This window comes from Hevea brasiliensis, chromosome 18 (genome assembly GCF_030052815.1).
Source record: "Hevea brasiliensis isolate MT/VB/25A 57/8 chromosome 18, ASM3005281v1, whole genome shotgun sequence".
NCBI classification, from domain to species: domain Eukaryota; kingdom Viridiplantae; phylum Streptophyta; class Magnoliopsida; order Malpighiales; family Euphorbiaceae; genus Hevea; species Hevea brasiliensis.
The window spans coordinates 27,775,717-27,847,805 of NC_079510.1; the positions used below are offsets into that span (position 1 = coordinate 27,775,717).

Here is a 72,089-nt window from a genome sequence, read left to right on the forward strand (position 1 = left end):
GGGCAATCAGAAAGAGTAATCCAGGTAAACAATTGAACTAATTGAATTAATACAAATATTGAACTAAAATGATAACAATAACATGAAATATATGTCAGGTCCTTGAGGATATGCTGAGGAGTTGTGTCATTGAGTTTGAGGGAAGTTGGGATAGATACCTCCCACTGGCAGAATTTGCATACAACAATAGCTACCAAGCTAGCATCCAAATGGCCCCATATGAAGCACTGTATGGGAGAAAATGTAGAACTCCAGTGTGCTAGACTGAATTGAGTGAAGACAAATTGGTAGGGCCAGACCTAGTGAAACAGACTGAGGAGAAAGTGAAACTAATCAAAGCCAACTTGAAGGTTGCCTCGGACAGACAGAAATCTTATGCCGACCTGAAGAGAAAAGAAATAGAATATGTGGTTGGCGACAAAGTGTTCCTCAAGGTGTCACCGTGGAAGAAGGTATTGAGGTTTGGAAGAAAAGGTAAGTTAAGCCCTAGGTTCATTGGCCCATATGAAGTCATTGAACGTGTGGGTCCAGTGGCCTATAGGCTAGCTTTACCACCAGAGCTGGACAAGATCCACAATGTGTTCCACGTGTCCATGCTTAGAAGATACCGCTCAGATCCTTCACATGTCATCTCCAGGGAAGAAATTGAAATACAACCAGATTTGACATATGAAGAAGAACCTCTACGGATCCTAGCTCAGGAAGTAAAAGAATTGAGGAATAAGCAGATTCCACTGGTGAAAGTGCTTTGGAGACACCACAACACCGAGGAGGCAACTTGGGAAAGTGAAGAGACGATGAGGCAGCAGTTCCCTCAACTGTTTGCATTAGGTAAAATTCGAGGACGAAATTTAAATTAGAGGGGAAGAGTTGTAACACCCTCCCGGTAATAACTCCGTACATTCTACTGTTCCGGTGACCGGTGTCGGTCCGGACAGCTAGAACGTCCGGAATAATATTTAAGCTAAAGTAAGGAACTATAATTAACTTAAATATTAATAAGAAAAATTTAGTAAAAATTTTAGAAATAAAATACAACCGAGTTAAACGAGCCGGTGCCCAAGTGATGGGTAACCCAGAGGGAATTTGCGGTTCTCGCAACTAGGAGCCCTAGACCTGGGGAAAAAATTATAAAATAATTTTTGGGACTCCAGAGAAGGGTTATTGAGGTTCCCATGGCATTAGAATGCCAAGAAAATACCTAGAAAAATTTTTCAATCGGTACAGACAATTTTGACCCGTTAAGCCAAACGGAGGGCATTTTGGTCATTTCGCCTTCAGAGGTGATTTTTGGCCGACTTGTCCAGTTAAGTAAATAATTAATATGACATAAAATATGAAGAAACATTACTAAAAATTAAATTGAAATTGAGTAGTGATGAAAAGAAAAAGAAAATACACTAAAATGCCAAATATGACATACTATGATGTCATTCAAAAATATCCTCCAATCACAATTAAACAACCATGTGATTAACTAATAAAAGAGACAAATAAAGACTAAAAAAATTAAAAAGCAAACAGCCATCACCCTCCTCCCCAAACCAGCCGAAACCCATGGTTTGCCCTAACCCTCCATTAACACACCATCAAGCTCCATTTCCCTCTTCATTTCACCCTAAAACCCTAGAGACCTTTCACTAAAATTTGTCCTTGCACCTTGCAAAACCTTTTGGCAGCCAAGAAGAAGAAAGAAAGTGAAGTTTGGGGCTTGGAAAAATCTGCCCTACAAGAGGTTAGTGCACCTATCTACTTAAAACTTTTATTTTCCATGTTAGTAACTTGAATTGAGTAAGAATTTGTAACTAAAATGAACAAAAATTATGTGTATACATACTATGGATTTCGGCAGCCCTATGGAAGGAATGGGTTTGATAGTTTTGATGGACTTAAAGTGGACTAGAGATCATGTTTGAAGTACATAATTATGTGGATAATGACTTAGCTAGTTAACTAGGGTAACTAGTGTGAAATGGAAATGGGAATTAGGGTTTTGAGAAGTGAAAATTTGACTTGGCTTAGGAAATTGTTAGAGAATATTTTAATAGTCAAATAGTGACCATTTTAGGTAAGTTGACCATAATTTGGACTGAAATGTAGCATGGCAAAGTGAATGAGTATGCTGCCTTGTGAGTGCAGCAGGGTGATTGAAATTCCAGCCCACTTAGACAGCCATAACTTTGGCTGTGTAGGTCCAATTGGTGTTTGGCCAATTGGACATGAAACTAGGCTTATAATGGCACATTTTTGCTGAAGAAACCATGCCCAAAAGACCAAAGCAAGAGGACCAAAAGTTGGCCCCAGGATACCACAGCAACAGAAATGACCAAAAGAACAGTGTTCATTTGGCCATAACTCACTGTAGATATGGTCAATTGACCTGAAATTTTTACAGTAACAAGTTAAGACATAGACAAACAACTTTAATGAAGAAACCTACCCCAAATTATGGCCAGAACCTATTCAAACATGCAATCACAGTCACTGTTCGTGTTACTATAGATATGGTAATTTCTGCAAAATGGAAATCCGGCCAGCTGTGATTTTTGGACCATATCTGGAGCTACAAAACTCCAAATGGAGTGATTCAAAAAAGGAAATTCAACTAGACAAAATAAGGAACAACTTTTATGTTTGCCATTTCTTCAAATTCCCAATCAGAATAAAGGCTTAATGGAACAGTAAACTTAGGCTTCAAAAACTGAAATTTCTGCCCTCTTGGTTTTAAGATAGAAATGGTAATGGTGACCAATTCCAACAAGTTTTAAATGCAAAATGTGGTATGTTGGGAATGCCAAAACCAATGTACCTAATTTCTACCTAAAAGTCAACATTTTTGTTGACCAAAGAGGTAAATAGTGACACAAAAACTTGAAATTCAAATATTGAAGAATTTTAAAGTATCAAATGCCCTAGTATACCTAACAAGATTGGTTTGGATAGTTTAGCATGCCAATAGGGTTCAGTTAGCAGTACTGCACATGGCAATATGCCATTTTGTGATTTTATGGCTTTTAGCCATTCTGACCTTGTATTGAGATTTGGCCTTGTGCCTGATGTATTCTGACTTGTTAGCTGCTGCACACCGGAGATGCATATGTGACCGATGGTGTGATACCGAGGTACTTGATACCCAAGTGCGGTTACCCGTTTATCCAAATTGCGTCTAGTGTAGGTTACTTGGGCAACCAAATGAATGAAAGTGGACAAAGTTAATGATATACAAATTCAAAACAAATAAAACATATACATTCACTACATATTTATTTTCTGCTATTTTCTTTTATTTTATTATTGCACCACTAAGCATTATTGCTTAGCGCGTTGCTTTTGCCACGCGTAGGTACTGGAGATACTGATCGTAAGCCCGATGAGATCGCAGATCGGTGAGTCCATTCTGCAGTTCTGCACAGTGTCCGTGTCACCTCATTACCTGCAGTGCATTGGTAGGGCACTAGGTGTCATTTTGTCATTTTGTAACTAAATTTTTATTTTCTCATATGTATTTGGATTTATGTAATGTATTTTGAGGTTCATGTAAATAATGAAGATTTATGGTTATGTATGGAAGTAATTTGAGTATTTATTTGTTGCTTATACATATGAGTACCCTGAGAAATGATGATTGAGAACTGAAATTGAAAAGTGTTGAGATTTTGATATTAGAGTTTGAGATGATTGAATACAAGTATTGGAAGTGTTTTTCACAGGTTCCGAAGAACTGTTTTCTCCATTTTTAGCCGGTACTCTGCCGGATTTTCTTTAAAATTTTCGGAACCTCAAATAAATAATAATTTTGATAAATGGCTAAAATAAATTATATTTTATAAATTATATTCAAAAGCATGATATAAATTAATTAAGGTATATTAGAGTGTGCCGGTACACCGTGTGGCATTACTTATTCGGGTATACTGTACACGGGTAAGGGGTGTCACAGAGTACTATTTTTAATAAACTCTAGCCAAAATATACACTGTAATGCCAAACTGTCTAAGATCACATACAAAGACCATATGGCCTCACTTAGCTGATGCAATCATTATCCTTCAAACATATTAAAACCTCTAATCCCATGGCAACTCATGCTATATCTCTGGCTCATGTTAAGGTAAATGAGTCACTGACTCTAGTTACCTTCAAATACAACCTTTAATACTTTATCTCAAAGGCATTAAACCTTAATTAGGAGTTTCCTAACTCCTTTATAGAAATACAATGCTGTTATGATGTAACTGTACTAAAAAAGAAACTATCTACAAATCTCATCATAAAACACCATGGGGATGTATGCAGCTCTACACAATAATCTCATGTCAATACTGTAATCTATTGCTTACAGCACAAACAATGAAAGTATTATATAAGTTACTATGATACATCCCAACAGACTGTCATCTTTACACATTTCACTTTATACAACTCACATGGAAAATTGTGTCCTATAGGACACTAAACTAATACCATAAACATGGCCTGATCGGGCAATCCATTAATAATTGTCACAGTGGTACTACGCCCTCACATAGGGTGATACATTGCCATAACTCATTCCAATGTATTTGTGTCTTGCATTAAATAAGCACGCCACCTGTCCCTACTCTAATTAATCACATCATTCCTTGTGGTACAAAATTTTAAGGCTGACCTCAACACATTCGTTAACTTAATTTCTTCTCATCTCATGCTCTATGAGAACCTAAGACACTGGACAATGCCAAAACACAATACCGGAGGAATAACATTGATGCTAGAAGCAAGAAATTAAAGAATAACAAAATAGAATCCTATACTTCGTATGTGAAAATCCTAGGTACACAGTTTCCCATGAATCTATAGTCTAAGCTTTGATACCAACTTTGTTACTACCTGGCTTTTGGGACGGATCGGTATTAGAACTTGGATTAGCATAAGGCTCTCGAAGTCTATAGTAAGCCTATATAACTACAACCCAACAACCAAACTCTAAATGGGGGGCACAATCAAGAAAACAAACGGATAGAGTTCAGCCATAAAATGGGCAATACAACGAGTAGAAAAACTCACATGACCTGTAACATAATAAAAACTCATAAATTGGGAAGCTTAGCTCACTCTCTCAAGCCACAATTATATCCAATATCATAATGGGAGCTTAACTAAGCTTAAAATCCAACATCACAAATAATACTAAGTTTAATAAATTAGTTTTACATCACAAAGACATCTAAAACAGTCATGCGGAGTTCTAGATATAAATAGAAAAAATAAATGCAATTAATTATTAACAATTTAAGTTTCTCCATAAGAAATAAAACAAAGTTAGTCACTTGAGAAAAATAATTGTACATGGGCGAGCGTTTAACTCAGAGAGTTTAAATATTAATAATAAATAAATTTTTATAGCTATCTATAACTAATGCATTCCTAAATATAAAATGCACATTGAATACATATAACAAGTAAATTATCCAATACTCGTATAAGAAGATAATTTTAAGCTACACACGCACCTAGTAAAGCTTTTTCATACATAACTATGGGAGTTGATCCCTTATCTAGCTTTCTTAATTCAAGACTCACCAGTGAGCTCAACTTAATTCGAAATTTCGGTTAAATTCAAGTGCAGGAGCTAGCGAGATCAACTCAATACCATACCTCACCCCGACTTTACCAAATCCATAAGGATTGGGTCCTAGTAAGACATGCTCAAGCCGCGTCTATCCATCCAATCCATATCCATAATATACCCCCTACACACACACATATACATACACTCAAAGTTATCCTTAGGTGATAACCACAAATGATTAACAGGAGATAAATACATAGTAACAAAGTGCTCTTATATATTTAACTACTTATGCATATATATTTATATGGATGCATGAACATGTCAATGATAATTAAATAATAATATTGAAATTAAAAATATAGTCAATATACAACTTATAGTGTGACCCAACACCTATTGATTCTGCTGGGAAAAAGAAGATGGTTGATTTGGATTACCTAGATAGAAGAAAACTTTGCTGCCTTAATCAACCCTCTGCTTCTGCTTCTACTCACCTTCTTTCTCATTTTCTCTCTCTAATTTCATGCTTTTTTGATCACATTCCCTCTCTTTCCCTTGCCCGTGTTCACTCTCACTGGAGAACTCTAAAAATTCGACCAACTTCCCCTCCTCCTTCCTTTCTTCTTTCTTTCCTTCTTTCTTTCTTTCTTTCTCTTTTCTTTCTCTTTCCTGATTCTCCTCTATATTCTTTTTTTATTATTTTTTTATAGCTGCCGGAGAAAGTCCCATCGCATGGGATAGTGGATCAACTGTCCACATTTTAAAGAAAAAGTTTAAATTGATCTTTCCAAAAGCCTATTTTTCACCCTAAAACTTCAAATATTCACTTATTAATCCAATTTCCAAATTAAACTTTCTCCTCAAAATATTATAAATTTTATTTCTATTTCTAATAAAAATCATATTTATATTTCTTCAATAATTGGAGTGTTATAATAAAATTGCATATCTAAATTAATGTTAAAGAAAATTATTTGTAAAATTAGAAAATAGAATAATTTTTGAAATGAATTTTTGTTAGTTTAGTGCATTATTGTTATAAAATTTTCTTATTGTCATATTATTTAATACAAAATATTTTGAAACCTATTTAATATATTGTTTCCTGTGGAAAATAATCTCGGTTGTCTCACAGCTTACGGCTGCGCAGGTATGTTGATACTCAGTGTATCTCTTAATTTGTACTCTGAATTCTAAACTAGACGACTGTGGGAACTAACTCTATTATATGCAGCTTCATCAATCTCATAAATAATCGAAAGTAAATGAACTAAAATTGAATACTTTGATTGATTGATTGAAAAGAAAATATAAGACTTGAAATTGAATCCTTAAGCTTGAAAAATAAAAGATAGATAAAGATAAAGATAAAGATAAAAATAAAAAACTGTTGGAGTCTGAGTTGTTATTTGATTTGAGTTTTTTTGGATATTAAGAGTTTTCACACTGCTACTCATCTGACTTGTATAGTTTTTTCTTGTAGGTACCTGAAAGATTTTGGAAGACACATCTTTATGTTTTGCAGTTGTTAACGGTTACTAGCCTGCTCTCTTATAACCACTTGCAATTGCTCAAAACCTCCTTATCTTAGCTAACTACCAAATCACTCCCAGATATTTATCTAATAATTATCTCAGGCCAATAAAATAATTAAATTAATAAAATAAAATTAATTTAATTAATTCTTATGCCTAAAAATAATTAATAAATTAATTATTTTTTTAGTGCAAACACATATTAATTATTTAATATATTTAATATGTATTTTCTTAAATGATAGATTGTATTATATATGTTATGAATACATTATTGATTAAAATATAAAGATAAATTTAATGATGCGTGTTCTAATTAAAATTGAATATATATATATATATATATATATTATTAATATTTATAAGAATATTTTATTAGTTGAAAAAGTTGGTCTCTCATTCGTACTTGTATTAGTGCATATAGTCTATTATTATAAATGCTCTATATGTATTACGTGTTTAAATTTTAATTATTTTAAAATTATATTATGTTTCAAAAAATTCATAAAAAATATTTCTATAAAATAAATTTTAGCTTTAATTATTTCTTTATTTGATAATCAAACAGTATTCAGTATGATTGAATATGATATGATTCTCTATTCATTTATTAATAGAAAATTAAAATTATATCAACACAATAAAATAAATTTAGTTCAATGCGGTATGGTTTTTACAATATAATTTTTATTTCAATTCTTATTATTTTTTTTTTCATTCAAAAGAATAAAAATTATAAACACCATTATTTTCAATGCTAAAAAGTAATCACTTTAAATATCTAGGCTCAGTTCTTCAAGTAGATGGGGGATGTGAGGAGGATGTTAGTCATAGGATTAAAGCCGGATGGTTGAAGTGGAGACGTGCCACGGGAGTTCTATGTGATCGTAAGATTCCCAATAAATTAAAAGGAAAAGTTTACCGCATGACCATACGGCTATGCTATATGGTAGTGAGTGTTGGGCACTGAAAGAGTCGTATGCATCTAAGATAAGAGTTGCAGAGATGAGAATGTTAAGGTGGATGAGTGGCCATACTAGACTAGATAAAGTCCGTAATGAAAGTATTAGAGAAAAGGTAGGAGTGGTGCCAATTGAAGATAAGTTGAGAGAAGGGAGATTGAGGTGGTTTGGTCATGTGAAGCGTAGACATACGGAGGCTCCAGTTAGACAAGTAGAGCACATTAGGCTAGAGGATAGAAAGACAAAAAGGGGTAGACCTAAATTGACTTGGAGGAGAGTAGTACAGCATGACTTAGAAGCATTACACATTTCTGAGGATTTAACTCAAAATCGTTCAGAGTGGAAAAAGCGAATCCATATAGCCGACCCCAAATTTTTGGGATAAAGGCTTAGTTGAGTTGAGTTGAGTAGTTGAGTTGATTTTTTCTTAGTATTGATCTTTAATCAAAATAAAATAAAATTTCTTTTAAATTGTTCATTTAACAAATTTTAAAATTAATAATAATCTTTAGATGATTTATATTATTATTAGGTTTAAATTTAATTATCTTTAATGATTTTTTTGTTAGTATTGATCTTTAATTAAAATTAAATAGAATTCCTTTGAAGTTCTTCATTTAACAAATTTTAAAATTAATAATAAAATAATATTTGAATGATTTATATTATTTCTATTTTCGTTTACATAAATTATAGTTATTAAAATATTTAATTTTAATTAATATTCATAATTTTATAAATATTAATATATTGTTTCATTGCAACTAAAAAACTTAGATGGAAATTAATTTATAAAAATAATATGCAACTAATAAAATATTTTTAAATATAAATAATAAATAACTAATTTTAAATATAAATTTAAAAAATTTGATACTAATAAAGCATTTTACTTAATTTTGCAATATGATCAAATTATATTTTTTAATTTTTTAATTTAATTAATTATTTGTTATAAAATTTTATATTCAATTCAAGTTAAATATAAATATGACTAAGAATTTTAAATTTATATTAATTTTAAAATTAAGAATTTTAAATTTATATAAACTTTAAAGTTAATTTAAATAATAAAAATATAATTATAATTAATTTAAAAAATAAGGATAATTTGGATAAAATTAATGTTTCCTTTATAAAAGTGATAAAAATGTAATTCTATTAAAAATTAAATTGGATAGATAAATATTAAAAATAAAATATTAAATAAGAGTATTATAATTATAAAATTTATGGATTGAGTACAGTATAATTTATCATATCGTATTATATAGTATGATTTTTATTATTAATAGATAACTTTCTTTTATTTGGTTAAATGGTATAGTTTGGTAAAATAAATATAAAAATTATTAAAATATCATTTATTACTTTTTAAAATATATAAATAATTTTAAAATATTTATTTAAATAAAATATTAATTTATAAATAAATTGAAAATTAAAGTATTAAATGAGAGTATTATAGTTATATATTATAAATTTTATAGATTGAATATAGCATGATTTATTAATGTATCGTGTTGTATGATATAGTTTTATTGTTAATAAATAACTTTTTTTATTTGATTAAATGATATGATTTGATAAAAAGTATAAAAATGACTAAAATACCTTTTATTGCTATTTTAAATATGTAAATGATTTAAAAATATTTACTTAAATAAAATATTAATTTATAAATAAATTGGATAGATAAATATTAAAGATGAAATATTATTGATTGAGTGTAGCGTGATTTATTAATATATTATATCGTATCATATTGTATGTTATGATTTTTATCATTAATAAATAACTTTCTTTTATTTGTTTAAATAATATAGTTTGATAAAATAAATATTAAAATTATCAAATAAATAATTTAAAAATATTTATTTAAATAATAATATTATTATAGTAACTGAAGATATATTTTATTTTTTTATTTAATCACTAAATATGTCTTATAAATATATAATATTAAAAATATATAATTAAAATTTTACATATTATGTAGATATGAAATTAGAAATTAAAAATTCTAAACCATCTAAATTATCAATTTAATAATTTCAAAAGTTATAGTAAAATAATGATTAATATTAAACTATTATTTTACAACTCAAACTATTATTTTTAGAAATAATTTTTTTAAAATAATTAAATTACATAGTATTAAACCATTTCAAACGATGACTTAAAATAGTGTTAATGATAAAATTTAAAAAAATATTAAAAATAATTTTAATGAAAAACAAAATTTTCAATCTCTCTCGCCATCCTCTGTCCTCACGTTCCTGCTCATCTTACAAACAAAGCCTTTTGCGTCACGCGCTATCAAATTGGACCTTCATCGAATCATCATAGCGCGTGCAGCGCCATCCATCACTTTCTTCTCCTTTGTGACACATTACATGGCCATTACTTTACTCTCCCTCCCTCTCTCTCCTCACCTTATTCCTTTCGCTCACCAAACCCTAACCCTAACCCTTCTTTTTCCTTCTCTTCCAATCTCAAAACCTCTACAAACCTAATCCCTAATCTGCAATTGGACAAGAAAATTGACGCCACGAATCCTTTATGCTCTAAAATTTCCATGGATTCAGAGCAGAGTAACCTCTATGAAACGGCGTCGCAGCCCGACACCGGGACTGACGCCTACACTTTCTTGGAATTCAATACCCAAGGCGAATCTGACTTCGACTATCCTGAATTCCGCTCTCCGGTGGCCTGGCCGACCCCTTCGGATTCCCTTGCCGCCACTTCCTCCTCCGCTGTGGACCCTACCACTTCTGACCACCGTACTGCTGCTTCTTCCTCCGATCATCACTCTGATTCCCCTGCGGCCTCTCCTGTGTCATCGAAAGCAGCGCGCAGTGGGGTTGGAAGCAACAGTCAGGGGGTCGATGGGATAGTGGCTGGTATGGGAGGGTTGAATTTCGAGGAGACGGGGGATGAGGATGGATATGAATTCGGAAAAGGTGATTTTACGGAACATGCGTGTAGGTACTGTGGGGTTTCAAATCCGGCTTGTGTGGTGAGGTGTAACGTTCCATCGTGTAGGAAGTGGTTTTGTAATTCTAGAGGGAACACGTCGGGTTCGCATATTGTCAATCACCTGGTGAGTATTTCGTCCTGTATGTGTGTTTTGATATGAGGTTTCTTAATTTGTTTTATGCATCTGAATTTGTTTCTTTTTTTAATCAAAATTTTGAAGGATGAGGAAGTGTTTGATTATTTTAATGGCTTTTTGTAGAATGTGTGTAATTATAATTGGAGCAACTAGTTCATAATAATGGTTGAATTTTTGGGATGCATGATGTGAAAAATGTTTAAATGCAAATGCGAGATCTAGGAGGGAAATAACTGGCAAGTTTATTTGGAATTTTTGCGTTATTTGGGCCTCTGTAGTGTCTGCTTTGGTTTTTCTGGAAAATTTTGGCAAGTAGTTAATTGATGAAACTTATTGGGTTTTGCTTCTTGCGGTTGTAATTGTAATTGAACTGGTTGCACTGAAATTTACTGTTCGAGTTTTTCTGGACGTATCTAGTGCTTATATGAGAAGAAAATGGAGTGGAAATAGAACAAACAGAGTGAAAACTTTGTTGTTTGTTTGGGTTTTCTTACTGGCGTATTTTGCAGAGTGTATATAAATGCTTACAGTGGAAACATGGTAAATTTCTCTTGGAAATTGGAATTAGTAGGCTTCAAAAATTGGGGTGGTATATGTAGTACTTTAAAAATTTTGTGTTAAGGATGGCCGGGAATGATTATTACTCTAACAATACTTAAAGATTTAAAGTGAAGTGGTATTAGAAGCAATCTAAGGGTACATTTGGCACTGTATTTTTTTTTCTTTTTTTTTTTTGGTTTCTTTAAAACATAAAACCGTTGTTAGTCTTTGTTTTAGGTTTTTAGCAGAACGTACTTTTTACTTATGTTCCCCTAATTCTTTCTTCCCTTTCCCAAAACTCTATTTCTTCTCTCCCCTAACTAAAATAGCGTCTTTTTTCCTTTTTTTCCCCCTTATCATAACCACCAAAAATTGTAATCTTTCTTCTTCCCATGGCTTCCAAATTCATCAAACCTGGCCACTATCATTCAACCAACATATCAAAATAGATAATCAATAATAGGGGACAATCACTACAAATTACCATAGGCATTATCGTCAAATCTTCTAAATACTGTAGTACTGTACTTACCATACTCACCCAAATCCTACGGACAACAATGCTCAGCCAATACTCGTCCAAATTCACTCCATAAAAATTGAAGGAAGAATAATGATGGCAGTAACTGATTCTTGGCTATTGGGTGAGAGACAAAGGGGCTAGAGATGGTGGGTGAGAGAGCAATATGAAGATGCATGCTGACCATGGGTTTTGGTGTGGGGTGGGGTTGTGTGTGTGTAGGAGAGATTTTTTTTTTTAATTTATAATTTTTTTTTTATTTTAAAGCTTTTGAAAAAGTTAAAAACATGAAAACTTCACCTAACACAATTTTCATTTTTAAATGAAAGTAAATGTAAAAAAGAAACTGAATGTTATGATTGTACCCTTATTTGTCTGTTGATGTGATGTTGACATTGGTTCATAATGGCATTGTTCATGGTGTTTCAACCTTATAATATCCTAATAAAGCAATTGCAATACAATTTCAACTTGCCAATTCTATGGGTCATCTCATCATGCCTCATCCATGTTTTAAATTTCCGCTTCAGATACAGTGACATAATCTGTCAGTTTCTGAATGTATGTTAAAATGATTGAATGTACAATGTAGCAGTATCTTTTTATCTACTTTCTGGTTGCTTCAAGTGTAGACAATTTATCATAGCATTGCAAGAAAAGTTCATTTTGTTGGACCTTTTTGTAGGTTCGTGCAAAACATAAGGAAGTTTGTCTCCATAAAGACAGTCCTCTGGGGGAAACGATACTTGAATGCTACAACTGTGGATGTCGAAATGTATTCCTTCTTGGATTTATATCGGCCAAGACAGAAAGTGTTGTTGTTCTCCTGTGTAGGGAACCTTGCTTGAATGTCAATGCATTGAAGGACATGAATTGGGATCTGAGTCAGTGGTGTCCCCTTATTGATGATAGGTGCTTTCTACAGTGGCTAGTCAAGGTTGGTGGCATTATTGTTGTTGTTAATTTGTTGTTGTTGTTGTTATTATTATTAATATTATTACAATTTATTGTTTCAAAACTTTTTAATGTGTTGGACAATTGTACTTTGCAGATCCCTTCTGAGCAGGAGCAGTTGAGGGCACGCCAAATAAGTGCTCAGCAAATAAATAAAGTAGAAGAACTTTGGAAAACAAATCCTGATGCTACCCTTGAAGATCTTGAGAAGCCGGGTGTTGATGATGAGCCTCAGCCTGTAGCATTGAAGTATGAAGATGCATATCAGGTGCCTGTTTTAATGACTATTGCCAAATTCAGTATAGTCGTAAATTGCAGCGTAGATGATATAACCATTGATTTTTGACTTCTTACTGATGAGATTATGGTGATTTCTTCTCTTGCAGTATCAAAATGTATTTGCTCCGCTAATTAAGCTCGAGGCAGATTATGATAAGGTATGCATAATATCTTAGCAGTTCTTATATCTTCGTAACCTTTGCTAGGGCTTTATTCTCTTCTATAGCAATGTTTCAGTGGTTTTGATACCCAAGCCATTTGTCTCTGTCCTGTAGATCATGCAATTTTTATGTTGCTTTCTCTTTAAATATTGCATGCCATGCCACTGTCTTATCATTTTAATTTCTTTTAGATGATGAAAGAGTCTCAAAGCAAGGACAATGTCGCAATTCGATGGGATATTGGTCTTAACAAGAAGCGAATTGCATATTTTGTTTTTCCAAAGGTGATTTACTTTTGCTTCTGTTACTCAGTTTTTAATTTTTACGAGTTTGGCACTTCGTTATCTTTGGGTAGCTGTATAGTTTTTGTTGATCACATGCTTTTATATCTTTTATTTCATTCAAGCTGAACTGCTTATTCTGACATTCTAGGAGGACAATGAGCTGCGTCTTGTCCCTGGTGATGAATTGCGATTGCGTTATTCTGGAGATGCTGCTCATCCAGCTTGGCAGTCAGTTGGGCATGTGGTATTGCCTCTCTTCCTGTCTTAAACCTGATGCTTTATTCTTTTTGAATTTAATATTTTGATTGTTGGTAATTGAGAGTTGATGTTTTGTAGTTTTCTTCCCTCATCTCTACAAGTAATACATTGCAAATAGCCACATGCTAAAATTACTTTTCTGTTATTTTAGATCAAGTTAACTGCACAGGAGGAAGTAGCACTTGAGCTTCGTGCTAGTCAGGTAGTTATCTTAGCATGGTTATTTTTTTACTTCTGGCTTTTACGAAGTGAGTTGATACCAGTGCCTACAATTGCTATCATATGCAGGGGGTTCCTGTTGATGTGAACCATGGCTTTAGTGTTGATTTTGTGTGGAAGAGCACAAGTTTTGATCGGATGCAAGGGGCAATGAAAACTTTTGCAGTGGACGAAACAAGTGTTAGTGGGTAGGTTGGCTGATTCAAACCTTGTTTGCGTCTATCCATACAAGATTCGATTCAAGCAAAAAGATTGTTGTGTTTACTATAGCAATCTTGCTGACACACCATACTAGATTTAGGACAACAAGAGAGTGTGAATAGTAAGCATGCATACAACTGTGTCTCACATGCAGATTGTTATTAGGGAACAGAATGCTGGTTTTGTGGCTTTTAGCTTATCTGCTTTTATTTTGCTGCTGCTTTCGTGTTTATTTTGAGATGAGGCAAGAACTGTTGGCCATTATCAAACTCACCTTCTTGTGCAAACTAATGGTTAAAGTGCGATTATAGTTTATTTATAATATGTCATTGCTTGAATTATTGAAAATGTGAACAACAATATCTTTCTCAGCTTGTCTCTGCATTGCTCATTTTATTTATGGTAGTTTAAAGTTGAACTAAACTTTGGATTTGAGATGGAGCTCAGCCTTCCCATATGCTTTGCATGATAGGCTAGTCTTGAGCCAATATGTATAGATTCCCCCTCATTGCTGTGGAAGCTCAGTGTGGAGTTTCTTGTCATGAATTTGGTAAATGCATTTTTGGATTTCTTATAATGCTACTCCCCATGCAGGTACATATACCACCATTTGTTGGGCCATGAGGTTGAGAATCAAAATGTTCGTAATACACTTCCACGTCGTTTTGGTGCACCTGGTCTTCCAGAGCTCAATGCATCTCAAGTATGCTATCTTCACTGCCCATAATAGTGCTGTTCTGTCTCATTCTGATTTTGAAGATGGAGTTAATTGAAAATCTATAGTTGTGATATGATTATGCGAAATAATTTTATTCTTGAACACCTAAAGATCAAAACATTTGCAAAGGGGAAATTTTAGCAACCTGTTCATAGTCTTCATAACTTGTTCATACTCTTCATATTTTATATTTTTAATTGCATAATATATTAACCTGTGACAATTGGTCATTCCCTAAGCTCATGCTATTCAATTGGCTGCTGGATGTAAATGTTCTTAACCTTATCTCATTTTCTAATTGTGAACAAATTAGTAACTTTTCTGCCTTCATTGTAAAAATATAATATGGTTTTAGTTTTCCTAAATATTCAAGTTCAATGCATCTGAGACCCAGTTGGAGCAGTTTATATTTCAATGCATGTGAATGTTGAATATTAAATTTTCTATGTGATTTAAGTTCTTAGTATTTAATTATGTGAATTTTTTTTTTATTGTGATATTAATGTTTTTAGTGCTATTCGCTAATTGTTTAAATTTGAATAGAAATCCCTTGATTAGATGGTATTGCCATGCGTAATTTTTACATTTCTCCATTTGTAGGTTTTTGCTGTAAAAAGTGTTCTTCAAAGACCTATAAGCTTGATTCAAGGTCCACCTGGCACTGGAAAAACTGTCACTTCAGCTGCCATTGTTTATCACATGGCCAAACAGGGTCAGGGACAGGTAGTTCTCTAAAATGTTTTATGTAATTCATATTCTAATATTTGATCACTCTTATTTATGGTACTTGCATTCTCATATTAGGTTTTGGTATGTGCCCCAAGTAATGTAGCTGTAGACCAACTAGCTGAGAAGATAAGTGCCACTGGCTTGAAGGTAAAAATGCAAAGCACCGGCTTATGAAACAAAAGTAGTAGTATGCTTGTTGCATTCTTTTTCATCCCACCATCATTATTTGTTTTTACCTTGATTATCTTGATTAAATATTGTCAAGTAATTTCACGTTATTTCATTCTTTTATTGTCTTTTTCTTCTTTGTATTTTGTGCCTTCTTTGATTGTTAAAATACGTGTATGGCATGATCTTTTCCTTGCAATTATATTTGAAATGCTAGTATTTCTTTCATATTAGAGGGCTTGATGCCGCCCCCTGTATTGAGTATAGATTTCTTGCATTTTGTTGATATACATGGCAACTTTTAAAACATTCTTCTGTATACGTTTATGATAAGTGGTTCTCATGTTTATTTTGTTATCATTTATCTTATTTCATCTAGTTTTAAAGGATTTATATTCTTAGATGAATTACATAATATTTTATTCCCATATTGCTATAGCAATGCAACACCAAAGTGTACAATGCCTTATTCCTTGTAAGTTAATAAATGTCATCAATATCATGTCTGTTTTATTTGATCTTATTTTTATTTTTTTTCCCCTCAACTAAGGTTGTTCGCCTTTGTGCTAAATCAAGGGAAGCTGTAAGTTCCCCTGTTGAGCATTTGACCCTCCACTATCAGGTTTGTTTATTTGTGGGTGCCTTAATATTGTTAATTTTGTGCTCTCATCTCATGTTCATTTTTCCTGTGGTGGTTCACATTACAAGTGGTTTGCAGGTTAGACATCTTGACACTTCTGAAAAGAGTGAACTTCACAAGTTACAACAATTGAAAGATGAACAAGGTGTGTCCTTATTTTTTATTTATTTAATTATTTATTTGTTGTAGTTTTAATCTTGATGCTGCTATGTACTTGGGATTAAGGGAAGGGGGTAAGCTTTGGGAAGTTTAGTAAGTAAACTAACAGATATTCATATATCATATTATTTAATTCATACATATGCAGTGTATCAATCACATGAGTTTACACAACACAAACAATTCACATAAGATAGACTTGTCACCATTGATTTCCTAAAAAAAAAACCAAATTGCCTGGTTCATAAAAATGCTCTTCAGGACCTTCTCTTATTACATAACCAATGTGCCCGGCTCATAAAGATGCTCCTCGAGAGTTCCTCTATCATAAATCGCAATCCAGGGGCTTATTAGGCGTCACCTGGTCTTACTACATCACATCATGCATGATTATATCGATAACATAACCATATCATAGTGGAAATTAGTGGGTTATGTAACATCAATCTGGTGTCAACAATAAATTATGCAATAATGCAATATATTTGTGCTCTAGATATAAGTAGATGGAGGATGTGAGGAGGATGTTGATCATGGGATTAAAGTCGGATGATTGAAGTGGAGACGTGCCATGAGAGTTTTATGTGATCGCAAGATTCTCAATAAGTTGAAAGGAAAATTTTACCGTACACCCATACGACCGTCTATGTTATATGATAGTGAGTGTTGGGCACTGAAGGAGTTGTATGCGTCTGAGATAAGAGTTGCAGAGATGAGAATGTTAAGGTGGATGAGTGGCCATACTAGACTAGATAAAGTCTGTAATGAGAGTATTAGAGAAAAGGTAGGAGTGGTGCCAATTGAGGATAAGTTGAGAGAAGGGAGATTGAGGTGGTTTGTTCATGTGAAGCGTAGACATACGGAGGCTCCAGTTAGACAAGTAGAGCACATTAGGTTAGAGGATAGAAAGAAAAAAAAGGGGCAGACCTAAATTGACTTGGAGGAGAGTAGTACAACATAACCTAGAAGCATTACACATTTCTGAGAATTTAACCCAAAATCGTTTAGAGTGGAGAAAACGAATCCATATAGCTGACCCTAAATTTTTGGGATAAAGGCTTAGTTGAGTTGAGTTGAGTTGAGTTGTATTATTCATCTCTTGTAGCCTATCAACATCCAAAACACGAACGGTAGCTAATCCTTTCAACCTTGGCTTTTTGGGTCCCTCAAGTTCGATTATATAAAATCTAGGGATATCAATTTGATGAAAATGAAAGTTTTATTCCTTTTAATAATGTGTTAGACTACATCTTTATGTGAACTTTTCATAGAATTAGGAATATATTATTGTAGATGTAGGTTAACGAAAGTGGAAGTATGTCAATCAAATGAGTTAATATGCTTAAATTTAATTTCATAATTTTAGTTCTTTTTGTAAATACATAAATTAAATTCTGTATTTTTTAGCATTTCATATATTCTGTTATATTGTTATATAATTTCTATAAAACATAATCAATTATAGAAAGCCAAACTTAAAACACATCCCTCACACTATTAGAGTTTACAATAAAAGAATATCAATATTATTATAGGTATTATGATATAGGCTTGATTTTCTTAGGATAAATAAAATCTTATATATATATATATATATATACATACATACATAAAGCAAGACAAGTTTTTCTATGTCTACAAGTTTTTCCAAGGCTTCTAAAATGATGTCACATGACAAGTTTAGAAGTTTGGCTCACTGTTTCTTCATTTTATTTGTGTATATATATATATATATATATATATATATACATACATAAAGCAAGACAAGTTTTTCTATGTCTACAAGTTTTTCCAAGGCTTCTAAAATGATGTCACATGACAAGTTTAGAAGTTTGGCTCACTGTTTCTTCATTTTATTTGTCTTTGATAGGATGAGATCTATTTTAATTTTATTGCTATTAAATACTAAATTTTTAAAATTAATATGCTCTAATATTTTGTATTGTATGCAAATTATTATTGCAAGTATATAAAAAATTAATAATAAAGAAATAATGAAAAAGATGTATTTCATATAAAAAGAATTATAATTGATAAGAAATTGAATAATAGTTGATAAAAAATTGAATAATTTACACATGTGAATATAATAAAAATATATATTGTATGCAATATAATAAGTAATAAATAAATATCAAAATACATTTCAAAATATATATAAAAAAAAGTCTCTCCTAATAATAATAATAATAATAATAATAATAATAATAATAATATTAAAATCATAAAAAACAAAAGAATTATGCTAGGATTATTACTAATTAAAGATAAAAAATAATACTAAATGTAAATTTTTATTATAACCACTATGTGCATTATGTGTTAAAGCAAATTGTGTGTGGTTGATTTTTGTAGTTTCAATTTTTTGTATTTATTTACATAATTTTATATCGTTTATTATTTAACTATTGAAATTATATATGATGTAATCTAAAATTATGGATATAAAATTTAAAACTATATAATTATTAGGAATTTATGCATGTACTTCTTTTTACTACTTACAAAATTTGGATTAGGATTGTAGTGTTTTATTAGATTTTCTAATTGATATTATAGTTATTTGTGTATTTCTTTGGCATTTACATTATTAAATTTTATATAATTTTAAATCATTTTTTTAATTCAAATATTTTCCCTTAAGAGTTTAAGAATAATGAAAAGATTAGAGATAGAATCTTATTAGAAAAATTACTTATAGGGTTACATATGAAAACATACATGTATTTATATATTTATTTATTTATCCAATTAAAAATTTTTATTATTTATAATAATAATAATAATGATATTGATGATGATGATGATATATTGGTATCAAACCACATTCAAGAAGGCAAAGAATTTTAAAACCCATTTACCGCATCATTGAATATATTAAGTACTTTTTTTTTTTCTTAAAATTTTCCTTAGGATGATGAGGATGATTTATTTAATAAGCTAACTTGAAGTTAGTTCAAAATTTTGGAGTATTTAATATTTGTCTATTAAAATATTTTTATGTTATAATCAAATTAGGATACTATTTGTGTTACTTATCAAGTGAGGATAAGATTGTAATAGGAAAATAATTTCCTCGTTTTAACATTTAGTAATTGTAGGACCCTCAAATCTGGTTTAGCATCATCTTCCCATAGCACTATCACGATACTTGGATATTAACGCTACAAAAGCGGAGAAAAGGAGTCGCCATCCGGGTAATAACCGAGACAAATTCATAAGAAAGGATGTGAATGACAACTTACTCCTTGCAGAGGTTCACTACCCTTCTTTTACCATGAGCTCAATGGCTAGGTTCAGGATAGTGGGTATAAGAGAGAAAAGATGTTAGGTACCCTTTTTGCTTGGAGTTATCTTAGAATAAGAGCCAATCTCTACAAATAATTCCTAAAGTCTGTCTTACTGTTTATTTTATTAAATTCCCTAACCATACATTTATGCAAACTAAGATTACACATTTAAATTCAACCATTCAAAGAAATAAAATGTGTATATGCGTATAGAAAGTCCTATCATGTGATATTTCTAAGTTAAAGGAATTACCTTATTTACCATCTTACCCTGCATGCATATTTAACTAGGCTAATTATATGTCAAGTGATTTTACATAACATAGAGTCCTAAGCATTTCGATCTAAAGTACATGTATAAGAGGAGAGGAGGGTCCTAATAATGTCAATGTTTCTAAGTTGCGTACTTAGACCCATTAATTACTATGTTCCCCTTTATGCATCTTTACTAAACTCAATTACATATCAAAAGACCCATTTGAAAATATTCAAAATAATTAAACAAAATTAAAGCTCTAAACTAAAGAAAGAGGGAGGAGAATAGAGCTTAAAATCTTAAAATGGCCTTTATATCCCTAAAAATAAAAATTAAATAAATTAACTTATAATTATTATGAAGCCTTAGACCTCCATTAACCTCATGTAGGAGGTCTTGAATTTCAAATCTTCATTTTAGTCAACCAAAAATCCATTTGCACACCTTTTTCCTTTGTGATTTTGGTTTTGGGTTTCTTTAGTGGGCTTTGGCTCATTTAATTAATTTACATGTGAAAATAACTCAAAAATATAAAAAGTAAGTATTTAAGTTAAAATAAAAAAATAAAAAAATTAATTGAATTAAATAAGCAGAAAATAAAAAAAAAATCAAAGATAAGATTAACCTAATTAACTAAACTAAATTAAAGTGGGATTAGAATTAATTTTAACCAATTAAAGTCTCCTAACCTAAGTCAATTATTTAACCCTAATTCCAACATATCTAATATGCATAATTATCATCAATTAATTAATAGAAAACGTGTAAATTAATTAAAAATAAAAAAGAGTTTAATTGTAACTAAAATGACTTAGATATGGAAAATTTCAGATTTGTGCGTATATTTTGTAAAATCCATAAAAAATACAAAACTTATCAGAAAAAATCTAGAAAAATTACCTAAGTCCTATGGAAAAACAAGAACACTCAAAGTTTGATACCAAAAAAAATGTAAAATTGACCAATACTGACCTACATGCAAAAATCCTAAAATTAGGCAGCAACTTTGTAAAATCAAGGAAAAATACTAAAACATCATGAAAAATCATAAAAATTTACCAGAAGCTACCTAAAATATTAAACTAAAATATGGTAAAAAGTAAATAATTATTCTATCCCAGATCAAATATGGAAAATTAATTGAATTGATCAATACCAAAATTTGGACAGCATTGCACAAAAATTCTGCAAAAATTACTTACACCAATCTACTAAGGATTTTGTAAATCTAACAACATGAGAATAAATGAGACATCTCGAACGATTACTAGAAAAAAGAATGACTGTAAGTAAGATTTGACCTCTCAGCAAATTTTATAAATTTATGTATCATAAAAATCGTCCATAATCATATCATAACTTCAAAAATTAATATCTAGACATACAAAACAACCTTTTTAGTGATTCAAAAGGCTATTCCATAAGAAATAACCCAATGAATCTTCTAAAATTATTTTCAAGTCCTAAATTCGACAACTACATGATGAAAATACATGAATAATAAAAGTGACGAAATTACAACTAAGAGAGGCTAGGTTCCCAATCAGAAACATACCTTTATTTGGTTGATTTTCTTGAAATTGTGAGACACCCTTGGCACCTTGGAAGACTTCAGATGGCATAAATATAACAAAATAAAATATTTTAGTGATTATTTAAATTAATTAACCTAAATCTGTATGAAATCCAAGGTGAATTGTGTGCAAATGTACAGAACTGTGTCTAGTTCTTGTGGAATGAAGAAAGATCAATTAGAAAGTAGCCTCCCACACATCACAATTGTAGAAAATTAACCTAAGAATTTTCTAATTTTCAGCTACCTTTTCTTTTTTTTTTTTTTTCTTTTTTATCTTTTTCAAAACCTTAAACATAATGATATATTTGTAAGCAGAAAATGATAGGATAAAACTAACCTAATCTAATTTGAATTTTAAAAAATATTATCTTCCTAATCTATGTCAATATGAGATTTTTATCTTTTTTATTTTATCTTTTTCATTTTATTAATTAATTAAAATACATTTTCAATGAAGCCCAAAAAATTTAAGCCCACATTCATTTAATAGCTGAAATTAAAAGTTTAATAGGCTTCATTATTCAATCTAGCCCTATCAAATATTTTCCAAGTCAATTTAAAACCTTGAAAAAAATATTAGATCAAGCCCAATTAAGTAATATAGTCTTATAACCCTTAAAAACCTTTTATTTTAAAAAGATAATGCAATTAATTTCCTAAAATACAAAATTATTTTATTAATATTCTTGCCATTCCATAGCCTCTTGAGTGTTTTAAGATACCTCATTATCCAGCGTTATTTTCATCGTAGAGCTTCTCACTGTCTCTACAAAGTATGCATTCAAAGGGGTAAAAAATAGGTGTCTATAGTAATGTGTTTATATATATATATATATATATATATATATATACTCAACTTAACTCAACTAAGCCTTTATCTCAAAAATTTGGGGTCGGCTATATGGATTCGCTTTCTCCATTCTAAACGATTTTGGGTTAAATATTGTAAATAATATTGTAAATAATGTGAAAAATTAAGGGTACTTTTGTCTGTTCACAAGTTTGTATATTTAGATTTTTATTTGCTTCTAGAATAGTGTGTAATGCTGTAGAATTTTCACTCCTTTGTATGCAAATGTTGTACTTTGCATTGCCATTGGTGTTCTATATTTGACTTTAGTATGGTTAGAAATTTGAGTTTCAATTGAAAGTTCTAAAGTGAAGCTTTGTTCTAACTATGTTCTCTTCAATTTTTACCTTTTCTCTGCCCATTCCTCATGATATTAACAGGAGAACTATCCAGCAGTGATGAAAAAAAATACAAAGCACTAAAGCGAGCAACAGAGAGGGAGATTTCTCAAAGTGCTGATGTCATTTGTTGCACGTGTGTTGGTGCTGGAGATCCTCGACTGGCAAATTTTAGGTTTCGCCAGGTTGAAATGCAGCTTTTGTGAACATGTGATTATTGTTGAGCATTCAGAGGCTTATACACCTTTTATATTGTTTTAGGTGCTGATTGATGAGTCTACTCAGGCAACAGAACCTGAATGTCTTATTCCTTTAGTTCTTGGGGCAAAGCAGGTACTTGAGATCACCACTTGAACAAGCTAGGATGCATTAGCATCACTTTTTCTTTTTGGTATAACGAAAAGTCCTCTATTAGGTTGTCCTGGTTGGTGATCATTGCCAGCTTGGTCCAGTCATTATGTGCAAGAAAGCAGCTCGTGCTGGGCTAGCTCAGTCTCTTTTTGAACGTCTTGTTTTACTTGGTGTGAAACCTATTAGATTGCAGGTAATGTTCCTGTTTTTCATTTGCTCTTTTTGCATTTGGCTTTCTTTATGTGTATGTGAAAGTTTGTTTGTTTTCTTCTAGAGGTGAAGCATCCTAATATATTGATTATGATTTCTGGTTTGTAAATGCAATCTTGTATGATGCAGTGGAGAAAATACATTTGAACCATACGTAAGATTATATTTCTCAGTTCAGTTTGGTTGTTGGTGGGATGGGAGATCATTTATTTCTTTAAGCAAGAATATGTCATTGAGGTGAAATGCCTTGAGATATTTATCTTTGTCTCTAGTTTGTATGTATACTTGTGTTTGATATCTATCATCTAGGTTAAGTACATTCAAACCATTTGCAATGTTGTTATGTATAATAGTTCAACTTAGATGCTGATATAAATGTTGATATTCTTAGAAAATTCAAGTTAGATGTTGGTGCATAGGTAAGATTGTTATGATGCAAATGCTAATATTGGTGCATGGCAAGATTTTAGTCCTGATGCAGATGTTAACATTGATAGTAATTGGAAAAAGGGTTTTTGGAGCTCTGATGAAGATGTTAAAAATATAATAATAAAAAAATTCATAACATTTATGTTGTACCGTGGTAGTCACGGTTGTGACAAAAGACAAATTTTCTTCGTCAGATATGTGAGCATATTATTAATAATGCTAATTATTTTTACTTTGTTATCAGCAGTTTTCTTGTCTTCAACGTTTATTTCTTAAAATTGTTTGTTGAAGAATGTTGCTATTATGACGTGTGTTTCCTGTTTGGAATTTCAGGTTCAATACCGCATGCATCCCTCTCTCTCAGAATTTCCATCTAACAGCTTTTATGAAGGTACACTTCAAAATGGAGTGACCGTGAATGAGAGGCAATCATCAGGAATTGATTTTCCCTGGCCTGTGCCTAATCGTCCCATGTTCTTCTATGTCCAGGTATCGTAACTGTCTGTCATCTATGTTATGTTACAGTTAATGTAAACTTTTGGAACAAAAATCCTTTCATTTTCACTGCTATGCATTGAGCTTGTTTGGTTTCTCTCTTTTCAATAAAAATACATTTTTCTGTTGCGAGATACGTGTTCTCTGAACCTAGTCATTGGCTTAGTACTTCAAGTGCCACATTATGTAGCGCAGGTCCTGTTGGTCAACCATAATTAGAAAATGGTCTATGATTGTCTAGTCAACTATCATTAGAAAGTGATTATTCTAATTAAAAAAAAAAAACTTAAACAACTGTAAAGAATGTTTCAGTAATTGCTTTTGTGGTACTATATATATGTCATTTTCAGTTGCACTTACATTTTCAAAGGCATCTTTTGTAACTTCATGGGTGTTCTTTAGATGGGACAAGAAGAAATAAGTGCCAGTGGAACATCCTATCTAAACCGTACTGAGGCAGCAAATGTTGAAAAAATTGTAACTACTTTCTTGAGGAGTGGTGTGGTCCCTTGTCAGGTACTTTTTTTCTCCATTTGTTTTATCGATAGTTTCTTTCATGATCTATGTATTTTAATGTAGTTAAACATTACACAGATTGGGGTAATAACACCTTATGAAGGGCAGCGAGCATATATTGTGAACTATATGTCAAGAAATGGTGCTCTCAGACAGCAACTTTACAAAGAAATTGAGGTTTGTAGATTATTTTATATATATATATATATATATATATATATATATTAATCTTTGGTTGCGAATTAATTTTATAACTTTGTTACAGGTAGCAAGTGTTGATTCTTTTCAAGGTCGGGAAAAAGATTACATTATTTTGTCTTGTGTTAGAAGTAATGAACATCAGGTTTGTTTCCCACACTTATTTGGAAAATTGATGAAACTGGAAATTGATAAGAAGTATTTGATTGGCTTAAAGAGCAAGTATGAATGTTTAAATTCAATCCAGAGCTTGATCATTAAATATTTTTTTTTATTAAATATTGGGAAATGCGTTTTATTTTATTGCTTTACTTTATTCTTGTCAGGTTATCATTCCCTTGACACTAGTATGCCTGGACATAGTTTTATACAAGTAAAAAATGTTCATGTATACTGTCAGATACATCAATGGTTTACTTAAAAACATAACTCAATTGAGGTGTAATCCCAATCTAGTCATAGTCTGCTAAATGGCTCCTTTCTTTCATTCACTTAGATGTGTTGTCTTGGTGAATGAAACTAGTGAAGGAGTTAACAAAAAATTAGAGTTGTGGAAGACTCTTGAGAGCAAGGGTTTTACGCTAAGTAGAAATAAGACAGAATATATGCATTGAGAATTTAGCTCTTGTGGAAGGAATGGAGGGGAGGATTGATTGGATGGAATTTTGGTACCAAAATGCAACCAATTGAAGTACTTCTATAGAATTGTGATCATGCCAGCTTTGTTCTTTGGGAGTGAATGTTGGGCATCTAAGATACAGCATGTTCACAAGATGCGCGTGGTAGAAATGTGGATTTTAAGATGGATGTTTGGTAATATGATAATGGATAAGATTAGGAACTACAACATTTGCTAGAGTGTGTGTAGCACGCATTGGCAATAAAATGAGAGGATCGATTAGGATGGTTTGGTCGTGCTTGATGTAGAGCATCGAATGTTCTAATGCGAAGTCAGTGGTGGAAGGAGTGAGAGGCAAAAGGGGGAAATCTAAATGACGTGAAGGGAAGGAGTATCAAAAGATTTATAATTTTTGGATATTGATGAGGAATTGATTTTAAACAGAGTTGAATGGCGAAAAGGGATTAGAGCTGACCCCAAGTAATTTGCAATTAAGACTTAATATTTGCGGTAATGCTTTTGATGGATAAAAGTTAAAGAGTATAACTTTTAGATTGTTGATAGTTCAATTTGAATCCTTGTGGTTTTGGGCTTACATGAGTCGAGTTTTAGAATGGGTGTGGTTATTCCCACTCCAAATTTCTCAAGTGCACTCCATTTTATTTTTTTTAATGATGAAATGGAAATATTAGCTATACTTTAATATATGGTTGACTAGCAAAGTATGGATAATTTAGTCTCTTAATTAAACAAAAAATCTGGAGTGGAGTGAATTTAAGAAATTTGGAGTGTGAATTATCACTCTTTTAGAATTTTGATATTTCCAAGATTCTAAAGGTATTACTTACCTTCAAGTCTTTGGTCTACTATTTATGTTGTTCAGAAGAAGCTCTTGCATGATGCTTCTTGTTGTGTACAACTATTGTTGCCATTCATGTTATGCAAGGAAGTGCTAAGTTGTTTCTCTAATGGTCTATTTGGTATTGCATCTGAAACTATTTTTCGGAAAGCACTATTTTAGATGCTGTTTCAAAAAACAGTTATAATTGTTTTTGAGCTTTTCAGGATTTTTTATGGCTAATGCCAAAATACCTTAAAAACATTTTAATTACTTTTAGTCAACATTTTTACTGTGTACTTCTCTCAGCAGCAATGTTAGATTGATGATGAGTTAATATATACTATTCTAATTCTATTGAATTTTGGTGTTTAAAGCCTGTGAGGGTCAAATAAATTTTGGGACTAGTTTTAGCTTTTACTCATTTCTTCTCTTCTGAGGGTCTCTAATATGACAACACAATGTGCTCGATTGCTGGACCCTTTATTTTCAGGGTATTGGATTTCTTAATGATCCTCGGCGGCTTAATGTTGCTCTAACACGTGCTAGATATGGGATTGTCATCCTTGGGAATCCTAAAGTTCTGAGCAAACAGCCTCTGTGGAATAGCTTATTGACACATTACAAGGTATGTGTCTATTATCCTTCCTTTTTTTCGGAGCTGGTATTTATTTGGCCTTTTTAGGAAAAATGTGCTGGCTTAAGTTCATCCATGATAACTGTACTTGTTACTAATTTTCAATGCCGTTGCTAAACATCAGTGTCATATAAAAGCAAGCTCTAAACTCTTATTTGTACTTAATAAGGTCATTATCATTGCATTTTGATAAAAGTTCACTTGAATTTTGAACATGATAGTTAATTAGATTATATATATATATATATATATATATATATATATATAATCTAATTCTACAATTAATATTCACCATAAGATTTTGTTTTTTATTCACTACATAGTATTCGGGACAAATTTCTAGATAAATCTAGCAAATTGAACTTATTGAAAGAAAAACTTAAGTTTCATTTTTATGTGAGTTATTAAGATCAACTATTGATACTCTATGACATCTTTATTGACCATGAATAATAAATTAACACTAAATTTGCGTTGCTTGGTGGAGGCAGTCAATGCACTATTGTTGTTCATTATGCGAAGTTGCTGAAATAAGTTCAGTATTTTCCCCCCTTAATTGTTACTTATTTGCTTATTATATGTCTCTTCGTGTTTTCCATAAATGTTTCATCAGGAACATGAGTGCTTGGTTGAAGGACCTCTAAATAACTTGAAGCAGAGTATGGTTCAATTTCAGAAGCCCAAGAAGGTATGGTTTTCTTGGAGACAACAGCAGTGGTTGACCTATGATAATTCTTACTTGTGTTTCGATTTTGCTAGTAATTTTATTTTATTTTATTTTATTTTTTTAATTCCTGATTCCGAGTTAGAGATGCTTGGGCATAATGTGAACTAATGTGGTGGTTAATATCATACAGATCTATAATGATAGGAGGCTCTTCTTTGGTGGAGGTCCTGGAATTATATCTAATGACAATTTTGGTTCTGTTGCCTCATCTAGCCCAAATGCTGATAAAAGAAGCTACCGAGGCAGGGGTATGCCATAGCTGGTCTATTTTGTCTTGACTTCCAGAATTTTTATCTTTTCCTAACTGCATTTATGTATATTGATCGTGTCCCAGGATTGCAGTGTATACTGTCTAGTTAAAATTATAGTAGGATATGGCATAAGGACACTCATTAATTCAGTTGACATTTTTATCGGCACCATTGATGTTGTATTGGCTTATATTAGTTTATTAACCAGATTTCATTCTGTCCCAACTACAGGTTCGTATATGCCACCTGGGCCACCTAATGGTAACCATAAACCTGGTGTGCATCCTACTGGGTTCCCAATGCCTAGGGTTCCCATTCCTCAATTTCCTGGTGGTCCACCTTCTCAGCCATATGCTATTCCAACTCGTGGTGCTGTGCACGGGCCTGTTGGTGCTGTTCCTCATGTCCCTCCACCAGGAAGTCGAGGTTTTGGGGCTGGACGAGGCAATGCTGGTGCTCCTATTGGCAGTCATCTTCCACACCAGCAAAGCACACAGCAGACAATTGGAAATATGGGATCTACATTTAACTTTCCTGCCCTGGAGAATCCAAATAGCCAGCCATCTGTGGGTGGTCCGCTATCTCAGCCTGGATATGTTAATAATGTATGTAATACTGCTTTTATAGTTATTAATTCTGCTTTCTTCTGGCCATTTGGCCAAGATACTTGGTACCAAATAGAAAAAATGGAATGAAATATCTCCATTTCCTTCTAAATAAATTTTGTGCCATGCTAGCGTTATGGCCAGTGCCAGTAGTATTTCTGCCCATTCCAACTATATAAACTTTAATAGGTAGTAATTTTTTTTTTTTAATTGCATTTAAATTTTAAGAATTTAAGGTACATATTATAGTAGATATCTAAAATGCTGAGGTAATAATTTATACAATTTATTAATTTATTTGAGTTCCTCATTCATAATGATGCAAATGACTATAAGTAATTATCATATGACTATAACATGATAGAAAACTTAAGGTTTTTTAATTAATTATTAACTAATAAAATATGCATTTATATATTAACAAATTTAGATACTGAAATGGTCCTGTGCCAAGATAGTTACCATGCCTAAAAGAAACACAAAATGTTCAACAAAACCGTATTGAAATTTTCCCTCTTTTTCTTTCCCTTGTTTTGGGAATCTTAACATCTTGCCCTGATGGTGTCCTTTTTTCCTATTCTCTTGGATGCTTATTACTAGCATAACATTGTTGTGTCCTGATAATCTCCTGGTTGTATATGCATAGATGCCAGTGCAAGGGCCGAGTCAAACATTTCGTGATGGATTTTCTATGGGGGGCATGTCTCAGGTATGGCCCTTATCTTCACGTGCAAGTTGTTGGTTCTATGGATTTTATTAATTTTTTTGTTTTCCTGTTGTTTTTCCTTGGCAATCTATCAGGACTTTTTGGGTGATGACTTCAAAAGCCAGGGATCACATGTTCCATATAATGTTGCTGACTTTTCCACTCAGGTGAAAGCCATGTAACTTTTTTGATGTTATATAATTAGTAGCCTTATATCATTCATGCAGGCTATTGATCACATTAGCTTAGCATATAATCCATCTGTTTGGTTGGGTTGTGTTATTCTGAAGGCATCTGGCGCTGGTGATTGTAGGAATACTTTCTCTTTCCAGTCTATGTATCTTCCCAGATGAGGGAATTTGTGTTATAAAGCACTTTGTCTATACTTGGAGTTTGAATATATTGCAAACTGCTATGCAGGCATCACAAAGTGGATATGCTGTTGATTATGTGACCCAGGGAGCACAGGGTGGGTTCCCAGGCAACTTTATGAATCAGAATTCTCAAGCTGGATTTTCTCGTTTTGGTTCTGGAAATGATTTCATGTCTCAGGTTTGCTCATTGAAGAAACCTTTATTCTTTTGTTATATCTTGAGTGCTATATATGTCCTGATGTGCTACTCTTTAGCAGGACTACATGACTCATGGTTCACAGGGACTGTTCACTCAGATTGGCTTCAATGATCCCCCTCAAGATGATGCATCACAGAGCCACTTCGGCATAGCCAATCCAAATCCACTTCAGTCCCAGGTTTTTCTTATACCGTTAATGCTGATTGAAAAGATATATAATAGGCAAAATCCTCAAAATATCCATACTTGAAAAACATTGGGCCTTCAGTAGGTTCTTCATACAGAAAAATGCTTGTAGCATGCTGGCTTTATTAGTTTTGCTTCTTTTGTCATTAGTTTTCCTTTATTTTAACGTGGTAAATTTAAATGCAGGGCTTGATGAATTCTCTCTACTCGCAACCCTTTGCTCATTACAACACACAGCCACTAAACTTGCAATCTCAACAGCAGCCTCAACAGGGTCAAGCCTCCCAAAACCAGAAAATACACTACAATGGTTGAGGGGCCATGGAAGTGTTTTTGGCTGTGATGGGTTATAATCTTTGCATTCAGCATCTTGGTTTGTGCTGTCATGTGTGCCCAAATTTATCTGCTGAAAGTGCAGAAAAACTTTGCCATCTTTTTGAGGTCAGTTTGATACTCTTTTGTAAGACGACCTTGGATGATAAGAATAAAGATGACAAGTGGGCAGTGGCTATGCTTTGGGGTACATAAGCAGATGCAATCTGCACAACCGAGGCTGAGAAACAAGAGGGATAACCCCTATCGCCTGCTTAAAGTTGTGTTTTTGAGAAAGTGAAAAATCATTCCAAAGGAGAGCATTACATGGCATAGTTCTACGGAAAGGGTTCTGAATTGCAGATGCTGGGGCATTTTTTTATTTGATTTACTGGGGAACCTTCATTATTTACAAAGCAGCAGTCACCACAGAAAATGTGTACAGCATGACGGGGAAAGTCACCTAACCCTTTCAGCTCCTGACATGTAATTATACTCTTGTTATAATTGGTTAGATGATAATTTCTTAGGAATGTTCCACAGTGCAATCCCTAATACCCTTACAGTAAGATGGAATTGGTGTAAGTGTGAAATTGGTTTTCATGTCAGAATTGGCTTTGCTTTAAATACCGAGTCAGCCCCATTGTTTTATTGGGACTCAAGTGAAGGATTGTACCATTAAAAGGTATATGTGTAAATGGTGATGGTGATTGTTTCAGCTTCCTTGCGGTTAAATTTCTTTTTCAGCAGGCAGACATTGACCTCGGAAATGAAATATGAACAGCAATAGCTTTGGATGTTTTTATGCACATTTCAATGAGAAATCTCGTTTCTTTTTGACTTTCGTTTTCACCCTGAACTCTAAGCGACTATAAATGAGGACCTGCAAGCGGACGGGCGATGCTTCTTGTCCATTTATGGGAGATTTTAATGCGATCATAGAACTGCTCACGCGCTCATTACAGCCCATAATAATGTAAGAGAGTTGATTTCCCAACTCTACGACTATAGTCCAACCTTTGTAATGAAGAAGCTTAGTTCAAGCCATATTTTTGCTTAATTCAACCCTGACAAATGAGCTGAACTCAAGTCTGTCCTATCCAGTGCATACGTAATATATTAAACTCCTTTCTATATCAACAAATCATTGCATCACACACAATAATCATTAATAATTATGTATTAATAATTTTATATCATTATTAGTATATAATTATTATACATCTAATTGATGATGCGTGAACATGTCAATTTATGTAAATAACATTGATGACAAACTGAAATAGTCCTTATCTACTAAAAAACTTGATGACCACCAAAAGCTCAGTGCTTTAAAACTAGTAACATTTCTCCCTTGCCAAATAAAGTAAACAATATATATATATCATATTAAGGTAAACACAACCACAACGCCCACTCGATGCCAAAATATCCAAAGCGTAGATGACTAATTCCATTTAATGTCCAACTTAACTTCAAGGTAAGGTAAAACAATCCAAAATTGTCCTTTATAGTCCATAATCATTCACATTTAATTTATATTTGACATTCATGCATTATACAACCCATAAACAACAGTTAAAACACTGGTTTTAAACTAACCTTAAATATTTGTAAGAACTCTAGTATCACGATATGAGAATACCAACTCGAATCTGATTAAGCGGATGTGACTGACAAGTCCCAAAATATATTTGTAAGAACTCTCATATCATGATAATCCTTTAGGTTCCTAGGTGCATGCGGCCTCGCAGTTGTCGCTAGTCTAATTTAATTCTTTGTTCGATCACCAATGGAGTTTTTTGATATGAAAGTATCTTCTGAATGCCCTGAAGCTGCTGATGAATTATATTAAGTTTATTTCTCCAAATTCCTCTCTGATTAAGGATGGCAATAAGGCAAATCTTAAGGTCCCCTCGATTTAGGTTCTAATTTTAGTTTCATTTCGATTTTGATTTTGATAAAATGCAATGATTGAATTTTAAATTTTAATTTTTTAAAAGAAAAAAAAATCCATCTTACCTTGAAATTCAACCAAACCAAATCGATCGATTGTATTCTAATTTAAGGTGGATTTTGATTATTTTGGTTTTAGTTCAATTCCGATTCACAGTTGGCGTAATTCGATTTCAATTCCAAATGACCGTAGTCGAGTCAGATTGATTGATATACATGGTTTGCATTGACTAGCTTGATGAACTGTTGCGCCCGTTCATCATCGCGTGAGTGTCGAGTCAGTGAAATTCTTTAGGGCTTGAAGGATCCTTGAATAGTTGGACTAACTTATATTTGATCATCTGAATAGCTACTTGATTAAACTTTTTTACATATTGCCGAGCCTCTCTCTCTCAATATATATATATTTTTTGATTTATTGACTAAAAAAATTTAAACATTTATATTGATTGTTTATTTTATTGAAATCTTTTAATTTTAGATAATTAAATTAAATTTTTTATAATTAAATAAATTTTATTTTATTATTAAATTCAAAATCAGAGATTTTGATTTTGGTCGCCTAAGATGTCAAGTCATAAATTTAAAATTTTTTAATGCGATCCATCTCTTTCTGTCTTCTCCCGCGCAGAGCTCTCCTAACACATATACAGAAGTGAGTATTCAATTCTAAAACAAAGCTTAGGATACATTAAAAACAAACAATATTTGTAAGCTAATAATGTGAACAGGAAAAAGCAAAAGAAGTCAATAAGCATATACAAATATGACTATAGTGTTAGGTAAAAACATGAATTACCAAATTCCATAAAGCCAATTAATAGAATCAAATCATAGGGAACCAAAACCTATCTACACTCAGTCCACAATATAGCAATTTAAAAAAAATGACATAATTGACACAACTCTCAAATCATGGTAAATAAGCAACACCTAGTAAAGGAAACCCAAAAATTAGAATTGACTACTCACTTAAAGCTTCTGAAGAGGTATTAGATGAGCTCGGCACAGGAGAAGACAAAGAGAGAGATATGAATGACATTGAAAAAATTTAAAATTGTGACATGTCAAGCCACTTATTATTTGAAGTGTCAAAATCTAAAATTCTCAATTTTAATTTTGATAGATGGATAAAATTTCTTCAATTGTAAAAAATTTTAATTTAATTATCTAAAATTAAAAGTTTTAAATAAAATAAGCCATCAAAGCAAATATTTGAATTTTTTTGCCAATAATTTTTTTTTTTTCACTGGGATGCTTATAATCAAGCTTGCATGAGGTCATTAACCTTAGTTTGAGAACTTGGTACCACTCTCAAGGCATCTTTTTAAGTGTCTGTTTAGTATTAAATTTAAAGGTTCAAAACTGTTTTTTTAAATAAAAACACCATTTTAGATGCCGTTGGAAAAAACAATTTGAAAAAAAATTATTTTATTATTTTAGTGTTCTTATGACTAAAATTTATCCAATTTAATTTTAAATTATTATTTAATACTATCTAACTAGTATATCTGAAAAAAATAATTTTTTTAACATCAATCGTAACAAATACCAAATAAGTCCTAAGTGACGTGGAAAAAACCCTCGTAAAATATTGAAACTTCATTAGTAAAGGTTGATTGTCGCGTAACTGTGGATTTATATTTTGAATTTCTTTGGAAAGGATTTTAGGAGTATGCTATTAAATAAAGGGGATCGTTACTAAGTCCAAGGTCCAATCTCGATATTTTTCTCTATTTTTTTCATAATTTCTTGGATATTTCCATCGAAATTCTCTTTAACAAGGAAAACTCCTTCAATGCTTCTAGTTTTCGTAGTTTGGAGGCTAGTAGAGAAATAGTCTGGATCTTTATAGCAGGATCCTGATTAGCTTGTAAACATGTGATGTACTTGTGATTCATGACAATAGGGGTGTGCGCGTTTGGTTGAATTCTTTTCTTGTTAAAAACAAGAATTGAACTGAACACCGAAATTTTCTATTCTAGTTAGGTTTTTCAATGTATTGGTTTAGGTTCGATTTAATTTTTTAATATTTTAATTAGGTCTTTAATTATAATTATTTATTTTATTAGTTTAAATTATATTGTATGAATATAAAATAATTTATGACTATCAATTAAGATCTTTTGCTTACACTGCAAGTCGAATTCATAATAATTGAATTAAAATACTAACATTTGCTTGTAAATAATCACATCTTTACCATTAGAATAACAAACTAATTATAATCAAATTTAATTTTTTTTTAATTTAAATTTATTAATATGTAATTATTAATACACAAATAAAGGGAATGTAAGGTATTTTTGAACATATCTTTTAATTTATTCATGCATAACTTAATTAATTTTAATAAAATTAATTGTGCATATATATATATATGAATTCAATTCTAAATTTGATTAAAAATTATTAAATTGGAATTGAAACAAAATAGTATTATAACTCCAGTTCAATTCTTATAATGTCATTTTTTTTTTGTTTTATTTTGATTTGATTTAGTTTTTCAGCTCAGTTTAGAGTACCCGAGCACAACTATACAAAACGGTATTCTGATTGGGGCTGAGATTGCTGCTATGGCCAGATGACAAATCATCAGTCCGAGCATCTTGCTGAACTTGTGTGTTGCTACCAGTGTCATAGACGATGGGCTAGGTAATCGTTGGCGTGCTGATTTTGCCTGTATTTTAAGGAAAGAACCCCATCTTCATTGTGAGGATTATTTGATGCATGTACGAATGTTTTAATGTTATGATTATCCATGATTTGAATTTGTGTAAGGTTTAAGCTTGCAACATGGAAATCATAAATTTATGCTAAAAGTCATTTTGTTATGCCTTGTTTGTATTTTAAATATAATAAAAAAATAATTTAAAAAATAAATTAATTATTTTAAAATTTTATAATTAAAATTTATTAAATTTAATTTTTCTAATTTTAATTTTTAATGATAAAAGATCTATTTTATTTTATCAATTTTTTAAAACTTTAGGAAAATTATAAGAAAAAAAAAGAAAAATATCTTTTAGCAAAAAATAAGCTTTTTAAAATGAAATGTATTCCAATCGATATTATTAAAAAAAAAAAAGGTACACTTGGTTTGTTTGAAATGAAACGACACATTTCAGAAACTTTGCTTACATTCACAGATTGGGACCCGTTAATTAAGCCAAAATGTCTCCAACGTGGCACTTCTCTCCAGTCGGTGGAATCAGATGATAAACGGCGAAGACTTCCTGTCCAACGTCAGCTTCCGAATCACCACCACGGCTTCCACTCGGCAACTCCACTACTCCAAAACCCTGACTCACCAACTCGTTCAAACACTCACCGGTCCAAGGTCTCACTTCACTCGCCGCCCAAACTCTACTCCTTTCCCCGCACACTCTCTTCAATGTACTTCCCAGCGCCCCCATTTGCTCTGGATCGAAAAACACGTCGCTCATCAAAACGACGTCGAACTCCCCCAAATCTCCTATTTGACTCAATGACTCGTCCGACCCCCAAACCAGCTCCCTCACCTCCACCTGGTTACCCAACTCGTTTGCCTCAACGTTCCTTAGCAAGCTGGGAAGTAAAGGAGCGACGTCGGTGAGGACAACTAGGCGAGCGCCAAGGCGAGCGGCCGTCAAGCCCGGAAGGCAGGTGCCGGCGCCCAGCACAAGGACGGACTTGCCGCGGAAGTCTAGCGGAGAAGTAGCGAGCCACTGTGAGAGCACCAAGGCGGAGTCCCAGAGCCATGACCCGGTTAATGGGCGACCAGTGCTGGAGTCGCACAGGTCGTCGAGTTCGTGTATAGTTAACCTCTGGCCGGCCACTTCAATTTCTCTTATGCCCATAGTCAACTGGGTCTCCACTCTCCAGACAAGGTTTTTTGGCCTACATGATTTTCTTTCGTTTTGCATTATATAAAGACAAGTATTTTGGATATATTTTTTAATAAAGTTGATGCTGTTTTAAGCTTTTTAAATTTCAAAAATTTTAGCCACATTTATTTTAACTAGTTTTGCAGGCATCTTCATTTATTTTATTTATTTTTTAAAGTAGAGAGTCGGGCAAGTTGGGAGTGGAACCCTATTTTGATAAATAATGTCTTAACTATAGAACTAAACTTATTTTTAATTCATAATTTTTTTATTTAAATTTATTGTAACTGTACTTCATTTATATAGATGTTACTATTCTATATTTTCATCACAAATAAGCTTTTATGAAAAAGATTGATGGTTTTATACATACTACTTGTTTCCGCATGATCATGACAAGGAAAATATAGAAAAATCATGAAAATTATAACGGAATTATATATAAAACAGAATTCATGTATAATAGTTAAGAAAAATATATTAATATATTTTTAATAACTCACCAAATTTAATTCTTTAGTTGTCATACTAAATTATAATGTGTATTTTGAATAATTACATTATTCACCTGTTTATATAATTATAATTATAATTATAGATAATATATAATTTATTCTAAATAAAATAAGTTCTAAACCCTGTTTGATTTAATTTTATGATAAAATTTATTTTATTTGTAAATAAATTTTATGATAGAATTTTATTTACAAATAAAATTTCTTTTGTTTAGTATATTTTATATTAAATATGGAATTTATTTTAAATTAAATAAATTTTATGTTTGAAATAAAATAAAATAAAATAAAATAAAATGATATATAATAAAATAATAATTTTGTCACTTGAAATATATGTGATTTTAAGTTTAAAATTCATTTGTAAATTTTATCAATTTGATTTAGTTATAATAATTTTTCTGGAATTAATTATTAAAAATTTTAAATTAATTTTCATTTAAACCAAATATTAAAATTCTAAAATTTTAGATTTGCAAATGAATTTTATAAAATTTTGTGAAATTTATTTTATATCAAACACTGTTTTAATTTATGAGTTTTCAAAAGCATCAAATTACTAGGTACTAATATATAAATTAGGGAAAATTACTCAGAGAGTAATCAAAAAAATAAAATTACTAAAAGGGAGTTACCTTAGACTTATTTACCAAAAGAGGGTGGGAAGTGCTGAGTTGACGGAGAGAGATAGATAGACTATAGTATGAGTAGCGACTTGGTAGTAAAAAGGACAAAAAAATTTTATGAGGACTGAAATGAAAAAAAAATAAAAAATGAAATTGTCAGCTGGTTTCTACTTATAGCAGCGACTATCTACCACTCTGACACATGAATATTCTATTATTATTTGAAAAATGCAAAAAAAAAAAAAGTGACTAGGCTAGTAGCTTGGTACAGTTGACACTTCCATCAGCTGGGCGCTACCTATGGTAGCACCAAGCTAATGGGTCCCATCAACTGGGTGTTACTTTGGGTAGCAGCTAGCTGCCCTTGTCTTTCTCCCCTAGTCCTTTTATGAATATGTTCTCTCCCTCTCTCTTTCATTTTTCTTTACTTTTCTCTTTTAGTGTTCTCTCCCTCTCCTCAACGTTCTCTTTCTGTTGTTGAAGGTATTTTTTTTTTGTAGTTATATTTAGTGATAAATTTAATGCTAAAACAATAATATTGTAGTAGTAAAATATTTTTAAAGTTTAATAGTGAAATAAAATATTATATTATAGTTAAAATAGTGTGGCTAAGAATTTGAATTAATAAAAATGAAAAAAATACTATTAGTAAGAATTAAATATTTTGTTGTAAAATTTAAATTAGAAAAAATTATTAGCTATAAAATATGATATTATGTATAAAAAAGGAAATAAAATATTTAAAAATAGATAAATTTTTTGAGGGAAAAAAATAGGTGAAAGTAATATAAAAAAAAGGTGAAAGTAATATAAAATGAAATCTTTTAGTTATAAATAATGAATATATGTTAAACTTATAATAAGTGGGTAAAAATATAGAGATAATTTTATTTTTATTGTGTAACATATTTTTTTGTAAAAGTAATTTGTAAATTTATAGACAATATATTACATATTTTTAAGAAAGAATGAGAGAATACCGAAAGGAAAAAGGAGAGAACATATTTATAGGGGCTAGAAGCAAAAGATAAGGGCAGCTAGTTAATGGGATCCATCATCAATGGTAGCATCCAATTGCCACACTAGTAGCTAGGTGCTACCATGGGTAGCGCCCAGCAAATGGAGCATGTCAGCTGGGTGCTACCATGCTACCTAGCTACCTAGCTACCAGCCTTGTCACTGTTTTTTTCGTTGTATTTTATAAATAAGTCAGTACTATAATATTCTTGTGTCAGAGTGACAGATAATCGCTACTATAAGTAGAGACCAACTGACAACTTCATTTTTTATTCTTTTTTTTTCATTTCAATACTCATAAAATTTTTATCTTTTTTACCATCAAGTCGCTACTCATACTAGAATCTACCTATCTCTCTTGGCCAACTTAGTACTTTCCACCCCTTTTAGTAAATAAGTCTAAGGTAACCCCCTCTTGATATTTTTTTTTTCTAATTATACCCTCTGGGTAATTTTTCCTATAAAATAATATTTTAATTTATTGAACATCTAAACTAATAAAATTTATAAAAAGTGGACACAATTGTGTAAATTATTTTGAATTTGTATTTTATACACGTGTTGAGCTATTAAAAAGAACCAAAAGGGAGTCCACTTCTTGTTGACCATACAACTCTAAATTTACTGACAAAATCCTACCACCATCCTATTCCTCTTCCTTTCTTCTCTTCTCTCTTTTCAAAATAGGGATAAAAAACCCTCTTTTGCTTTATGATATGATCATCACTATCCCTTCGAGTGGCTCTCCATCCCCATCGAGTGGTTATTCAATTGCGAAAGCCTCATGGCAAGGACTACTCCATGCGGAAGATGATTCTTGGCACTGACACCTCCAAGAACGAGTCCAATTAGCTCATGCTTTCCTAAGTCCAACTTCCCGCTGATGACGTCGTGAATGATGCCTGCCACTGTGATGACAAATTTTTTGATTTTTTTTAAAAAAAAAAAAAACACAAATCTTTTTTTTTTTTTTTTTTTTTTTTTTTTTTTTTTTTTTGGAAAGGTAAAGGAATTGAGCTTTGGATGTCAAGTAAAGGAACAGAACAAATTGACTCAAATTTGTCTAGGTTTGAGATTGAGTTATGGTTTGTTTTTAAGATAGATTTTGATTCAAATTTGGTGCAGCTAATGTAAATTCGAAATCATATGATAATAAGTTTAATAACAATTAAATTAAATATTTGTATTTAAATTTATATACTTTTTATATATGTTTTAATTAATTTTATACATATTTCGATATAAATATTTAATTTAACAGTTATTAACCTCATTCTCATGTCATATTCAAATTCTTCTAGGTTTGATTCGAAATAGAATAGAATATATACACATATTCATATGTATATGTCTATCTAGTTAAAAATTGACATAAAATTTAAAATCATAATAAATTCTATTTAAAACAATGATAAGACCTATTATATATATCAAATTATAATTTTTGATTAGCTGATTGTATAAAATTTATACACCCAAGTTTACTATATGTAGGTTGAATGGTGTTGGATTTAAGCAAATTCGACAATCTCTACCTGACTTGACCAATTTGGATAATTATAAGTCATTCCACCAATATTTATTTATTTATTTATTTTCACATTCAAATTTAACACGGCTCTTTTATTCTATTGAAAAGAATCGGTTCAACTTATTTTCACTTGCTTTCTAATTAACTGCTTAATTTTATCATTCATCAATTTGCATAATTATTTTTTATTTTATAAAATATATGCAGCTATTAAAGTAAAAATAATTCATAACGAAATTAGAGACATAAAATTAAACTGCATTTACATTTTGCAAAATTGTATACCTTAGAATTGAACTTCTAAAATTATTGGAAAATTGAGAATATTGAGATCAACGGTCTATCATAAAAGAATCTTGTCTTTGAATAAACAAAGCATACTAGAAGAAAAAGAGAGACTAAATTGGGAATAGCATTTGTTCTTAATTCTTTTTGGGTGCTTAAAGTTTAATGCTTTATTGCTGTTCTTTCCTCCTAGTGGATTGACCATATGGCATGGTATATTTCCTAAATTATTGAATATGTATTCATAAATTTAATTTTATTTTATTTTAATCAAATATAAATTAACGTTTAAATTTTATTTAATAAATTTATTGATACCCTTAATTTTAATTAGAACTTATTTGATTTTTATAAATTTACATTTATAATCAATAAAATCTTATTTAAATATAATTTTAATTTATTTATCACATGCCATATAAAAAATATCTACCTCTTTTTTTTTTTTTAAATGATTTTTAGCTCACTTTTCACCATATTCTTTTCTCCGTATCTCTTTTTCAAAAGGCAATTCATACACACGCAGCATTGTTAAAATTCCATATTAATATTTTATAATAATTTTACTTATTTTTATGTGTATATTCATATGACTTGTTAATTTGATAAATTTATATTTATGCTTTGTTTCGTTTAACTGTTAGATTTAGTTGATAATTGATGACTAATAGCTGTTACTATTAGCTGAAAGTTGATAGCTAATAATTGATAGTTGATTAATATTAAGTGTTTGGTAAAATAATATTAAATTATTATTTTTAATATGTAAATTGACTAATAAGTGTATATATCTTGTAATTTATTTTATTATTAAAATAAATATATACTTATTATTTATTATATTTTAATAATTATTCTCTTATTGAAATAAAATATTTTAATAAAGTATCTAAATGTGCTTAATATATATATATATATATATATATATATATATATATATATATATATATAATATTTATTTAAAAAAAAATTAATAATTATTGTTTGCCAACATTAAACTATGGGCGATTTGATCATGTAAGACATTCATTTGAAGTGCTTCATTTTTTTAACCACTTTCTTCCACTTAAATGTCATCTACATTGATACACTTGTATTATATAGATATTCTTAAGTACATTTGTATAATATTTCATAGCATTTAGATAAGTAAAATCATGCATAATCATCAACTTTTGTAAATTCCATTGCCAAGCTCTGAATTCTATGTTTTTTGTATGTTTCCAGGTGTTTTGAAGAAGTTTCAAGGCATAGGAGCAAAGAAGAAAGCTTGGAAAGACCAAAGGATAGAGAAGCGTTGCTGATACACCTTACACGGGTCGTGTAAGCAAAGCCACAGACTTGTGTAACCTACTGCCAGGAGAAAGCCAAAGAGCCAAGGAAGAAACAAAGTACACGGGCTGTGTACCATGAACTGTGTAAACTATGAAGACCCGCGTAAGTCTTTGCCGAGCCAGGCTTGAAGATTTCTATGAAGAACAAAAGTACACGGGCCGTGTAATCAGGCTCGTGTAACTTCTTGAGGTCTGTGTAAACTCTTGTCTCGATACAAGGGATAACCATTCAAGCTCCAATAAGTTACATGGCCTTGGGCCGTGTAGTGACACAGGGCCGTGTATCACGTGACAGGCAGTTTCCTGAATTGATTCCAGTTCCAATTTCTACAGAGAGGAGAGACTTCTAATGCTTTTGGGACTCTAAAATCTAACCCTAGACTTGGAATATAAATAGAGGCAACAGAAAGTAAGAGGGGAGTTCGAAAAAAATCTCAATCTAGACCTAATCTCATTTTCACATAGACATTCTTCATAACCATCTTGAAGAGGAGAGCATCAGCACAAAAGGAAACCTTTAGCCGAAGTGCCACAAGTTCAAGGCTGCAAAAAATCCTCATCGATTCTTTTGTTCTATTTCTTTAAGCGGACTGTTCATGTTCTTTCATTTTACTTTTATTGTGTTTGTTAAACTCACCATGAGTGAGTAATCCCTTTATTATGGACACTTGTGATTGTTATTATGGACAAATATTGAGTTTTATTTATTGGATTTGAGTTTTGTTTTTTGATTCAATTTCTTGCGATCTTAATGCATGCTATGTGTTGGTACCTACTTAGTATTGATTACAGATATTACTTGAAGGACTGAAAGGTGAAAATTAAAATTAGAAAATTGGGATTTTGAATCTAGGTAATCTGACCTAGAGATAGACTGATGACCTCTGTGGAATTCTGTAATTAATCAAAGATCTTAAAGGATTTTTATTAGGACTAATCACCAACGAAAGTAAGGTTTAGCTCTAATCGAAACATACCATAGGTGCCATCAGAAAGGACCTAAAATATCTTAGGATTAATTTCCATCAAAGTGACGATCCTCAATCCAATGAATAGACAAGATTAAAATCCATAATAAGGTTACGATGTGAAATCTTAATTCTGGAATTGCTTTAATAGATCGTTTTATTCAAAGTTTATTTTCAGTATCCAAATTAGATTTAATTCACTCTTCACCCATATTCGGTAGCCTAAACAGTTAGAATTGTTGTGTAGCTTGGTACTTGCTAACTAAATTCCTCATGGGACGATACTTCACTCACTACTTTATTACTTGTTAGTGATCCGTGTACTTGTGGTGGTTGTAAAATCGATAAACAAGTTTTTGGCGCCGTTGCTAGGGAATTTAGTTTTAGTAATATTAAGCGATAGGCAATTTAGCTGATTTAGGCATTTCTATTTGCTTTTTAGTTTAATTTAATTTATTTTATTTCTCTTATTTTCCCTCAGGTATTTGGTCTGGTGCATGACCAGAGCAAAGCCAGAAGAACAAGTTTTGGACTTGGATCCCGAGATAGATAAGACTCTAAGAGCCATTAGGAGAGAAAGGAGACACCAAGAACAAGATCAAGGAAATCCAGAAACTCCAATCATGGCAGACAACAACAACAGGCCAAGACTCCTGAGAGACTATGGAGCTCCATCTATACAAGGATTCTAGCCCAGTGTTACGAGACCCGCAGTGGAGGCCAACAATTTTGAATTAAAATCAGCATGGCTCCAAATGATTCAACAGACCCAATTTGGAGGTTCACCTACAGAAGACCCGCACTACCACCTCCAATGCTTTCTTACCCTATGTGACATGTTCAAAATGAATGGAGTCTCTAATCAAGCTATAAAACTCAGAGCATTTCCATTCTCCCTTTGAGACAAAGCAAGAAAATGGTTACTTTCTCAACTAGCTAGAACATTCACCACTTGGGAAGACCTCTCACAAGCTTTTCTAGCAAGGTATTTCCCACTAACAAAGACTGTAAAATTGAGGGTTAAACTCAACACCTTCAGACAGAAGGAAGGTGAATCACTCTATGACGCATGGGAGAGGTATAAAGACCTGCAGAGGGAATGTCCACACAATGGCATAGAGGATTAGCTCCTAGTTCAGAATTTCTATAATGGGCTACTTGTAACACCCTCCCGGTAACTACTCCGTACATCCTACTGTTCCGGTGACCGGTGTCGGTCCGGACAGCTAGAATGTCCGGAAAAATATTTAAATCTCCGGAAAAATATTTAAATTAAAGTCAGGAACCATAATTAACTCAAATATTAATAAGAAAAATTTAGTAAAAATTTTAGGAATAAAATACAACCGAGTTAAACGAGCCGGTGCCCAAGCGATGGGTAACCAGAGGGAAGTTGCGGTTCTCGCAACGAGGAGCCCTAGACCCGGGAGAAAAATTATAAAATAATTTTTGGGACTCCAGAGAAGGGTTATTGAGGTTCCCATGGCATTAGAATGCCAAGAAAATACCTAGAAAAATTTTTCAATCGGTACAGACAATTTTGACCCGTTAAGCCAAATGGAGGGCATTTTGGTCATTTCGCTTTCCGAGGTGATTTTTGGCCGACTTGTCCAGTTGAGTAAATAATTAATATGACATAAAATATGAAGAAACAGTACTAAAAATTTAAATTGAAATTGAGTAGTGAAGGAAGAAAAAGAAAATGAGAAAAATGCTTATTAATGACATCATGAAGATGTCATTTAAAAACTATAACCAATCCTATTTAAACAACTAATTAACCAACAAATAAAAAGGGCTAAATAAAGACCAAATTAACAAAAATGCAGCAGCCATCTCCCTTTCAAGAAAACCAGCCGAAACATACCTAGAACCACCTCCATTGATTTTCAATCCAAACCTTAAATTCCCTCTTCATTTCACCCTAAAACCCTAGAGATCTTTCACTAAAATTTGCCCTAGCACCTTGCTAAATCTTTTGGCAGCCAAGAAGGAGAAAGAAAGTGAAGTTTAGGGGCTTGGGAAATTCTGCCACTCAAGGTTAGTGCTACACTTTCATTTTCACTCTTTTAATCTTAGTTAGAACATCATTTTGAGCTAAGAGATTTTAAGAAATTGAAGTAAATTATATGTGTTAACGGTACCTTCAATTTTCGGCAGCCCTATGGAAGGATGAGTTTGATTGTTTAATAAACTTAGAGTGGCTAGAAATGATGGTTAAGGTATTAATATGCATGGATATTGAACTAAGTATGTTAATTAAAGTTTATGAGCAAATTGATTTAGACATTAGGGTTTGGAAAGGTGAAAATGTGACTTGGCTTAGGAAATTGTTAGAGAACTTTTTAATGGTCAATTAGTGACTATTTTAGGTAAGTTGACCATAGAATGGACTGAAAAATAGGATTGCAAAGTGAAGTTGCAGGCTGCCCTAGGACAGCAGCAGAGGGACTGAAAATTCAGTCTACTTGCACTGCCATAACTTGGGCTGTGTTGGTCCAATTGGTGTTTGGCCAATTGGAAATGAAACTAGGCTTATAATGGCACATTTTTGCTGAAGAAACCATGCCTAAAAGACCAAAGCAAGAGGACCAAAACTTGGCCCCAATCCGGATACCCTGCCACTGATTCTGCAGAATTGACTAAATGAATAGTAACTGTTCATTTGGCCATAACTCACTGTAGATATGGTCAATTGATCTGAAATTTTTACAGCAATAAGTTAATACATAGAAAAACAATTTTCATGAAGGAACCTACCCCAAATTATGGCCAGAACCTAACCTAAATGGCAGTGGAAGTCACTGTTCATGTTACTGTAGATATGGTAATTTCTGCAGAATGGGAATCCGGCCAGTTGTGGTTTTTGGACCATATCTGGAGCTAAAAAACTCCAAATGGAGTGATTCAAAAAAGGAAATTCAACTAGACAAAATAAGGAACAACTTTCATGTTTTACATTTCTTCAAATTCCCACAGCAACAGTGTCCAATGGAATAGTGAAGTTGACTCACCAAAACTGAAAATTCTGCTTGTGTTGGTTTAAACTTGAAATGGTATTAACACTTAATGCCAACAAGTTTTAAACACAAAATGTGGTATGTTGGGAGTGCCAAAGTTAATGTACATATTTTCTATCCAAAAGTCAACATTTTTGTTGACCAATGAGGTGAATAGTAACACCAAAACATGAAATTCACAAATTGAAGAATTTAAAAGTTTCAAATGCCCTGGTATACCCAACAAGATTGGTTTGGATAGTTTGGCATGCCAATAGGGTTCAGTTAGCAGTACTACACATGGCAATATGCCATTCCGTGATTTCATGGCTTTTAGCCATTCTGACTTTGTATTGAGACTTGGCCTTGTGCCTGATATTATTTTGTTAGGAGATGCATATGTGACCGATGGTGTGACGTGCTAGGTACCCATACCCGTTATCCATCTAGTGTATGTTACTTGGGGCAACCAAATGAATAAAAGTGAACAACGTTAACGAAATAATGGATATACCAATACCAAACAAAGAAAGCATACACATTCTATACACATTCATTTTCTTGCTATTTTCTTCTATTATATTATTGCACCACTAAGCATTATTGCTTAGCGCGTTGCTTTGCCGCAGCGTACCGAGACCCGATCGTGAGCCCAGTAGACCACGGTGAGTCCATCCTCCGTGTCACCTCAACTTCTGCTATGCATTGGTAGGACACTAGGTGTCATTTTGACATTTTGTAACTTAATTTTGATTTTTCTTTATATGTAATTAAACTTGTGTAATGTATATTGATGTATATGTAAATTATGAAAATTGTATTTGTTAATGGAAAAGTAAATGTTTACTTGTAATTTATATGTGAACATCACATGCGAATGATGAATGAGAATAGAAATTGAAATGTTGAAATCTTGATATTGAGTTTTGTGTTGATATTGGAGTTGAGAATGAATGAATTTGTTTATTGGAAGTGTTTTTAACAGGTTCCGAAGAACTGTTTTCTCCATTTTTAGATTCTGATTTTCTATAAAATTTTCGGAACCTCAAATAAATTATGAATTCAATAAATGACTTAAATGAGTTATATTTTACAAGTTATATTCAAAATTATGATGAAAATTAATTAAGGTATATTAGAGTGTGCCGGTACACCGTGTGGCATTACTTACTCGGGTATACAGTACACGGGTAAGGGGTGTCACACTACTGCCCTCTACAAGGAGTAGAGTAGATTCAGCTACAGAAGGTGACCTAATGGAGAAAAAGGTAACACAAGCACTTGAACTTCTGGAGAGGGTCGCGTATCACAACTACAAATGGTCAAATGAAAGCGAAAATACAAAGAGGATAACAAGGATCCTGGAAGTGGATGCCCTAAGCATGATAAATGTTCAATTTGACCAGCACACGAAGAGGCTTGACAGAATGCAAGCCAACACTATAGGAACGAACAACTAGCACTGCGACAGCCATGGAGGAGGTTATTTGACTTCAGAATGCAACAATTTTAATGAACCCTCCACAGAACAGATGAACTATGTGAATAATAGAGGGAACTTCAATCAGAGGCAACTCTATAATCCATACTCAAATACTTACAACCCTAGATGGAGGAACCACCCAAATTTCTCATGGTCAAATTCATAGAATCAGCCAATGAATAAACAACAAGGATACATACCACCAGCATCCCCTGGATTTCAGAACAAAGGACAAAACTTTGCACAGCCGCCACCACCTCCTCAACCTCAACAACCTGAACCAAAGTTGACCATGGAATCCATGATGGAAGGTTTCTTAGCAGCTCAACAACAGTAGAATGAAATGATTAAGCAGCTAGCTTCCAAAATGGACCAACTTGCCACCCACAACAAGATGCTTGAAAATCAAATTGCTCAGTAGGCAAGTTTTTCAAGCAAGGCTGCTGGTAAATTGCCTAGTCAACCAGAGATGAATCCAAAGTAGCATTTTAAGGCAATTACATTGAGGAGTAGAAGAGTTCTAGAATAATCAGAGGAAGAACCAATTGAGAAAACCTCTGATAAATCTGAAAGCCAAGCAGAGGAGAAAGAGGAAGAAGCCAAAAAGGACCAGGAAGAGGAAGCAAGGAAGAAAAAGAAGCTACCAGAGCCATATCAGCCTCCTCTACCTTTTTCTTAAAGATTCCAGAAAGCCAAATTGGACAAGCAGTTTGGAAAGTTTTCAAAAGTTTTACAGAAACTCTACATCAACATTCCCTTCACTGAAGCACTTTCTCAGATGCCATCCTACACCAAATTCCTTAAGGAAATTTTATCAAAGAAAAGAAAGCTGGAAGACTATGAGACTGTTGCTCTCACAGAAGAATGCAGTGCCATACTGCAAAACAAACTGCCACCAAAGCTGAAGGATCCAGGAAGCTTCTCCATACCTTGTCTCATCAGCAATATGAAAATAGACAAGACCCTCTGTGATCTTGGGGCAAGTGTAAGTCTAATGCCTCTATCAATATGTCAAAAGCTGGAAGTCGGAGAACTGAAACCCACAACAATATTACTGCAATTGGCTGATCAATCTGTTAAATATCCTGAGGGCATCCTAGAGAACATCCCTATTAAGGTGGGCAAGTTCTTTATTCCAGTTGACTTTATTGTCTTGGAGATGGAAGAGGATGTCCAAATCCCCATCATCTTAGGAAGACCTTTCTTGGCAATCACCGGAGCTATCATAGATGTTAAGAATGGGCGGTTAACTCTCAAAGTGGGAGATGAAGAGGTGGAATTCAACCTATTCAGCACGATGAAGCACAAACTTAAACCCAATGAATGCTTTAAGGTTGATATAGTTGACAAGCAAGTTGAAGAGGAATTTCATAAAGCACATCCTGAAGATCCTCTTGAAGCATGCATAGTGCACAGCTACACAGCTAATAATGAAAACATAGAAATTGCGGCTTGTGCACAATCTTTAGCAACTAATCCACCCCTACCCTTAGCTCAAGCTTTCAAGGTGGAGGAGCTAAAGGAGGAACAACCCAAATGCAAGCCAGAAGACAACACTAATCAGGTAGAACTTAAACCTCTCCCCTCCTCACTAAGGTACACATTTTTGGGCTCAAACTCTAAATATCCTATTATTATCAATGCTAGCCCATCTGAAATAGAAGAGGAAAAATTGTTAAAGGTGCTTAGGACCCATAGCAAGGCTATAAGGTATAAAATAGAAGACCTGAAAGGGATTAACCCTCGATTTGCATGCATAGGATACCTATGGAGGAAAACAGTAAACCTACTATTGAACACCAAAGAAGGCTTAACCCAAACATGAAAGAAGTAGTTAAGAAAGAAATTCTGAAACTATTAGATGCCGGTATTATATACCCAATTTCTGATAGTAAATGGGTTAGTCTAGTATATGTAGTGCCTAAGAAGGGTGGGACAACTATCTTTCAAAATGCAAATAATGAACTGATCCCTATTAGGGTAGTCACTAGTTGGCACATGTGCATAGATTATAGGAAATTGAATAGTGCCACTAGAAAAGACTATTTTCCTCTCCCTTTTATAGACTAAATGCTAGAAAGGCTAGTAAAATATTCCTAATTTTGTTATCTAGATGGGTATTCAAAATTTTTTCAAATTCCTATTCACCCAAAAGACCAGGAAAAGACCACATTCACATGCCCTTATGGAACCTTTGCATATAGAAGAATGCCTTTTGGTCTTTGTAATGCCCTTGCTACTTTTCAAAGATGCATATGGCCATTTTTTTTCGATTATATTGAAAATATCATGGAAGTTTTTATGGATGATTTTTCTGTCTATGGAACTACTTTTGATGATTGCCTAGTTAACTTATCCAAGGTATTGCAAAGATGTGAAGAATCAAACCTAGTTCTGAATTGGAAAAAATGTCACTTCATGGTAGGGGAGGGCATAATTCTTGGTCATCTGATATTAGAAAGAGGGATTGAAGTTGACAAGGTGAAAGTTAACATCATTGAAAAAATGCCACCACCAACACCAGTCAAAGAAGTGCGAAGCTTTTTGGGACATGCAGGCTTTTACAGAAGATTCATCAAAGATTTTTCCAAAATAGCTAAGCCATTGACTAATTTATTAAGTCAAGATGCTTTTTTTTTTATTTTGATGAAAATTTTCTTGTTTCTTTCAACAGGATAAAAGAGGCCTTAATCTCAGCACCTATTATGCAACCACCTAATTGGGAGCTACCATTTGAAATCGTGTGCGATGCAAGTGACTATGCTATTGGAGTAGTACTCAGACAAAGGAAGGATAAGAAGCTCCATGCCATTTACTATGCCAGCAGAACACTTGATGATGCGCAAATCAACTACGCTACCATAGAAAAGGAATTCCTAGCAGTAGTGTTTGCAATTGACAAATTCATATCCTATCTTCTTGGATCAAAAGTCATTGTATACATAGACCATACTACTATCAGGTACCTTTTGAACAATAAGGAAGCAAAGCCAACGTTGATTCGATGGATTTTACTCCTACAGGAGTTTGACCTTGAAATCAAGGATAAAAGGGGGATCGAGAATGTGGCAGTTGATCACCTTTTAAGACTGAGACAAGAGGACTTAGAAGAATCGAAGAGTTGCTAATAGATGACTCATTCCCAGATGAACACCTATTAGCCTGATCCCAAACCCCATGGTATGCTGATTTTGTGATTTTTCTTGTATGCAGGGTATTGCCACCCAACATGTCTTACCAGCAAAGGAAGAATTCCTACATGATGTGCAATACTACACATGGGAGGAACCTCTGCTATACAAGAGATGTAATGACGGGCTGATAAGATGCTACATACCGGAGGAGGATATAGAGAGCATTCTTCAGCATTGCCATTCATCGCCATATGGAGGATACTTTGGCACCACAAAAATAGTGGTCAAGACTTTGCAAGCTGGATTCTACTGGCCTAATCTGTTTAAAGATGTGAGATCCTTCATGCTAGCTAGTGATCAATGCCAAAGAATAGGTAACATTTCCAGAAGGAATGAAATGCCACTGCACAGTATACTTGAAGTAGAGCTATTTGATGTGGGGGATAGACTTTATAGGTCCATTCCCCTCTTCTTTTGAAAACAAGTATATTCTAGTTGGTATTGGTTATGCATCAAAATGGGTAGAAGCAATAGCCACACCATCCAATGATGCCAGGGTGGTCACAAAATTCCTTAAGAAGAACACCTTTACAAGATTTGGCACACCACGAGCAATAATTAGCGATGGCAGAAGTCACTTCTGCAACCAACAATTTAAAACACTATTGAAGAAGTATGGAGTGACTCACAAGGTGGCCACACTTTATCATCCTCAAACCAGTGGTCAAGTAGAAATTTCAAACAGGGAGCTGAAACGTATACTAGAGAAAATAGTAAATCGCTTAAGAAAGGATTGGTCTATGAAGTTAGATGATGCACTGTGGGCATACCGCACTGCATATAAAACTCCAATTGAAACAACACCCTTTCGGCTGGTCTATGGGAAATCATGCCACCTCCTTGTTGAACTTGAGCACAAGGCCTACTGGGCAATTCAGACCCTGAACTTTGACCTCAAAGCTGCTGGTGAAAAAAAGACTCCTACAGCTCAATGAGTTGGATGAAATCAGGCAGGATGCATATGAGAATGCCAAAATCTTCAAGGACAAAACCAAAAGATGGCATGACAGACCCATAGCAAGAAAAGAAATAAAAGAAAGAGACCTTGTCCTGCTCTTCAATTCTAGGTTAAAACTTTTTTCAGGGAAGCTGAGATCATGATGGTCTGGACCCTTTAAGGTTATGCAATTCTTCCCGCATGGAGCTGTAGAGATTTGGAATGAAACCTCAGGTGCATTCAAAGTGAATGGGCAAAGGCTGAAGCCATACTTACGGAGAGAATCCATAGAGAAGGGAGCTAATTGCGCCTTTGACAACCCTCCAGACTGATCGTGAACAACAAGAGAATGGTCCCACTAAAGACTATAAACAAGCGCTCTTTGGAAGGCAACCCAAAAATTTCTAAATTTCCTTTATTTTAACTCTTATTTAATTTTTGTTTTATGTTTGTTCATAGTTTATTTCATAGGTAACCCAAGTCCCAATTCTGTAAAAGTAGGGAGCCGAAGGCAAGGGATGAAAGGAGACGTTAAATCAAAACCACGCAAGAGGAGATTGTATAAAACTGGGGAAGTAGCTCTGTTGCTAAATTTTACATTCATTTCATTTATAGTGGTAGCATAAAATTTAACACAGGGAGAATTGGAGAGCCAGAAAATTACACGGGTCATGTAAAAGTTTTGCATGCCCCGTGTAACCTTTTGGAACCCAGGAGTCACACCTGTATAACCTCCAGAAACTTACACGGGTTAACCCCATGTAATGTTACACGGTGCATGCTTCAATAATGTAGAGAGAAATTTTAAGTTTGAGGGAGACAGGAAGTTACACGGGTCTCGAATCCAATTTACACGGGCCGTGTAACTTGGTTAGCAAAGTAACTTGGCGGTAGGAAGTTGCACGGGTCTCATAATAGATTTACATGGGCCGTGTAACTTAGCAGAAAAAGGAAAATTCATGATAGAAAGTTACATGGGTCCGATGGTCGGGACCCATATACTGATACACGGCTCATGTATCATGTTGCAGACGCAATACCTGGGGCATGAAATGCCCAAAACGAAGGGTCACAATGACCCTTTAAATTCGTCTAACTCCTATTAAACTCTGTCCCACTCAAAAACTCTTCCTCTCCAAGCTTTCTTCCCTTTAAAAACCCCTCAAATCTCTTCTAACCTCACAAAACCCTAGCCTTTCTTTCTCCAAAATCACTGATGGCACCTGCAAAGAGACCAGCCAGAAGAATGGGCTCTTCCTCAAGGCAAGGAGGAGACTCCTCACCCTCACCTCCTCAGCCGTCGCCCCAGCGCTTAAGAACAAGGCCAGCCCCACCACCACAACCAGTATCTCAACCACAACCTCCACAACCAGCACAACTCGAGTTCTCCATTGCCTGGACATTCCGCGATTCTACCCACCGAGACTTATGTGTGTGGCTTAACAACAGGAGGAAGCCCAAGAGCCACTCCACCACGAGTCCCCAGCCCGAGTGCCTCCCTATACTCCACCACCGACAGACCTTGTACTTGCATACCTTCAACGAATGGAGACCACCATAAACAACAGGATGCAAGCACTCGAGGACAGTCTCCAGGAGGCCCACAATAAGCTTGACATGATCATGGAGAGACTTGATGGAGAGGGACCATCATCCCCATCAGAGCCTTTTAAGAGTTAGGACTATAGGATAGGCTCTTTCATGTAAAAACTTATATGCCTTAGTCCTACTCAGTGCTCATACCTATTACTAGCTTTTTGTCCAAACTTTCAATTTTTAATACATAATATGCTTTTTGATAATTTTGTGTGATATACCTTAATTTTGCATATTATGTTGCCATTGAGGACAATGTTAGCTTTGAGTGTAGGGGTACAAATGCATTTCATGCACTGCATATCATTGCATTTCATTATATTGCTTAATTATATCCGTATTATACTTGTGTATCAAAAATCCAAAAAATTTTGCAATTTTTGAACTTTTAAACTGTTTTTTTTTTAATTTAGAATTATAACCACAAATATTAATAAGCTAATATTTGGACTCCATGGGATTGAGAAATGAATGTATCTGAATAGGGAAAAAGGCTTTAATATATTATCTGTGAAAGATTTAATCACCTTAGAAGAGCTAGACTAGTTAAACTCCTTCATAGCTATTAATTTGTTACATTGAACTTGCAAAATCGGAAGAATATTTTTGAAATACAAACAAATCTAAAAATGCCTCACCAACTCTAGAACATATCTTTTGGACCTATCGAGGCGAAATCCTAGCATATGTTTAAAAAAGAGATGATTAAGGCATTCTTTCATTTAGCCCCATTAAGCTTTAAGCCACCCTTAGTTACAATATACCCCTTGCAGCCAACTTGAGCCTATATTTTAACCCGTGTAATTTTCCTTATTTACCCACACATATTTACCTAACCCCTAGCCTAAACACTCACCTCACCCTTTTGAGGAAGTCTAGTGTATAAAGGATAAGTATATCAAATGTAAAAGAAAACATGAGGAGAATATGAGAATACCAAGAAGAGTGCAAGTGTACAATTAAAATCAAAGAAAAATTTATCTTTCCAGCCCAATAAAAGCAATAAGTTTGGAGGAGAGGACAAAAGGGACATAAAATAAAAAAGAACAACAAAAAAGGGAGTCCCAAAATTAAACATCATGATAATATGCTTGGCACTATAAACCCTTCTCCTCCATGCAAAAAAAAAAAAAAAAAAAAAATCAACAGAATAAACTTGATATACTTAGAACCTTATGCATGAAAGCTAACCTCAAATTTGCATTCCTTAAAACCCTTCATTGGTAACCAAATTATCATCCCTTAACCCCAATACAACATTTCTAAAGACCTTTTAATCTTTTGAAAATATGTGCTACATTAATGGAGATAGGAAATTAGGATGTCCATATAGAGTTGGAATTAAATCAATCTCAGCAATTTCCATATTAGAGGCTAAATTTGAGGGGAGTAAGTATTTTATAAGTCTATTATGATAAAACAGGTTATTTGTGACTTATTAATAGCCTTGCATAGAGGAGCAATTAGTTGAAACACCACAAAAGGAGGTGAGGTTTTAAACAGGTAGCTATTGAAACCTTTATGCCTTGAAGGAAGGGAATTAGAATGAAGGTTGAAGGAGTTTAATTATATGCATATTGAATTTATGGTTATGCTCCTGAGTTTTTCCCTTAAAATGTATTCTAAAAAGGTTTTCTATTTGCTTGAGGACAAGAAAAAGTTTGAGTTTGGGGGCATTTGATACACTTGTATTATATAGATATTCTTAAGTACATTTGTATAATATTTCATAGCATTTAGATAAGTAAAACCATGCATAATCATCAATTTCATCAACTTTTGTAAATTCCATTGCTAAGCTCTGAATTCTATATTTTCTGTACATTTCCAAGTGTTTTGAAGAAGTTCCAAGGCATAGGAGGAAAGAAGAAAGCTTGGAAGGCCAAAGGATAGAGAAGTGTTGCTGATACACCTTACACGGGTTGTGTAAGCAAAGCCACAGACCCGTGTAACCTATTGCCAGGAGAAAGCCAAAGAGCCAAGGAAGAAACAAAGTACACGGGCCGTGTACCATGACCCGTGTAAACTATGAAGACCTGTGTAAGTCTCTGCTGGGCCAGGCTTGAAGATTTCTCTGAAGAACAAAAGTACACGAGTCGTGTAATCAAGCCTGTGTAACTTGTTGAGGTCCGTGTAAACTCCTGTCCCAATACAAGAGGTAACCATTCAAGCTCCAGTAAGTTACACGGTTCTTGGCCGTGTAGTGACACACGGGCCGTGTATCACGCGACAGCCAGTTTTCTGAATTGATTCCAGCTCTAGTTTCTAGAGAGAGGAGAGACTTCTAATGCTTTTGAGACTCTAAAAACCTAACCCTAGTGTAACACCCCCATTTGTATAGCCTGGTATATTTCACTGTTCCGGTGATCGGAGTCGGTCCGGACAATTAAGGAGATTAGAACCACACTTAAGACAACTAGAGAAGCCATAAACACAAATACTTAGTAATGTCCAATTAGTTAAGTATAAATAAGAAAAACAGAACATAAGAAGTTAAACGAGCCGAGAGTCACAGCGATGGGTGACCTTCTCGGGAACGACTGCGAAGTCAATTTAAACTCAAATTTCGAACATTAAAATGTGACGTCGCGGTCCTTAGGACCTTTACGAACACAGTGGAAAAGAGAAAATCATGAAAAAGAACTGTTAAGTCAGTCAAATAATTAGGTCAGGGAGCCGGAAGAAATATTGAATTATTTGCAAACCGGGATGAACCGGCGAGGGGCAATTTGGTCAATTGACCCCGAGAGCTGACTCCTGACCTAACTGTCAAATAAAATCAGAGAAAAGAAAATTTTGGAATCGAGAAATAAATTAAAGAACTAATAGAAAAATAATAAAAAAAAAGAAGAAAATGAAAAATGGAAAAGTCAAAAGGTGATGACATCATGCATGACCTCATGCATGATGCCATAAAGAATATAATTTATTTATTTACATTTTTGGTCTTCCATAAGACTTAAAAATTCATAAAAAAACAAATAAAATCATTTCTTCTTCAAAAAAAAAACGTTCTCATCTCTCTCTCACTTTTCTCTCCCAAGGTTCCTCCATTAATAAGCATTTAAAGCTTGAAAAACTTAGTTCTTCCCCACAAATTTCAACCCTAAATCCTAAAAAGCTTCTAAGATACCTTAGAAAAGAAGATTAAAGAAGAATAGGAGGGAAGAAAGTGGAAGAATTGAAGCTTTGGGAATACTTCCTTAAAGGTTAGTCAAGAATCCTCTCAATTCTCCTTATATTCATGAATTTGCACTTGAAGTGAACTAATATTGATGAAAATAAAATAAAAACAACATATTTAGGAATATAGTGAAATTCAGCCAGCTTAGAGGTAACTTGAAATTGATGGATTTTGATACAATTAAAAAGGTAGGCAAGCTTGATTGAAGGTGTAGTTGAGGTTTATATAATTTAATTGCATGAAATGAGCTAAACATGGAAGTTAGGGTTTTTAACCTAGGGTTTGGGAGATAAAATTTGAAGAAATGGTGAAATGGTGTTTTTGACGTAATGTGAAGTGAGAAATTGTCATTTGTGACCTAATTAAGTGTGTTAGAAGTGTTTGAATCAAAGCCAAATTCGGATTGGGTATGCAGCATGACCAAAAGTCAACTTTGAGGGACCAAAAATGAAATTTTACAAGTCCAATTGGTATGGGACCAATTGGGACTGAAAATAGGCACTAAATGACACAATTTTCATTTAGGAAGCATGCCCAAAAAGTGACTAAAACCTAGTGAACAAATTGACCAAAGTGGAAAAATTGCAGGCTGCCCTGCACAAACTGACCAAATGAACAGTGTTTGTTCATTTGGTCATAACTCGAGCTAGGCAGGTCAAAATGACCTGAAATTTTACCAGTGGTTAGATGAGATATAGATCTAAAACTTTTATGAAGAACACTAACCCAAATTATGCCATTAACCCAATCAAATTACTGAGCAAAGTTGGATCACTGAATCTGCAGACTGCAGATTTACCATATGAATAGTAAAGTTTCAATGGCTATAACTCTCTCTAGAAAACTCTGATTTAGGTGATTCTTGAACCGATGGAAACCTAAGGAATAGTAGAACATTTAATATGAAGAAAATTAGACCAAATTATGGACTTAACTTAATCAAATTGCTGAACGAAATCGGATCAATAAATCTGCCAAAACAAAAATCTACAGCATGAACAGTAACCGTAATTTGGGTATAACTTGAGCTACAAAACTCCAATTGGAGTGATTCAAAAAGGAAAATAAACTTAAGACAATAGGGAAAATTTTCTATGAAGGAAGTTTTGCCAAATTCTAACAGAAAAGTGACCAATGGAATAGTGCAACCTAGACACCAAAAACTAAAAATTGACAATTTTGCCTAAAAGACTTAAATATTGAGAAAATGACCAAAACCAACAAGTTTGGTGACCAAAATGTGGTATGTGGGTGAAATTGGAATTCCCATACCTATTAAGCCTTAGAAAGTCAATAATTTGACTAGAATAGTATAGTGAATAGTAATCCGAAACACAAAAATTTCAAGAACGTCGAGTTTAACGCATTAGAGCTAGGTAAAAGTGAAGTTAAATTTATTTTTGGATTTATGCTAAGTTATGGTACTGAAACACTGTGAAACTGTGTGTTTCAGCTGAAAAAGACTTGGAAGCTCTGAGAGACTGAGTCAAGGCCTAGAGGCGACTCACGTCAGGGTTGTGCACAATAAACCCTATTTAAGCATTTTATCCTTGAAAAATTGATTTAGTACGCATTATGAGTTTAAGAACTTTTGTGTTGCCACTTTGTGATGAAATTGTAACTTAGGAAATTGATTTGATTTTTGTATGCAATTTTTGAATAAAATGTTTGAAATGGATTTCCGATTCACACTTAGCATGACAGTGACTTATTATTCCTCCTCCATTTATGGGGTTGAGATCGATTATTTTCCTCCCTCTCTGGTTTACCAGTTGAGGTTGTAGATCGGATGAGTACTCATTAGCTAGCTAGCCACCTCCCTCATTGATTTCGATTAGGGAGGTTGTAGATTGCTTTGTCGTGGGGTACAACGCGGCATTGATCGGAAATTTTGTGTCATGGCTTAAGTTGTGTATGAATTGGCAACACTGTGTTTCTTAAATTATTTGACTAAATTGTGTTATTATGAACTTTGATAATTTGTGAAATGTGATTGAGAAATATTTAAACTGTGTTTTGGAAATGAATGATTTATGTATTATATTTTAAATTTTTATTGTGCACCACTGAATATTTTTATACTCAGCGATAGCTTATTTTACTGTCGCAGATAAGAGCAAAGAGAAAGCAGCAGAGTGAGCTGCGGGATTGACAAGAACTCTTGATTATTTTTATACGGGTATTGTTTTATACCCTTGTAGTTAATTTTGATCTAAATACTGTAATGTCATAAGTATCAATGTAAAGTGAGCAGTTGTATAATAAATTTGTAATGATATTATTTTTGGATTTTATATCTGTACAGTTAATTTGTGCATACAATATTGATGGAATGATATGAAATAGTTTGTTTTAAGAATTTTGAGATGTGTTGACTTGAGAATATTTGGAGGTTGGGAGTTCTAAAAAATTTATTAGAAGTGCTTTTTACAGGTTTTTGAAGAACTGTTTTCTCAAAATACAGATGGCACTCTGCCGAAATTTTTATAAAATTTGCGAAAAAATTAAAATGGACAAAAATTCTTACTAGTATTTAAACTTTGAATAAATGATTTTAATTCCTACCAAAATGCTCACCACTTCCAAAATGTAAGAAAATTGTTTTAAAATCCCTTGTAGGGTACTTAATGAGTTATCGGTAGGTGAAGTTCGGTAGTTCATTAGGTATTCTACGGGATCATGTTATGCCTTACAGAGGGGTAAGGTGTGACATGTTTTAGTGGTATCAGAGCATGTTTTTGCAATAAATTTTGATTATTTATGTGAACATTTCTTTGATAAGTACAACTGCTCAAGTGTCTTTAATTGATACATATGACATATTTACATCATGAATATGCACTAACGGAGGTCAACCTCATTGTGTTTAATATCAGGAAGTAGAAAATTTGGGAAAATGGAATGGAAGAAGGAGATCATTCCATAGGACAATCTGTTGAGGCTGAGGTTCAAGGGGAAGCCCCAGCACTCTGGAACGTGAGTGGGTCAGCTACCCCAGCTCCTACTCCAGCACCACAGTTCCTTGCTCAGTTTGCACAGCAGATGGCTGCGTTTTTCCAGCAAATGGCGGGAAATGTGCCACTCCAAGCTCAGATGCAAATGCCTGTAGCACAACTACAGCCCTCAGCTCGGCAATATGAAAAATTGATGAAATTTGGGGCCACCGAGTTTAAAGGCACTGTGGATCCACTGGAGGCAGAACAGTGGTTGGAAAGAATGGAACGGGTTTTCAGGAAGCTGCAGTGTACTGAAGAATTAAAATTTGAATATTCAGTATCTCTTCTCCAAGGTGATGCATATGAATGGTGGAAGACCATCCCCCACAGCCTAGTCGAGCCACCTGTGTTGACTTGGTCAGACTTTTTGAGGGAGTTTCGACAAAAGTGGGTCCCCGATGCATATGTGGATATGAAGTTACAAGAATTCCTGAGTTTGAAACAAGGGGACAGAACTATAGCAGAATACGAGAGAGACTTCTCTCGATTGAGCCACTACGCTGGAAGCTTAATCTCCACCCCCAGAGACAGATGTAAGAGGTTTGAGTCCGGGTTAAGGCCGAATCTGAGAATGCAAGTTGTGGCTTTCCGACATCAAAATTTTGCTGAGTTGATCTCACAGGCCCTGGAATTGGAAAGGATAGAAGCAGAAGGGGCAGTAAAGAAGGGTACACAAGAGAAAGAGAAGACTAAAAAGACTACTGGTCAAGCATCTGAGAGTGGTTTTGAGAAGAGGAAACAGTCTGGGGGATCTAGCTCTTGTAGATCTGGCAGAGGCAGATTCTCTGGCCAAAGACCACCCCGGTCTGGTCAGCCGACCCAACAAGCTTCACGAGGATCCTTATCAGTTCGGCAGTGGTAGAACCCATGGTGGGGTTTGTTTCAAGGCCACCGGTGCATGTTTTAACTATGGAGGGAGCGGACATTTTGCTAAGGATTATACTAGTCCACGCCGGTCTGGACCTTCTGCTACATCTGAGGGATCAGCCCAAGTCTCTGCACCTAGAGGATCACAGCCAGCTGCTAGAGGTAGAGGCAGAGGTAGGGGTCCTGGTAACACTCTTGGGAGTCAAAGCACTGTTAATTAGCTAGTATCCAGTGGCGCACCAGTCATAGTGTATACCATGCGTCAGAGGGAGAAGGCTGAAACATCAGACGTAGTAGCTGGTATTTTCTCCATCCTTGACCAAGATGTACATGCGTTATTTGATCCTGGCTCCACACATTCATATGTTAGTGCTAGTGTGATGTGTTCTACTGCTATTCATGTGTACTAATGGATTATGATGTGTTAGTAACTAGTCCATTAGGCCAGGAGGTCAAGGTAAATAAATTATATAGGGATTGTTCTTTGGTGATCCAAGGACACACTTTTCTGTCTGATTTAATTGAAATGCCCTTCAGAGATTATGACATTATCTTGGGCATGGATTGGTTAGCCAGGCATCATCCGATGACTGACTGTAGACTGAAGACAGTCACTTTTGATCTTCCTCAGTATGGTGATGTGGTAATACATGGGGAGAGGCAGTTACTGCCTTCAAACATCATTTCAGCTGCACTGGCTAGAAAAATGATTAGGAAAGGGTGTGAGGCGTACTTGGCACATGTGATAGACACCAAAGGGGATAGTCTAGCATTGAGGGACATCCCTACGATATGTGATTTTCCGGATGTATTTCCTGATGAATTGCCAGGATTACCTCCAGAAAGAGAAGTGCAGTTTGAAATTGATGTTATGCCTGGTGTGGACCCAACGTCCATAAAGCCATACAGAATGGCACCAGCAGAACTAAAAGAATTGAAAGTACAATTGCAAGAGTTGCTTGACAAGGGCTTCATCCGCCCTAGTGTGTCACCTTGGGGAGCGCCAATATTGTTTGTAAAGAAGAAGGATGGTACTCTCCAGTTATGCATTAACTATTGGTAGTTGAATAAGGTGACAATAAAGAATAGATACCCATTGCCCCGCATTGATGACTTGTTTGATCAGTTGAGGGGTGCAGCTGTATTCTCCAAAATTGACCTGAGATCAGGTTATTATCAGCTGAAAGTACAAGAGTAGAGCATTTCTAAAACTGCCTTCAGAACCCGCTATGGCCATTACGAGTTCTTAGTTATGCCATTCGGGTTAACTAATGCTCCGGCTGCTTTTATGGATCTGATGAACACTATCTTCAGACCATACCTCGACCAATTTGTTGTGGTATTTATTGATGATATATTGGTCTATTCGAGGAATGCAGAAGAGCATGATAGACATCTGCGGATTGTACTATAAATTTTGAGGGAGAAACAGCTATATGCCAAATTGTCAAAGTGTGAATTTTGGCTGAAAGAAATATCTTTCTTGGGGCATGTAGTATCTGAAGAGGGCATCAAGGTAGATCCGAGTAAGATTGAAGCTGTCCTTAATTGGAGGCCATCCAGAAATGTCACAGAAATTCATAGTTTTTTGGATTTAGCTGGATACTACCGTCATTTTGTGAAGGGATTCTCCATGTTGGTATCTCCATTGACCAAGCTGCTTAGAAAGGATGTGAAATTTTAGTGGATGGATAAATGCCAACAGAGTTTTGATGAATTGAAAAGACGTTTGATTGAAGCTCTAGTCCTGACTTTACCTACACCGGGTAAAGAATATACAGTTTACAGCGATGCTTCTCACAATGGGTTAGGTTGTGTGTTGATACAAGATCGAAATGTCATTGCCTATGCATCACACTAGCTAAAACCGCATGAGAGGAATTATCCGACACATGACTTAGAGCTTGCAGCCATTGTGTTTGCTCTTAAGATCTGGAGACATTATTTGTATGGGGAGAAGTGCTACATCTACACAGATCATAAGAGTTTGAAGTATTTGGGCACCCAGAAAGAGCTGAATTTGAGACAGAGGAGATGGTTAAAATTAATAAAAGACTATGATTGTCTGATAGACTATCAGCCAGGAAAAGCTAATATTGTGACTGACGCCTTAAGTCGCAAGACTATGGCAAGACTACGGGTTACTCCTTTGTCTATGGTGCGTGAGTTAAGATCATTGCATGCCAGCTTAGAGATTAATGATGATGGGCAGACAGCAGTTGCATGGCATGTACAGCCAGTATTGATTGATCAGATCAGAATGGCTGCCCAGAATGATGAAAGGTATTAGAAGCTATTGGAAGAAGTCCGGCAGGGCAAAAAACCAGAATTCTCAATCAGAGATGATGGTTTGATGCTACACCAGGGTAGAATGTGTGTTCCTAATGATGTTGATTTGAGGCAGATCATTTTGAAAGAAGCACATGAGTCTCCTTTTGCCATGCACCCTGGTGGTACAAAAATGTATAGAGGGCTAAAGGAGCATTACTGGTAGATGGGTATGAAAAGAGATGTGGCAGAGTATGTTTCCAAATGCCTAACTTATCAGCAAGTAAAGGCAGAGCATCAAGTACCCACTGGGTTGTTACATCCACTACCAGTACCAGAATGGAAATGGGAGAGAATAACAATGGATTTTGTGATGGGACTTCCGAAGACACAGAAAAGTCATGATGCAGTATGGGTCATTATTGACAGACTGACCAAGTCTGCTCATTTTCTGCCAGTTCGAATGGACTACAGTTTAGAAAGATTGGCCAGGTTGTACATTGATGAGATTGTGAGACTTCATGGAGTGCCAGTATCCATTATATCAGACAGAGATCCTAGGTTCACTTCTAGATTCTGGGGTAGTCTTCAGAGAGCCCTAGGAACTAAATTGAACTTCAGTACTGTATTCTACCCACAGACAGATGGCCAGTCTGAGAGAGTAATTCAGATCTTGGAGGATATGCTACAGGCTTGTGTGATTGAGTTTGAGGGCAGTTGGGATACACACTTGCCTTTGATTGAGTTTGCTTACAACAATAGCTACCAATCAAGCATTGGGATGCCTCCGTATGAAGCTTTATATGGCAGAAAATGAAGAACCCCATTGTGTTGGGATGACGTGAGTGAAAGAAAGATGATTGGACTCGAAATTGTTCAGCAGACTGAAGAGAAAATCAAGGTGATCAGAGATCTACTTAAAACTGCATCAGACCGTCAGAAGTCCTACATTGATTTGAAAAGAAGGGATATTGAGTATGTAGTGGGTGAAAAAGTTTTCCTCAAAGTTTCTCCATGGAAGAGAATTATGAGATTTGGCAGAAAGGGGAAACTGAGTCCTCGCTTTATTGGGCCATATGAGGTTCTGGAAAGAGTGGTCCTTTGGCATATCGGTTGGCACTACCTGCTGAGTTGGAGAAGATACATAATGTCATCCATGTGTACATGTTGAGGAGGTTTCGATCAGACCCATCTCATGTACTACCAATGGAAGAAATTGAAGTGAATCCAGACCTCACATATGAGGAAGAACCCATAAAGATTCTGCTTATGAGGTGAAGCAGCTACGGAACAAGCAGATATCGTTGGTAAAAGTGTTGTGGAACCATCATTCGGGCTAAGAGGCTACTTGGGAATGAGAGGAGGACATGAGGAGACAACACCCACAGCTGTTCAGAGATTAATACCAGGTAAAATTTTGAGACGAAATTTATTTAAGGGGGGCAGAATTGTAACACCCCCATTTGTATAGCCTGGTATATTTCACTGTTCCGGTGACCGGAGTCGGTCCGGACAATTAAGGAGATTAGAACCACACTTAAGACAACTAGAGAAGCCATAAACACAAATACTTAGTAATGTCCAATTAGTTAAGTATAAATAAGAAAAACAGAACATAAGAAGTTAAACGAGCCGAGAGTCACAGCGATGGGTGACCTTCTCGGGAACGACTGCGAAGTCGATTTAAACTCAAATTTCGAACCGTAAAATGTGACGCTGCGGTCCTTAGGACCCTTACGAATACAGTGGAAAAGAGAAAATCATGAAAAAGAACTGTTAAGTCAGTCAAATAATTAGGTCAGGGAGCTGAAAGAAATATTAAATTATTTGCAAATTAGGATGAACCGGCGAGGGGCAATTTGGTCAATTGATCCCGAGAGCTGACTCCTGACCTAACTATCAAATAAAATAGGAGAAAAGAAAATTTTGGAATTGAAAAATAAATTAAAGAACTAATAGAAAAATAAAAAAAAAGAAGAAAATGAAAAATAGAAAAGTCAAAAGGTGATGACATCATGCATGACCTCATGCATGATGCCATAAAGAATATAATTTATTTATTTATTTATTTACATTTTTGGTCTTCCATAAGACTTAAAAATTCATAAAAAAGAAATAAAATCATTTCTTCTTCTTCAAAAAACGTTCTCATCTCTCTCTCACTTTTCTCTCCCAAGGTTCCTCCATTAACAAGCTTTTAAAGCTTGAAAAACTTAGTTCTTCCCCACAAATTTCAACCCTAAATCCTAAAAAGCTTCTAAGTTACCCTAGAAAAGAAGATTAAAGAAGAATAGGAGGGAAGAAAGTGGAAGCATTGAAGCTTTGGGAATACTTCCTTAAAGGTTAGTCAAGAATCCTCTCAATTCTCCTTATATTCATGAATTTGCACTTGAAGTGAACTAGTATTGATGAAAATAAAATAAAAACAACATATTTAGGAATATAATGAAATTCAGCCAGCTTAGAGGTAACTTGAAATTGATGGATTTTGATACAATTAAAAAGGTAGGCAAGCTTGATTGAAGGTGCAGTTGAGGTTTATATAGTTTAATTGCATGAAATGAGCTAAACATGGAAGTTAGGATTTGAACCTAGGGTTTGAGAGATAAAATTTGGAGAAATGGTGAAATGGTGTTTTTGACCTAATGTGAAGTGAGACATGGTCATTTGTGACCTAATTAAGTGTGTTAGAATTGTTTGAGTCAAAGCCAAATTCGGATTGGGTATGCAGCATGACCAAAAGTCAACTTTGAGAGACCAAAAATGAAATTTTACAAGTCCAATTGGTATAAGACCAATTGGGACTGAAAATAGGCACTAAATGACACAATTTTCATTTAGGAAGCATGCCCAAAAAGTGACTAAAACCTAGTGAACAAATTGACCAAAGTGGAAAAATTGCAGGCTGCCCTGCAAAAACTGACCAAATGAACAGTATTTGTTCATTTGGTCATAACTCGAGCTAAGCAGGTCAAAATGACCTGAAATTTTACCAGTGGTTAGATGAGATATAGACCTAAAACTTTCATGAAGAAAACCAACCCAAATTATGCCATTAACCCAATCAAATTACTGAGCAAAGTTGGATTACTGAATCTGCAGACTTTAGATTTACCATATGAACAGTAAAGTTTGAATGGCTATAACTCTCTCTAGAAAACTCCAATTTAGGTGATTCTTGAACCGATGGAAACCTAAGGAATATTAGAACATTTCATATGAAGAAAATTAGACCAAATTATAGACTTAACTTGATCAAATTACTGAACGAAGTTGGATCAATAAATCTGCCAAAACAAAAATCTGCAGCATGAACAGTAACCGTAATTTGGGTATAACTTGAGCTACAAAACTCTAATTAGAGTGATTCAAAAAGGAAAATAAACTTAAGACAATAGGAAACATTTTCTATGAAGGAAGTTTTGCCAAATTTCAATAGAAAAGTGACCAATGGAATAGTGCAACCTAGACACCAAAAACTGAAAATTGACAATTTTGCCTAAAAGACTTAAATGTTGAGAAAATGATCAAAACCAACAAGTTTGGTGACCAAAATGTGGTATGTGGGTGAAGTTGGAATTCTCATACCTATTAAGCCTTAGAAAGTTAACAATTTGACTAGAATAGTATAGTGAATAGTAACCCAAAACACAAAAATTTCAAGAACGTCGAGTTTAGCGCATTAGAGCTAGGTAAAAGTGAAGTTAAATTTATTTTTGGATTTATGCTAAGTTATAGTACTGAAACACTGTGAAACTGTGTGTTTCAGCTGAAAAAGACTTGGAAGCTCTGAGAGACTGAGTCAAGGCCTTGAGGTGACTCACGTCAGGTTTGTGCACAACAAACCCTATTTAAGCATTTTATTCTTGAAAAATTGATTTAGTACGCATTATGAGTTTAAAAACTTTTGTGTTGCCACTTTGTGATGAAATTGTAACTTTGGAAATTGATTTGATTTTTGTATGCAATTTTTGAATAAAATGTTTGAAATGGATTTCTGATTCACACTTAGCATGATAGTGACTTATTATTCCTCCTCCATTTATGGGGTTGAGATCGATTATTTTCCTCCCTCTCTGGTTTACCAGTTGAGGTTGTAGATCGGATGAGTACTCATTAGCTAGCTAGCCACCTCCCTCATTGATTTCGATTAGGGAGGTTGTAGATTGCTTTGTCGTGGTGTACAATGTGGCATTGATCGGAAATTTTGTGTCATGGCTTAAGTTGTGTATGAATTGGCAACACTGTGTTTCTTAAATTATTTGACTAAATTGTGTTATTATGAACTTTGATAATTTGTGAAATGTGATTGAGAAATATTTAAACTGTGTTTTGGCAATGAATGATTTATGTATTATATTTTAAATTTTTATTGTGCACCACTGAGTATTTTTATACTCAGCGATAACTTATTTTGCTGTCGCAGATAAGAGCAAAGAGAAAGCAGCAGAGTCAGCTGCGGGATTGACAAGAACTCTTGATTATTTTTATACGGGTATTGTTTTATACCCTTGTAATTAATTTTGATCTAAATACTGTAATGTTATAAGTATTAATGTAAAGTGAGCAGTTGTATAATAAATTTGCAATGATATTATTTTTGGATTTTATATCTGTAAAGTTAATTTGTGCATACAATATTGATGGAATGATATGAGATAGTTTTTTTAAGAATTTTGAGATGTGTTGACTTGAGAATATTTGGAGGTTGAGAGTTCTAAAAAATTTATTAGAAGTGCTTTTTATATGTTTTTGAATAACTGTTTTCTCAAAATTCAGACGGCACTCTGCTCAAATTTTTATAAAATTGCGGAAAAATTAAAATGGACAAAAATTCTTACTAGTATTTAAACTTTGAATAAATGATTTTAATTCCTACCAAAATGCTCACCACTTCCAAAATGTAAGAAAATTGTTTTAAAATCCCTTGTAGGGTACTTAATGAGTTATCGGTAGGTGAAGTTCGGTAGTTCATTAGGTATTCTACGGAATCATGTTATGCCTTACAGAGGGGTGAGGTGTGACACCTAGACTTGGAATATAAATAGAGGCAGCAGAAAGCAAGAGGAGAGTTTGGAAAAAATCTCAATCTAGACCTAATCTCATTTTCACATAGACATTCTTCATAGCTGTCTTGAAGAGAAGAGCATCAGCACAAAAGGAAACCTTCAGCCGAAGTTCCACAAGTTCAAGGCTGCAGAAAATCCTCATCGATTCTTTTATTCTATTTCTTTAAGCAAACTGTTCATGTTCTTTCATTTTACTTTTATTGTGTTTGTTAAACTCACCATGAGTGAGTAATCCCTTTATTCTGGAATTAGGAGAGTAACACTTGTGATTGTTATTATGGACAAATATTGAGTTTTATTTATTGGATTTGAGTTTTATTCTTTGATTCAATTTCTTGCGATCTTAATGCATGCTATGTGTTGGTACCCACTTAGTATTGATTATAGATATTAATTGAAGGACTGAAAGGTGAAGATTGATATTAGAAAATTGAGATTTTGAAATCTAACCTAGAGATAGGTTGATGACCTTTGTGGAATTTTGTAATTAATCAAAGATCTTAAAGGGTTTTTATTAGGACTAATCACTAACAAAAGTAGGGTTTAGCTCTAATCGAAACACACTTTAGGTTCCTTGAGAGAGGACCTAGGATATCTTAGGATTAATTTTCATTAAAGTGACGATCCTTAATCCAATGAATAGACAAAATTAAAATCTATAATAAGGTTACAGTATGAAATCTTAATTCTGAAATTGCTTTAATAGATAGTTTTATTTAAAGATTATTTTCAGTATTCGAATTAGATGTAATTCACTCTTCACCCATATTTGGTAGCCTAAATAGTCAGAATTGTTGTGTAGCTTGGTACTTGCTAACTAAATTCCTGGTGGGACGATACTTCACTCACTACTTTATTACTTGTTAGCGATCCGTGCACTTGCGGTGGTTGTATAACCGGAAAATAAGTTTTTGGGTATTTGATACACATGTATTATATAGATATTCTTAAGTACATTTGTATAATATTTCATAGCATTTAGATAAGTAAAACCATGCATAATCATCAATTTCATCAACTTTTATAAATTTCATTGCTGAGCTTTGAATTCAATGTTTTCTGCATGTTTCTAGGCGTTTTGAAGAAGTTTCAAGGCATAGGAGCAAAGAAGAAAGATTAGAAAGACCAAAGGATAGAGAAAGTTGCTGATACGAAGACTAAAGGATAGAGAAAGTTGCTGATACACCTTACACGGGTTGTGTAAGCAAAGCCACAGACCCGTGTAACCTACTGCTAGGAGAAAGCCAAAGAGCCAAGGAAGAAACAAAGTACATGGGCCTTGTACCATGACCCGTGTAAACTATGAAAACCCGTGTAAGTCTCTGCCGGGCCAGGCTTGAAGATTTCTCTGAAGAATAAAAGTACACAGGCCGTGTAATCATGTAACATCCTCATTTTAGCTAGTCCGTACAGTCTACTGTTCCGGTGACTAGTGTCGGTCCGGACAGCTAGAACGTTCGGAAAAATATTTAAACTAAAGTGAAGAACCAAAAATTAACTCAAATAATTAATAAGAAAAAAATTTAGGAAAAATTATAAAATAATTCTTGGGACCCCAAAGAAGGGTCATTGAGGTTCTTATGGCATTAGAATACCAAGAAAATACTTAGAAAAATTTTTCAATCGGTACAGACAATTTTGGCCCGTTAAGCCAAACGGAGGGCATTTTGGTCATTTTATCTTCAGAGATGATTTTTGGCCAACTTGTCCAGTTAAATAAATAATTTATATAATATAAAATATAAATAAATATTGTCAAAAAATTTAATTGCAATTAAATAGACATAAAATGGAGAGAAAATGATAGAAAATGGATTTATGACATCACCATGATGTCATTTAAAATTCTCCCAACCAACCCAATCTTGACACTTGGCATAAACATATATAAAAGAGACAAATGGGCTGGAAAAGGAACAAAAAAATCAGACTTCTTCTCTTCTTCTCCTTAACGTAAAACTGTCCCACCATAGCCACCATGAGCAAGCTTTTGAAAGCTTGAATCCACACCCTTTCTCACCATAAAAGCCCTAGTTGTCTTCACAAAAAATTCACCCCACACCTTGAGGAAGCTTTGGGCAGCAAATTTTTGAAGAAAAATTGAAGTTTTGCAAGACCCAAACTTAGTTCCAAAGAGGTTAGTGACCTAACCATGAATTTTTCTTTAAATTCATGTTAAGGACTTTGAATGAGTGTAAATTACAAAGAAAAAAAAATTGTTGAATACCATTTGTATGTAAACCCTAGATTTTTGGTATCCATGGTTAAGATTTGATTGTGTTGAGTTTAATGAAATTAAAACACTATCATGGCTGCCCACAACATGTATTTACTAAGTGGATTGATGAAATGAAGTGAAAATGCATGTGGGGTAATGTTTGAGATGTTAGGGTTAGGGTTTGGGATGGAAAAATGGGAATTTGAGCATGTAATGATGAAAGTGAGTTTTAATGGTCAATTAGTGATCATTTGGTTATGTGTAAACAACAAATGAGGTGGTTTGATTTGTGAGAATTGCATTTGGTGTGGCTGCCCATGGTGACCTGCAGAATTGGACATGAGTCCAGCAGGTTTGGGCAGCCATAACTTGAATTGTAGAGGTTCAATTGGTGCAAGGCCAATTGGAAATGAAACTAGACACATAATGGCACAACTTTGGTGAAGAAACCATGCCCATAAAACCAAACCAAGTGGACCAAAAGCTTGCCCAAATCCGGGTGACCTGCAGTCTGATTCTGCAGAATGACCAAATGAACAGTGATTGTTCATTTGGCCATAACTCAATGTAGAAAGGTCCAATTGATCTGAAATTTTACCATCAACAAGCTGAGATATAGGCCAACAACTTTCATGAAGAAACCATGCCTATAAAACCAAACCAAGTGGACCAAAAGCTGACCCAAATCCGGGTGACCTGCAGTCTGTTTCTGCAGAATGACCAAATGAATAGTGATTGTTCATTTGGCCATAACTCAATGTAGAAAGGTCCAATTGACTTGAAATTTTACCAGAAACAAGCTAAGATATAGACCAACAACTTTCATGAAGAAACCTACCCCAAATTATGACTAGAACCTATCCAACAAGGGAGTTACATTCACTATTCACTGCACTGTAGATATGGTCAGTCCAGAAAAATTCCAATCCGGCCAGTTATGGTTTTTGGACCATAACTTGAGTTACAAAACTCCAAATGGAGTGATTCAAAAAAGGAAATTCAACTAGATAAAATAAGGAACAACTTTCATGTTGATTATTTTTCCAAATTCCCACTGCAAAAATGACCAATGGAATAGTAAATATAAGGTATGAAAACTGAAATTTCTGCTCAGTTAACTTTAAGCTTAGAAATGGTACTGGCAACCAATACCAACAAATTTTGAATGCAAAATGTGATATGTTGGGAGTATTAAAACCAATGTACCTATTGTCTATGCAAAAGTCAACATTTTGGTTGACTAATGAAGTGAATAGTAACACCAAAACTTGAAATTCAAAAATTATAAAACTTAAAAGTGTAAAATGCCCTAGTATACCTAACAAGATTGGTTTGGATAGCTTGGCATGCCAATAGGGTTCTGTTAGCAGTACTGCATATGGCTTCATGCCATTCTGTGTTTCATGGCTTTCCCATGCCATTCTGTGACATAATAGCCTTTGGATATGTTATTGAGTTAATATACTTGGGTTTTGACCCTGATAATTATTACAGCTTGTTAGCTGTTCTGTTGCACACCGGGAGACACAATGTGACCGATGGTGTGATGGTCCGAGGTACTTAGTACCCAGTGCCAGTTTACCTGTTTATCCAGTCTAGTCAATTAGTATGGGTTACTCGGGCAATGTTAATGAACCTTACCAAAATTTTAATCGTATAATAATGCAATAATACCAGAAATTAAGTCTACCCAAAAATGAAATCATATATTCTGCATAATTATTTTATTCTATTTTATTTTATTTTATATTGTCACCACTAAGCAGAATTGCTTAGGGCGTCACTTTTGCCACGCGCAGGTATTGGAGACCTAGCTAGGGAGCCCAGCAGACACCAGACAGGGTGAGCCTACAGAGCTGCATCAGGAGTTCAAAGTCACCTCACATCTGCATTGCATATGGTAGGACATTAAGACTATAGGTGGCTCTTTTGTATTTTGCATTTTGTATTAGTTTGGATTGTAACTATAAACTCCTGTAATTATGTATTAATGTAAATATATGAAATTTCATATTATTGAGATTTTCTGCATTATGTATGTTGATAAATGAAATGTTGAGAATTATTTGTGAATATACTTCAAGTGATGAAGTGAACAGAAAAGTTTTTATAAATAATATCGTGATTGAGATTGAGATTTTGAGATTGACTTGAATATATATATAATGGAGTTTGGATTTGGAAATTATTTTGGAAGTGTTTTTAAACAGGTTCAGAAGAA

The 72,089-nt window shown here is 33.8% G+C and overlaps 3 protein-coding genes across 4 annotated transcripts; 2 read left to right on the top strand and 1 right to left on the bottom strand.

Moving 5' to 3' along the window:
* The first annotated feature begins 10,455 nt into the window (after positions 1-10,455).
* On the top strand, positions 10,456-31,799 carry LOC110667185 (regulator of nonsense transcripts 1 homolog). 2 transcript variants are annotated; one of them, XM_021827962.2, is made up of 29 exons: positions 10,456-11,154; positions 12,912-13,163; positions 13,278-13,448; positions 13,567-13,617; positions 13,812-13,904; positions 14,053-14,148; positions 14,314-14,364; positions 14,451-14,569; positions 15,177-15,285; positions 15,901-16,023; positions 16,105-16,176; positions 16,748-16,819; positions 16,916-16,982; positions 23,349-23,491; positions 23,568-23,639; positions 23,722-23,850; positions 24,630-24,785; positions 25,194-25,307; positions 25,386-25,484; positions 25,573-25,650; positions 27,456-27,590; positions 28,213-28,287; positions 28,457-28,574; positions 28,809-29,182; positions 29,829-29,891; positions 29,984-30,055; positions 30,309-30,440; positions 30,517-30,639; positions 30,834-31,799. In XM_021827962.2, the coding sequence occupies exons 1-29, from the start codon at positions 10,630-10,632 to the stop codon at positions 30,960-30,962; spliced, it is 3,813 nt and encodes a 1,270-aa protein (XP_021683654.2). In that variant the 5' UTR covers positions 10,456-10,629; the 3' UTR covers positions 30,963-31,799. The 2 variants fall into 2 exon arrangements, with proteins under 2 accessions (XP_021683654.2, XP_021683655.2); XM_021827963.2 differs by having other exon boundaries at positions 10,457-11,154; positions 30,520-30,639.
* Positions 31,800-35,972: 4,173 nt separating this feature from the next.
* LOC110667213 (uncharacterized) lies at positions 35,973-36,825 on the bottom strand. Its single transcript, XM_021827994.2, has one exon. The coding sequence runs from the start codon at positions 36,818-36,820 to the stop codon at positions 36,080-36,082; it is 741 nt and encodes a 246-aa protein (XP_021683686.2). The 5' UTR covers positions 36,821-36,825; the 3' UTR covers positions 35,973-36,079.
* Positions 36,826-48,317: 11,492 nt separating this feature from the next.
* On the top strand, positions 48,318-51,851 carry LOC131175839 (uncharacterized). The gene is made up of 3 exons (XM_058140512.1): positions 48,318-48,889; positions 50,214-50,501; positions 51,818-51,851. The coding sequence occupies exons 1-3, from the start codon at positions 48,318-48,320 to the stop codon at positions 51,849-51,851; spliced, it is 894 nt and encodes a 297-aa protein (XP_057996495.1).
* The last annotated feature ends 20,238 nt before the right edge of the window (positions 51,852-72,089 follow it).

Excerpts from the sequence above, each read along its gene's own strand:
- LOC110667185 (XM_021827962.2), top strand. The coding sequence starts at position 10,630 with ATGGATTCAGAGCAGAGTAACCTCTATGAAACGGCGTCGCAGCCCGAC. Across the intron at positions 13,905-14,052 it reads CATATTTTGTTTTTCCAAAG|GAGGACAATGAGCTGCGTCT; the intron begins GTGATTTACTTT and ends CTGACATTCTAG. Across the intron at positions 29,183-29,828 it reads AGCCTGGATATGTTAATAAT|ATGCCAGTGCAAGGGCCGAG; the intron begins GTATGTAATACT and ends GTATATGCATAG.
- LOC110667213 (XM_021827994.2), bottom strand. The coding sequence starts at position 36,820 with ATGCAAAACGAAAGAAAATCATGTAGGCCAAAAAACCTTGTCTGGAGA.
- LOC131175839 (XM_058140512.1), top strand. The coding sequence starts at position 48,318 with ATGCCATCCTACACCAAATTCCTTAAGGAAATTTTATCAAAGAAAAGA. Across the intron at positions 48,890-50,213 it reads AAGGTTGATATAGTTGACAA|GATAAAAGAGGCCTTAATCT; the intron begins GCAAGTTGAAGA and ends TTCTTTCAACAG. Across the intron at positions 50,502-51,817 it reads ATAGACCATACTACTATCAG|GGAAGCTGAGATCATGATGG; the intron begins GTACCTTTTGAA and ends AACTTTTTTCAG.